General features: G+C 41.0%; 2 protein-coding genes across 3 annotated transcripts in view; both read right to left on the bottom strand.

Annotated features, from left to right (window-relative positions):
* LOC135475127 (trifunctional purine biosynthetic protein adenosine-3-like) overlaps positions 1-17,098 on the bottom strand; it is a 22,236-nt gene extending 5,138 nt beyond the window's left edge. The window contains exons 1-16 of one of the 2 annotated variants that reach the window (XM_064754885.1): positions 17,053-17,098; positions 15,053-15,204; positions 14,416-14,538; positions 11,802-11,949; positions 11,220-11,331; positions 10,626-10,694; positions 9,426-9,551; positions 8,815-8,902; positions 6,974-7,059; positions 5,974-6,142; positions 5,344-5,560; positions 3,999-4,233; positions 3,196-3,394; positions 2,576-2,824; positions 1,802-2,004; positions 390-543 (exon numbers count right to left, since the gene is read on the bottom strand). In XM_064754885.1, the coding sequence (XP_064610955.1) occupies positions 390-543; positions 1,802-2,004; positions 2,576-2,824; positions 3,196-3,394; positions 3,999-4,233; positions 5,344-5,560; positions 5,974-6,142; positions 6,974-7,059; positions 8,815-8,902; positions 9,426-9,551; positions 10,626-10,694; positions 11,220-11,331; positions 11,802-11,949; positions 14,416-14,538; positions 15,053-15,197 (2,323 nt within the window). In that variant the 5' untranslated portion in view covers positions 15,198-15,204; positions 17,053-17,098. Of the gene's footprint in view, positions 1-389; positions 544-1,801; positions 2,005-2,575; positions 2,825-3,195; positions 3,395-3,998; positions 4,234-5,343; positions 5,561-5,973; positions 6,143-6,973; positions 7,060-8,814; positions 8,903-9,425; positions 9,552-10,625; positions 10,695-11,219; positions 11,332-11,801; positions 11,950-14,415; positions 14,539-15,052; positions 15,205-16,393; positions 16,519-17,052 lie in introns of those variants that run through there. The other variant, XM_064754887.1, reaches the window with a different exon arrangement.
* Positions 17,099-25,741: 8,643 nt separating this feature from the next.
* On the bottom strand, positions 25,742-56,085 carry LOC135475601 (uncharacterized). The gene is made up of 13 exons (XM_064755528.1): positions 55,948-56,085; positions 47,021-47,143; positions 46,224-46,434; positions 44,849-45,058; positions 44,286-44,408; positions 38,160-38,366; positions 30,833-30,990; positions 30,252-30,382; positions 29,648-29,813; positions 28,823-29,027; positions 27,965-28,142; positions 27,054-27,243; positions 25,742-26,170 (listed from the first exon to the last, which is right to left on the bottom strand). The coding sequence occupies exons 1-13, from the start codon at positions 56,083-56,085 to the stop codon at positions 25,742-25,744; spliced, it is 2,469 nt and encodes an 822-aa protein (XP_064611598.1).
* Positions 56,086-59,713: the final 3,628 nt, after the last annotated feature.

Raw genomic sequence — 59,713 nt, 5'->3', positions numbered from 1 at the left:
ATCCACTCCCTATCCCACAGTGATCTGGAGGTCAGACCTAGAGGTCCTACATCTACATGTAAGAGGTCATGACAGTGCAGCAGAAATATTTCTATGCAGAAATGGTTCTAACCAGATCTGGTTACTGAGGTGGGCAAGAACTTTGGGCCTAACATTAACGCTGGCTTCAAAACAGATTGTTTCATTGAAGTAAAATGCTAAATTCTCACCTGAACATATGACACTGCTCACCTGGTCATATGATATTTCTCACCTGGTCGTATGACATTTCTCACCTGGTCACATACATTTCTCACCATGAGATATGACATTTCTCACCTGGTCACATACATTTCTCACCTGGACACACATATAGGATATTTCTGTCCCCGAGATATGATGCTTCTCACCTGGACATATGACAACTTCCCCAATCCTGTAACTCTGTTCTCCTAATACAGAAATCTGCTCCATGACATCATCAGCCTTGCCTTTCTCACAGATCAGGACACCACCCAGTCCACAGTTAAATGTTCTCATTAGCTCTTCTTCACTCAGTCTACCCTGAAGGTCACAAATGTTTACACTGATCATCAAACATTAATTTACCTGCTGAGAAAGATGCAATGAAAATTTATGGAGATATAAACTATGCTGAGTCAGGATACAATTTAAAGGATTGGGTATTACTAAATATCCATTTTAAATTCAGGAAATTCTCAACTTGCATAAGAACTGCATGTGGTATAATGTCCGTATAGCAAGGTTTCTAGTATACGGTAATTGTTCTGTTCCTCTCGCCAATGTGGTCGCTGGGAGTTCAACTCCAGCTCATACTGGCTCTCTCTTTGGTTGTACTAGGGAAGGTCTGCCTGCAACCTGCAGACGGTAGTGGGTTTCTTCCCACTATAATGCTGTCCCCCTGTCATCTAAGTGAAATATTCTAAAGTACGGTGTAAAACACCAATCAAATCCATAAATCAAACCATTGTTGTGGGTTTTCCTCCATCTCTCATTCAAAAAAAAAAAAAAAACTGTATGGATATTCTCTACCTATTTAACAATGAGAAGTTAATTAAACTTCATGTTGTTGTTGATGAAGATATGTACCCAGTTTTCATTCAGCATAGAGGCAATGAACCTTTATGAAACAAAAGTTAGGAGTTCAAAGCACAAACTGCTGTACCACAAACAATGCTCCAGTAATCAGTATGGTAATGTCTGAACGGAGTGTGGACCACAGCTTGACTGTATTTTGAAGTTAGTACCTTAACTCCTGAGCCTTTTCGCATATGGAAGAGCAACTTTCAGCACGACTGATGTGCATTTTTAATTTGATTTTGGAGACAAAACTACATTACTTGGGTTGGCCGATTTCAGAGAATCACAGAAAGTATAATTTTACACAGAATAATGCTTTCAGGATAAGGTTGAACAAAATCTTGCAAATATGCGAAAAGGTCAAAGAATTACAGTAGGCTGCACTCTCAGTGTGCTCTGAATGTAAACTGACTGCAGAGTAAAGTAGAGCATACCAACGCAAAAATCATTTCAAAAGCATTCTTGCTACCACTTTGAAATTGACTTGAGCCAAGTAGATATAGTTAATGTTTTAAGATAAATTGTACATTGTGGTTCCACCATTTTCAAAACGACAAAATAAGATTTTCATGCATTTCATTCAGAATATGTCTAAAGAAATGTGCATCACACAGCAACAACAACAAATAAAAAATAAAAACCGCAACAAATAATATACCTACTATATATATCCCCTCCAATACTACTTCGATGATAGGATAACAAATAAGTGCAGCAATACCTTGTGAGCAATCCAGCCAAACACCTGAGGCACTGGCCAGGTGGCTGCGTCTAGCTCCACCCCCATACCCAATGGCAGAACCCGGGGCACATTCTCTGTTAAACCGCCACCTGTGATGTGGGCGAAGGCCTTGACATCCCCACCCCTCAGCACTGGTAGTACAGACTTGACGTAGATCTTTGTTGGCACCAGCAAGTCCACTCCTAGCACAGAGATCACACATCACTACTCATTGTTCTCTTTCACTCAGCACATTTATCATCCCCTCCCCTTCCTCTGCACCACAAATTTCCCTGCTTCGGAAATTGTTTGGATGTTAATTGTTTAATACAACAACAAATATATCACAAAACTGACTGTCACATTCTTGTCTGCTTTTGTCACAAAATACTGGTTCAATTTACATTTTGTCACAACATCTAGAATGTGTTCCGTTAGACTTGACCTGAAAGTTCCATATTTCAATCACATTTATTAATTTTTTACTCTATTATAAATGGCTTTATAGAAACGGAGCCAAGACTTCAAGCAGCTCTAGATGTGAAAGATATAAAAATTGTGAAGCTTACATGTAGTTTGTTTTTGCACAGGCATTGCTATTCCAACAACAAAGCAGTTACATTTCTTTTCTTAAATATAAATACAATGAATTACTCATTTTAATTTAAATATTTTAAATGCTGTCCCAAAAAGGAAACATTTCCAACTCTTCAAATCAATCAGAACCGCGGATACCTTTGTTCAGAGTAATGCTACTGCGACACTAGTGCTTACCTAATGTCTTCCCAGTCTTCAGTGGGGAGGGGCTATCAAAGCGTAGCCCAAGATTGTTGACCAACCGCCGGACTAAGCTAAAGCCGTTGCTATGGATACCAGTTGAGGGTAATCCAATCAAGACATCCCCTGGAATAATCTCAGATAAACGTGGCAGTATTTGGTCCCTTTCCACAGCGCCCACAGCAAATCCAGCCAGGTCATAATCACCACACTGATACATCCCCGGCATTTCCGCAGTTTCACCACCTCAGAAATCAGATCTTTTTAGGTGTTTTTTTGAATATATGCATATCTTAAATAACAAAAGTTGTATGCAACAGTGATATTATCGAATATTACATACTTCATATACTTCATGTAAAGACAGGTGTTCAGTGGGTCAATCGAAGGCCACTTTAGCTGACCAACCTGTCTCAAGAGTATCATCAGAGAATCCATTAACTACAAATATAAAGTTTCATAGAGAATGGCCTAAAGCTAGTAGTTTTGGAGATAACAAAGAAGGTACAATATTCAAATAAAGGGGCATAACTCAATATTGCCCCTCAATGCCCCTTCACCAAATTCAACATTTGGCTAAAATATAGTGTGCATGCATTTGGAGGTTTAGTTCCTACCTAACAAAGCACAGCCAGCCTGTTTACAGCCCTCTGTCACCCCCTCAATCACTTCTGTAGTCTGGTCCACATCTAGCTTACCACAAGCAAAGTAATCGAGGAAGAACAGGGGTTCAGCACCATGAGCCAGGATGTCATTGACACACATAGCAACCAGGTCTACACCAATGGTGCCGTGGCAACCAACAGACTGAGCAATCTGGGGACAAAAGGAAATGTTTGTCATTCAGACTGATTGACTGATTCACTCATTGTTTAACGCTCAAGAATTTTCATTGATGCAATGAGGAAACTGGATTACCCAATAAAAGCACCACCACCAACAACAACAAAAAAAAATAATAATAATAAATGCATAATTTGAATTTTCTGTCTTTCACATTATTTATTTATTTATTTGATTGGTGTTTTACGCTGTACTCAAGAATATTTCACTTATATGATGGCGGACAGCATTATGGTGGGTGGAAACCGGGCACAGCCCGGGGGAAACCCATGACCATCCGAAGGTTGCTGCAGACCTTCCCACGTACGGCCTGAGAGGAAGCCAGCATGAGCTGGACTTGAACTCACAGCGACCGCATTGGTGAGAGACTCCTGGGTCATAACGCTGCGCTAGCGTGCTAACCAACTGAGCCACGGAGGCCCCTCTTTCACATTAACTGCCTATTCACAAGGTATAAGTACTTTAGGTACAAGTACACATAAACCAATGCCAATTACAGAGCTTAACATCAGTTCTGAATCTCTACAAATCAATGTTACACCTTACAACACATGTGAAACATAAACTGAAAACTTACCTTTAATTTTGTTCCTACGCCGTCTGTTCCTGAGACGAGAATAGGATCAGTATACCCTGCTGCCCTGATGTCAAACATGCCCCCAAACATTCCCAAGCCCCCCTCGCTGCCACTGCGATTGGTCGACTTTGCTAGGGGTTTGATCCTCTCCACCAATTCATTACCAGCTCCTATGTCAACTCCAGAATCATGGTAAGTTAGTCCGTCTGAGGGGATCACTGGGATTGGCTGTGGTCTAAAGATCATATGACAAGAGAAAAGAGTCTGTTATTGGCAGTGAGCTACTTGGTCACGTGACAAGGGAAACCAGACTATTTGTTATTGGCTCTGAGATACTGGTCACATGCTCAAGGGAAATGAGACTACTTGTGATTGGCTTTGAGCTACCAGTCACGTCAAATTTGTCAAATTGTCAAATTTCAGTCTCTCTTACAGCCTAGATTTGTGTGGATCTAAGGGACGCTTTTAGCAATATTACATTCCTCAGCAACATAAGCAAGCTTTCTGCAGACAAAAATGTACTAGAATACTTTGTACTTTATACTTAAACACCTCCAAAAACTATAACACTAAAACCAAAGGTGAGTGAAGTGTGCTCAAATTGACAATCTATACACAGTTGGGTCCTCGTCATGGATGCTGGGACGGTTACATTTCGCTAACAAAATAAGGGGTATTCTACAATGATTAAAATAAACAAATATTGAGGTTCTATGGTGAACTTTTTGGACCACATTGAACAAGTTGATGCACAGTGACATCACCAGTTCATTTTAGCGGGAAGACATCATCTGCTATTTCTCTACGTTCAACACCAACACACATGTACATGTAGTACTGCATCTATATATGTATCTCTTGTGAATATATAGAGGCTGTTTAGCTGCTAAAAAAGATTCATTTATCATAAACACAACCACATAAATAAAATATAAACCATACAATATTAGTTATATGGTTACTCAGTAAGAGGATACAGGATGGTGTCGGTAATCCTCACATTGTATGTAGGTTACTGACACCCATATATTTCTGTATCCTTTTACTGAGTAACCATGTAATGAATTTATCCCGCAAAAACCCATCAATTCAGTGCAGACGAATAGGTGAATCGTTTCAGCGATGTGACCATTGTATTTGCAACACAACAAAGGGAGATAACCTACTCAGCAGACAAATGACGTATTGTGCAGGATCTGAGAATATATCTGTAGCTCATGTGACAGTTGCTGTTCACTGAAGAGCGAAGTACTTTGTCTGATGCAGGATAAACAAATATATGTGAATAACAAATTTTTAAGCGCTCCTGCTAGCAAGTCCAGAGTGTAAGAAACAGACTGGTTACCTTGGTAACACACTGTGGCCAATATCCTTGCGGTAGAAAGCATCCTCAAACTTCACAAGCTTGGCAGCAGCGAGAACCCTCTCAGCGGCGCAGCTGAAGTCGGCAGCGATTCCAAGCACAAGGAGAACTCTACCACCAGATGTCACAACTGTGCCATCCTTACTGCTGGTGCCCGCGTGGAATACCACCGTCCCCTGCCCTATGACTTCTTCTAACCCTGGTAACACAAACACACACATACCATGTGTCTGTTAGGAGTGAAGGTACAACAACATCACATTGTGACCTGTTTGGGAACATCCGATTTGTTCCGACTGATAATAAATAGAGCTACTGTGTTGACTTGAATGTTTCTGCATGATTTCCATGATTCTGCCGTAGTTAAAAGGTGGCAATAAAATGAGTAAGGAATCAAAAACGCAGTAAAGAACAGGTTTTGTAACCAAAAGGAATGCCCACCTCCCCACCCATAACTCTAAAGCAGTGTAACAATTGGTCAGAATATCACACGATGGACTGATTGTGGGTCACTAATTATGTAGGTCTTCATGTATTTGTGGCACATTCAATGGTGCAACACTTTGGAGCATGTTTAAAAACATGTTTGATCTAGAAAGAATGGATTTTTACCTGATATGGGAAGGCCCTTCTTGTATGACCCAGGGTATCCTCCACTTACAACAACAACACCCAGTGCTTTCTTATCCTTGTCGTACTCCAATGTTCTGGTGGCCAGCGTTCCATCGACACACGACATACACAGTTCATACAGGTCACTCAGCAGCAAAGGCAGAATAACCTGTCCCAAAATAAGAGAAACATTTCAGCACAAATTCTGGAGCAAAAAAAAATCAACCTACATCGGGAAATGACTTTGCATTGAGAATTATACAAGGTATACATTTGTTTGTTCACTTCAAACATCACTTTTTAACATGTAAAAATGCAGATACATGCATATGAGAGTTCCTTTTATAATGCTGTTTACCAACTGACAAGAGCCACATAGTTAATACAGATTTTAATCTTTGATGAATTATACCCCTGGGTACTGAACCTGGGCCTTCCACAGACGGAGGAGGATAGAGTGATCTAACCACTAGGTCAACTGATTAAACAGCCCACTGGTGAACTATCACACAATTCAAACTCACAGCACTGCAATTAAAATTTCATGCTCTATTCCTCAGGAATACATGAAGAGGTTCAATGTCTTAGACAGAAAGGCATCCATAATATTGCCCTCTTCCAAGCTGAATGTTACATGTTGTTATTACATATAATGTACGTTAATGTCTGGGTCCACAAATTTCAACACGAATAGTTGTGACAGATACATGTAAAAAGACAGTCAGCCAAGACAACCACAACAGCCTTGTCCAAGCCTCAAGACTCCCAAATTATAGACATGAATAGTGTGACAGGCAGTGTAGATGATCGTACTAATGTCCTGATCAAGTTCACGTAATGTAAAATAATGGGGAAGGTGACATACTTTTTTAATCCCGTGAGGCGGGGCTGGTGTGAAGCAAGGCCTCGAGCCATTGTTATCTCAATAATGGACTGAAGCTGAATGTCTTTACCATTACAATTGTATTACAATGGCGGGTATTTCACAGATCGCCATTACCTGAGTTTCTGGATCCCCAAACCGACAATTGAACTCCAGTGTTTTGGGTCCTTCTTCCGTGAGCATTATCCCAGCATAGAGAAGGCCTGTAGATTCAGAGAAAGTAGCCATTAGAGAAACACGTAAATATCACAGCATAGAGAAGGCCTGTAGATTCAGAGAAAGTAGCCAATAGAGAAACACGTAAATATCACAGCATAGAGAAGGCCTGTAGAGAGAGAAACACGTAAATAACACAGCACAGAGGAAGCCTGTAGATTCAGACAAAGTACCCATTAGAGAAACATGTAAATAACACAGCATAGTGGAAGCCTGTAGAGACAGAAACACATAAATAACACAGCACAGAGGAAGCCTGTAGAGAGAGAAACCTGTAAATAACACAGCTTAGAGGAAGCCTGTAGACAGAGACAAAGCAGCCATTAGAGAAACATGTAAATAACACAGCATAGTGGAAGCCTGTAGAGACAGAAACACGTAAATAACACAGCACAGGGGAAGCCTGTAGAGAGAGAAACCTGTAAATAACACAGCATACAGGAGGCCTGTAGAGAGAGCAACACGTCAATAACACAGCACAGAGGAAGCCTGTAGATTCAGACAAAGTACCCATTAGAGAAACATGTAAATAACACAGCATAGTGGAAGCCTGTAGAGACAGAAACACATAAATAACACAGCACAGAGGAAGCCTGTAGAGAGAGAAACCTGTAAATAACACAGCTTAGAGGAAGCCTGTAGACAGAGAAACACGTCAATAACACAGCATAGAGGAGGCCTGTAGATTCAGACAAAGTACCCATTAGAGAAACATGTAAATAACACAGCATAGTGGAGGCCTGTAGAGACAGAAATACGTAAATAACACAGCACAGAGGAAGCCTGTAGAGAGAGAAACCTGTAAATAACACAGCATACAGGAGGCCTGTAGATTCAGACAAAGTACCCATTAGAGCAACATGTAAATAACACAGCATAGAGGAGGCCTGCAGATTAAAGTAGCCATAAGAGAAACATATAATACTATATACAGAAGACCTGTAGATTCAGACAAAGTACATGTAAATGTAATTTTACAGATCATTCCTTCTGCCCTTAATCCATCCACTGTCTTTTGTAGGCTGTTTCTTATCACATATTCAGGTATAGACAAGAAAACAGTGTTACCTTTATAAATCATTCCTTCTGCCCTTAATCCATCCACTGCCTTTTGTAGGCTGTTTCTTATCACATATTCAGGTATAGTCAAGAAAACAGTGTTACCTTTATAAATCATTTCTTCTGCCCTTAATCCATCCACTGCCTTTTGTAGGCTGTTTCTCATCACATATTCAGGTATAGTCAAGAAAACAGTGTTACCTTTATAAATCATTCCTTCTGCCCTTAATCCATCCACTGCCTTTTGTAGGCTGTTTCTTATCACATATTCAGGTATAGTCAAGAAAACAGTGTTACCTTTATAAATCATTCCTTCTGCCCTTAATCCATCCACTGCCTTTTGTAGGCTGTTTCTTATCACATATTCAGGTATAGTCAAGAAAACAGTGTTACCTTTATAAATCATTCCTTCTGCCCTTAATCCATCCACTGCCTCTTGTAGGCTGTTTGATTATCACATATTCAGGAACAGACAAGAAAACAGTGTTACCTTTATAAATCATTCCTTCTGCCCTTAATCCATTCACTGCCTCTTGTAGGCTGTTTGATTATCACATATTCAGGTATAGACAAGAAAACAGTGTTACCTTTATAAATCATTCCTTCTGCCCTTAATCCATCCACTGCCTTTTGTAGGCTGTTTCTTATCACATATTCAGGTATAGACAAGAAAACAGTGTTACCTTTATAAATCATCCCTTCTGCCCTTAATCCATCCACTGCCTTTTGCAAGATGTTTCTTTTCACCACTTCAAAGTCCATTTCTGTCATCTGCAAAAGAAAAGGAAGAAAACTTCTGGAATCTTTTTGCGACAGTATAAATGTCATCTATGTGAAAATGTTTTACAGTATATTGATTGAGAAAAATGCATCATTTAAACATGACAAGAAAAAAACAACTTCTTCTACATGACCTGATCCTTATCCTTCAACAACAAAACAACTATTGTCAACTCCACAGCATTTCCTGCTTTTCGTGGGCTCACTCTTAATTCATTATCATATTTAGCAAAAGGTTTTCGTTTTCCTTCACATGTAATCCAGGTGTTTTCAGTAATGCCTGCTGCCTGGATCCCCCCTACATATAAGTCTACTGCTAGGAAACCATCCAAATTATGACAGGACGGGAAAGCCTTACAGTTCAGTAATACAACTATTGATGACACATCTATCATATGAATTGTAACATTCCACAGTGCCAAGAATATGGTGATACGGCTCCGATAACAAACTGTGGGTAGATTATCACTTGACCCACTAAATGTGCCTTTACACAACAGAGGTCGTATTCTACCTTAGGGTAAGGTGCGAAGGCCCCCATTCCCCCGGTGTTTGGTCCACGATCTCCGTCCAGGAGGCGTTTGTGGTCTTGGGAAGGAGGACAACAGAGAACTGTCATGCCATCGGTGAAAGCAAAACACTGGGAACAACAGAGTTAAGATACAAAATACTACACTAATTCATCTTAGTTTGGTATATAAAAATGTCCTTTCCGAAACACACAAAGACCTTAAAATAACACATTTGAGGCAAACACTCACGCTTTTCTGATAAGAAATGATCAAAAACTCTCCAGTGGCCCTATGATGTGCATGTAGTTGCACATGTAGGTAAATCAAACAGAAACAAGCAAAATGTGTTATTTGAAAAATGATAAACTTTAGGTGCATTTATTTATTTGATGGTAGTTTTCATAAACGTCATACTAAACAATTTATCACTGATATGGAGAAACAGGAAAGAGCCCAGCTGAAAAACCCTAAAACCCTAAACTTTAGGTTAAATACAGTGCATTAATACATTAATATAATTATTCCATTTATGAGACACATCTAAGGAAATTTGAAAGGGGACATCAAACTTTGTAGAATATTTTATTTTTTGCTAGTTTACAACTTCAAAAGTGATTTTCATTTGCTAAAATTTAAGTTATGGGCCTACCATTTCACCTGATTCATAAATAAACAATTCTTAAACAATAATCTGGACAATTTTTCTTTACATGAAATGCCTCTTGATTTCTTAAATAACAAATACAGGAGCTTTTAGTACAGATATCTGAAATATGTGTATGCAAAGCATCAGTGGCATGGAATTCTCAGCAAATGTAACGGCGGGTGTGAACATTTACTTCAGGATACAGATTACAACTCCCAGCAAAAGTCTTTTCTTGTATCTCTGCCCAGTAATCATATCAATATACATGTACATTGTGGGTTTCCTCCCACCACAATGGTGGCCGCCGCTGCATAAGTGAAATATTCTTGAGTACGGCGTAAAACACCCATCAAATAAATAAATCAATATACATTACAGTTCAGGCATCACTTGTGGAAAAGTGGAACAAATATGGATCTGAAGTTCATCAGAATTCGTCATGTTTTGGTGATCTCATACAAATATTAGTGACGCTTATAAAATGCCAGAAAGAAAAAAAAAAACAGTGTCAAATTATTTCTGAGAAGTGTAGCAGGAGTAAGGACAGTGGTCTTACAGAGACTTCCTCTCCCTCCAGCCGCTCCTCTATCACAACCGTCTCTCCAGCTGACCCATGCACTCTGTCCTACAACAGCAATAACAAAACTAATTCACATGCTAACTGTACAAAAACCTTCAACAGTTGCCCGACAATGCACATATGGGAAACACATATGCCTGTGAAGCACTTGTAGCATACCTGCCATTCAATATTTGTATCTTTCAAAAAAAAAAATCTTTTGTTTAATAAAGCTCTCTTATTTGTGACGGGCTCACAGCGTACTGCATGCATTTTTTCCCATCAATCTATGCATGTACTTGACATGAATATGTACTTGTCATGTATCCAACAATAAATGGAATGGAACATCCAATTCAGACAAATCCGTGACGTATACCTTCCTACTGAATTGGCAACCAAGAAATCTTTCTTTGCGTGCATGGAGAGTTGTTTAATAGGTACATCAAGAACAATGGGCATGAGGGGATCTGGGATTGTCTGAAACATTACAGGTGGATGCTTAGTGCCAATAGACCTTTCATGCATTAATCAACTCAAGGGGCTGCAGCGATTACAGCGAGAAAGAGGCTGCATTACTTAATACAGTACCTGTAAAATTTGTCTGACAGCTTGACAGGCCTCCACTTTGGTTTCCGCCACAACTACACCTTTACCTGCAGCTAGTCCACTGGCCTTGATGACAAGAGACTCACCTGATGAACTGAGGAGATAAGATGCAGGTGGACGCTGCTTAATGTTGTCTGATACTTGTGATAAAACAGCTCCCTTCATTCCCAATTTCAGTCACACATTACAGACCATATTTGGCAGGTACAGTGTAATTAAATTTCAAATGATACTATTTTCTTCGGTTGGCACCCAGTGTGTTATTTGGATATTTGGTATTAAGTTTGATTTAAATTTCAGTTTAAGCTTCAAAATTTACTGGTATAAAATCTGCAGTGTATTTTTAGTTACATACTTATGCCTTTCCATATATTTCCATCCATATCAACAATATGTGAAATATCTGTAACTTGAACGATTCATCTTTTGACCTATGATCAGTTGTATAACAAAATTCAATATGTGTTAAGAAACTTCACTACTTAAGTCTGACCTCAATATTAAATCTCCTTCTGACTTTTTTGTTTTAATGAAAAACTTGAAAGTCAGAGTTGTGGCACCCACCTGTTAATGTAATCAGTAGCTGACTGAAGGTCGGTGAAGGACTGGAATTGGGCTGTTGGAATATTGTGCCTCTTCATGAACCTCTTTGCAAAATCTTTACTGGCTTCTATCTGTGCAGCCTTAGCACTGGGTCCAAAGCAGGGCACTCCTGCACACAGACAGACAGGCATCAACACACAGACAGACATCAAGAGACAGACAGATAAACAGACATTAATGGTTTCTATCTGTGCAGCCTTAGCACTGGGTCCAAAACAGGGCACTCCTGTACACAGACAGACAGACAGACATCAACACACAAATGGACATCAACACACAGACAGACAAACAGACATTAACACTGGCTTCTATCTGTGCAGCCTTAGCACTGAGTCCAAAGCAGGGCACTCTTGTACACAGACAGACATCATTACACAGACAGACATCAGGAGACAGACAGATAAACAGATATTAACACTGGCTTCTATCTGTGGAGCATTAGCACTGGTTCCAAATCAGGGCACACCTGTACACAGACAGACATGAACAGCTACCTGTGCAGCCTCAGCACAGGGTCTAAAGTAGGGCACACCTGTACAGACATACAAGCATCAACACAAAGACAGACAGACAGACATAGGGATAAACAAGAATCAACACACAGACAGACAGACAGACATCAACGCACAAACATCAATACACAGGCATACAGGCAAAACGATATCAACACTGGCTTCTATCTGTGCAACCTTAGCATAGGATCCCAAGCAGGGCACACCTGTACACTGATCGACAAGCATCAATACAGACATACAGACAGACAAGTATCAACACACAGACAGGCAGACAGATTAACCTCAACATGCAGACAGAAATGCAAACAACAATGCACAGGCAGAGAGATATCAACACTAGCTTCTATCTATGCAGCCTTAGAACATGGTCCAAAGGGGGGGCTCACCTGTACACAGACAGGCAAGCATCAACACACAGACATCAACAGATAAACAAACATCAACATACAGACAGACAGACAAACATTAACATGCAGACAGACAGGCAAACAACAACAGACAGAAAGACAGATATCAACATTAACTTCTACCTGTGCAGCCTCAGCACAGATAAACAAACATCAACAAACAAACAAACATCAACATACAGACAGAGAGACAGACAAACATTAACATGCAGACAGACAGGCAAACAACAACAGACAGCGAGACAGATATCAACATTAACTTCTATCTATGCAGCCTCAGCAGATAAATAAGCATCAACACACAGACATACGTACAGACAGACAAACATCAATATCCAGACAGACAGACAAACATCAATATCCGGAGAGACAGACAAACATCAATATCCGGACAGACAGGCAAACAACAACAGACAGCGAGACAGATATCAACACTAACTTCTACCTGTGCAGCCTCAGCACAGATAAACAAGCATCAACACACAGACAGACATACAGACAGACAAACATCAATATCCAGACAGACAGACAAACAACAACTCACAGACAGGCAGATATCAACACTGCGCTCTATTTGTAGTCTTTATAGCACATGGTCCAAAGCAGGGCACACCTGTACACAGAAAGACAAGCATCAACACACAGACAGACAGACATCAACACAGACATACAGGCAGACAAAGATCAAAACACAGACAGACAGACAGATAGACAGACAAACATAAAAACAAAGACAAACATCGAAACACAGACCGCCGTCAACATCCTTGCTCTTAGACTGTGTACTAGTACATGTATATAGTAAAGATATGATTTTTCTTTGAAGGGCTGAAGATTCCCTAAAAGAGTTATCCCCATTACAGACAAACTGGCTGGAGAGGCTGGCAGGTTACCATATACAGACATGTATGTTTATCACATATCACTGAATACATGTGCAAGTGAGAAAAATGTGTATGATGCATAACTGTGGTAGATGTTCCAGCTATCCCACAAACTACATGTAGAGAGAAAGCGTGATTCTGCCTCACTACTCCAGGCCTTCGAATTTGGGCATCATATCACACTCCCACACCATCACACTCCTAAAGCAAACCCATGTGTGCTAGCAACACACATTTGACATAACCAAGAGAGTGGGGAAAATGAAGTCAGGAGCGCAAATCTCACTCCCAGTCTTCTGCAAGGGGTGTAAGCATCGCACACCTGTTCATAAACTAAACAAAGTCCTGCTACTCTGTGCTGCATACGAATCATCCCCAACATCAGGTATTAACCACTTTTCCTTGAGCAACGAATGCTGAACTCGATAGGGAGATCTATCTCCTACATAGTTTGTACTGCGTAATTATTAACCCATTCAAGTTGCATATCAAGCTATTGACTAATCAGGTAGAGTTTATGTTTCTAAATGTTACTTGAAGCCTGGTTAAAGTACATATATACACAGTGACTAGATAAAATAAAACCCACAGATGCAATACTGCATAATAAATGAAATCAAAAATTTATTCTCCAGCTGAACATTCTTCTGTGATCTGATTAAGTGTTTTTAAGATATAACTACATGTACATGTATGTAAACTAAGCAGGTTGTTACTACTGACAAACCTTCTCAGAGGATTAATAAAGAATGAGTATGCACGGGATTACCTGCGGCGTTAAGGTAGTCGGATATTCCATTGGCCAGAGGCTCTTCAGGGCCGACAACCACGAGTGACACGCTTTGCTCCTTGCACCATTTTGTTACCTCAGAAAAATTCTTCACGTTCAGTGCTGACAAATAAAGAACAGACCATACTTACAGAATAAAGTAAATCATACTTCTTCACACCAATAAAACCAATCATTCTAATATGTTAATATGTTGCAACCACCTCTGAAGATCTTTTAGCTGAAATGTTGCTAACGGGGCCATAAACATACATTCAGAAGATCTTTTCCCCCAGTGTTTTCAACATTTTCCATTTTAACACAACCAACCCCCCAACCCTCTCTTCAAAACCCCAACACCACTTACATGATCCTCTCTAGTGTATCTACTGATATTACATGTGTCTCTGAGTTCACTGGAAACCATTGACTACTTCTACATGTACTTCCACGTAACTATCTTCTGTTAAACTTATGTATATTTCAGAGATTATGACGCTTAGTTTATTAATGAAATTGTTTATTTTTTATATTTTAATACTGTTTTACTGGTTTATGACCTGAACTGTGATTTAGATACTTCACTTATTGACAACAATTACACCTTGGTGTTTGCTGAACACTGGTATTAACTTACAAACATTCTGGATTTTGCCTGTTGTGTCTGTACCAGCATTGCCTGGTGAGACAAACACACTGGCCACAAGTGTAGACTGGGACAGCTTCCATGCCAGAGCATGTTCTCTGCTTCCACCACCAATAACCAGCACAGTCTTAGACATCACAATTCTGCGAATGAAAAAAAAAAATTAAACGAATTCAAGTTCAAATAATTCTGTTTCTGACTGCGGTTTTACACAGTAGCCTCCACTGGACCATTTACTTTTAACAATTTATGTTGAATATATTGCCACAATGACAGACATTGGTATCAATTTCTTGTGAACTTCCTGTGGCTTTGACACTGAAGACATTGTAAATACTATGACAGTTTCATTGCCTTCTGTAGGCACTCCTTCAATTTCCATAATCCAAGAGAGAAGGGCATCTAAAACAACTTGTTGCTTTTTGAATGCAGGTTAAGATTGGGTGCCCTACTGCAGACCTCGTTGTGTCCAGTTCCACTGAATTGGTGTTCCTGAAGGAGCTATGTGACTATGTTCACATTTTTATATTTGGACGGTGCTCCCAGTCATGTCTGGGTTCCAATCACCCCCGAGCTGGCGATCCATCTATATATCCTCAAATTCAACTTCTCTGCTGGCCGATCACAAACACCACACATTCCTTGGCCACATATTCCCACCGTTTGCAATCCCAAAGCCCCAGAACCAGGATAACCACATATCCAGCATCATAACAGGTAGAAGACAGCCGCCATTTTCAGTATGTGGAATCGGCAGACAGGTTGAGCTCGATAAAGTATGGATGGATATTTATCTATGGGGTGATTGACAGCTCAGGGCTTTATCAGTCTGGCAGTCCAGCTATGACTATGCCAGGGCTAATCCAGCCCTTCTCAGCATCCACAGTTAGTGGTGGACTGAGAAAACGATGAAAAGGATGACTATCTACTTAGTCGCTAGGCTTCGGTTAGCCTTTCGCCACATTAGTTTTGGCGAATGTGATTGCTGTGTGGCGAAAGCAAATTGGCATCCGTCTGCCACAGTGGTGAAAGCAATGAATGCCTTTCAACATCAATTGTTTATGTTTAAAGTTCGTAAATTTACTCAAATTTAATGTTGGATCCAGAGTTAAGAAGGAATATTTGACTTCACTGTGAAAGAATGGTTATGAAAACAACCAAGTTTTTAAAGAGCATTTAAAATCGGAAATGTATGCTCTGAAGCATTGGACCCGCGATAATTTAATTAGCATTCAGATTATGAGGGCCAGGAATTATTTTCAATTTACTTTCAAAACAAAATATAAAAAATGCTGACCAACCGACTCGACTTCTAAAAACAGGGTTTGTTACCTGAAACAATTTTTTAATGATGGCCTGGGGTAGCTATGATACAATGCAATGATCAGATGCACATGTCATCCAGGATGGCAGAGTTCTCCACATATCAGCCAATACAAGCCATCTTTAGACTGAATTTTCGGGCTAGGTTCGTGTTGTGGTGTGCACGTAAAGTGGAGGTCAACCGTAGGAACCGAGGCCCTTAAAAATGTATGAGAATCGAAATGTTCAACCATGAGGAGCCCTTCACCAGTGGTTCCACCCCCTGCCCTTCTGATGCTAGATTAGTCCCTGTATGCGCGCGCCGTCCAAATATAAAACAGCTAAATGACTTGCGCTTCTTCTTCTTCACAATGAGACAATAACATTCAAAAGCATTAAACTTCATTCTTATCCCGACGGAGCTTCACAGACAAATAACCTCTTTAGAAGTGTGTGAGCATAGTAATGAATCGTGACAAGCTGATTAATGCTAACACAACAACAAACCAAGTGTACATGTAACTGTAAACAAAAGTCAAAATCTGTCGCATTATCACTATGTAAGTAGGCCTAAATAAAAACCAGTTTGATTGTAGAATATTTAAGTAAAACGAATAGTATTACGGGTGTACAAGGAGATCAAGGTGTGGTCATATCATAGGTCAATAATGAGTGACAAAATTTCGTACCAAATTATAGATTCTGCACCCTTTCCACACGGTGGTTTGTTATTTGTTCCCGCGAAGTAAATCAGTTACATGAGAGTTCTCTAACAAGGGAGGCGACTCTCCCTATCATGTCTGAATAATGCAGACTGGTCTTACTTTAAAATAGGCCTAAAGATATTATTGAGTCAGCAATATTAATAAATGTAAAGCATTCGCTAAATATATGAAATCAGTTGATTAATACATGACAAAATATTTATCTTATACAGCCCATGGCCTGTCTTAGGCTTACATGTTGGCTTTGGCTGGTGTGACCACAAGGAATAAACGCATTGAATACTAGTAGGCCTACCAGCGAGATCAACAGGGAAACTTCACTCCACCCAAGAATCGTCTAAGAACGTTTGAGTTTAACTTTAAGCTCTAAATGTATTGTTCAGTGCTCCCATGTTATGGCTTTATCCATTAGGGTAGGAGGACTTCACTGCAAAAGTAGCCCTACTACCAAATAAATTTTTTCTCATACGTGCCTAGCAAGTAGCACAATTCATGACACAATTTTATGCCTATTTATAAATTTATTCCAGGGCTCCACATTCACGTTTTCTATCAACTTACCACCATTCACTCAAGGCATGGCAACATGAATTGCTGCAGATGAGTCGCACTTGTGCACGACAATAATCCGCTGAGATCTCCCGTATATAGGGGAACTATGCACCGCAACATGAATCGCGTCCCATACATATACACGGCAACACGAATAGCAAGAAATGCCCCATGCATATGCACGGCAGCATGAATAGCGGGAGATGTCCCGTACATATATACGGCAACATGAATCGTGGGAGATGTCCCGTACATATACACGGCAACATGAATCGTGGGAGATGTCCCGTACATATGCATGGCAGCATGAATAGCTGGAGATGTCCCGTGCATGTGAAGGACGACATGAATCACTGAAGATGTCCCGTGCATCTGAAGGACGACATGAATCACTGGAGATGTCCCGTGCATCTGAAGGACGACATGAATCACTGGAGATGTCCCGTGCATCTGAAGGACGACATGAATCACTGGAGATGTCCCGTGCATCTGAAGGACGACATGAATCACTGGAGATGTCCCGTGCATCTGAAGGACGACATGAATCGCGGGAGATGTCCCATACATACGAAGAACAACTTGAATCTCTGCAGTTGAGATGAGATGTATCTTTCCTTTTCTTCCTCTATATAATTTCAAAATAGCGCATACTCTAATAAAAGAAACATTTTCGTTGGATATCCCAGATTTGTTGAACTCAAGCCGTTCTAGCTGTACGTGTTTGTGAATTTTTCCATCGTCATGACTTCTATGCGGATTGATAAAAAATAGCTTGTACATTTAGAACGTTAGAATAATAATAATGACCACCGAATATCTTTGTCATAGGAGCCATAAAAAGTCATAAAACATTATGTAGTCATGGTTGATTGGTAGTTAGTGATGGAATGAGAAAGAGATACAGCAGTGTGTAGTCATGATTCATTGATAGTTAGTGATGGAATGAGAAAAGGATAAAACATGGTGTAATCATGATTCGTTGGTAGTTAGTGGTGGAATGAGATAGAGATACAGCAGTATGTAGTCATGATTCGTTGGTAGTTAGTGATGGAATGAGAAAGAGATACAGCAGTGTGTAGTCATGATTCGTTAGTAGTTAGTGATGGAATGATAAAGAGATATAGCAGTATGTAGTCATGATTCGTTGGTAGTTAGTGATGGAATGATAAAGAGATAGGCCTACAGCAGTATGTAGTCATAATTCGTTGGTAGTTAGTGATGGAATGAGAAAAGGAGGTAACATTATATAGTCATGATTCGTTGGTAGTTAGTGATGGAATGAGAAAAGGATAAAATATTATGCGATCTTGGTTTGTTGGTACTTAGTTGCTGATGGTATGAGAAAAGGGCCTCATTTCCCAGTCAAATTTAACACTATCCAATTTTTTTTCTATTTGTTTATTTGGTGTTTAACGCTGTACTCAAGAATATTTCACTTGTATGACGGTAGTCATCATAAAGGTGAGCGGAAACCGGGTGAGGCCCGGGGCAAACCCAAGAGCATCCGAAGATTGCCGGCTGGCCTTCTCACGCACTGCTGGAGTGGAAGCCAGTATGAGCCGGACTTGAACTCACAGCAACCGCATCGGTGAGAGGTGGGTGAGTTATTTCTGTGGGTCAGTACTATGTAGAGGGTGGCACTGAGGCTATGAGGCAGCACTATAGATAGGGTGGCACGGAGACTGTGGGGCAGCACTATATAGGGAGGGAGGCACTGATTCTGTGGAGTGGCACTGAGGCTGTGAGGCAGCACTATATTCAGAGAGGGTGGCACCGAGGCAGTACTATATAGAGAGGGAGGCAAAGAGGCTGTGAGGCAGAACCATATAGAGAGGGTGGCACTGAAGCTGTGAGGCAGAACCGTATAGAGAGGGTGGCACTGAGGCTCTGAGGCAGAACCGTATAGAGAGGGTGGCACTGAGGCCGTGAGGCAGGGCCACATAGAGGGCGGCATTGAGGCCATGAGGCAGAATTAGATACACAGGGTGGCGCTGAATTCGAGAGGCATCACTCTAGATAGGGTGACATTGAATTCGTGGGATAGCACTCCAGATAGGGTAGCACTGAATTCGTGAGGCAGCACTCTAGACAGGGTGACATCAATCAAACACACCAATACAGTCCAAGAGGCAAAATTAGATACACAGGGTGGCGCTGAATTCGAGAGGCATCACTCTAGATAGGGTGGCATTGAATTCGTGGGACAGCACTCCAGATAGGGTAGCACTGAATTCGTGAGGCAGCACTCTAGACAGGGTGACATCAATCAAACACACCAATACAGTCCACGAGGCAGAACTAGATACACAGGGTGGCGCTGAATTCGAGAGACAGCACTCTAAATAGGGTGGCATTGAATTCGTGGGACAGCACTCCAGATAGGGTAACAATGAATTCGTGAGGCAGCACTCTAGACAGGGTGACATCAATCAAACACACCAATACAGTCCACGAGGCAGAACTAGATACACAGGGTGGCGCTGAATTCGAGAGACAGCACTCTAAATAGGGTGGCATTGAATTCGTCGGACAGCACTCCAGGTATGGAAGCACTGAATTCGTGAGGCAGCACTCTAGATAGGGTGACACCAATCAAACACACCAATACAGCCCGAATCCAGCAACGGGCAAGTCCATGAGTGACGAGATGTGTTCTGGTGCGTCTCGTCCCGTGCAAACATAGACATTGTACATGTATACCTGGCCACTAACGTGAGACTGAAGTGAAATAGTCCGCTATTGAAGTTGACATATACAACAATCAAAGAAATTAACTAATTATTTTTTCAGACCTTGAACTCATTATGTTTTCTTTAAAATGAAGTCAAAACAGAGGACAAATACAACATGGGAAATGTAATTTCAGCCACATGGACAATATTTAAATAATAACATACGCTTTTACTTTCTCATACACAAATGCATGTTGTAAAACGTGTTAATGTAAAAAAAACCAAATACAGACACATGCACACGTTGTAATTTCACGATATGACGATAGTTTCGTTGGTAGTTTCGGATACATGTATTGTGACTGGCAATGTGCGGAACAGTTGCGGCGTTAACTCACATTTAAATGAGAAATATGAACATAAGTAGGCCTACAGGCCTCATGTAACAGGCCATGTAGCAATTACTCCAACAATGTTATATTATTCATGTTTTTTTTTAATCTGAAAACGATGGTACAGCGGCCGTAAATTGGCTAAAGCCAAAAGGAAAAAAATCAAGAAGAGCATTTAAGAGGGTGTAGCTGTTTTATGGTTTATATTTGTAAAATCTTAACAATCCCTTCGGAAAGGTTGATTTTCCTTAGCAATACTGTGCAGCCGATACGGAAAAAGTAAAATCTTACATGGAGCCTTCTTTCAACAGTAAGATATCTATTGTTTGTTGTACAAGCAGATGTACTGACTGGGTATTCAGTACAAAAATGTATAAATCTTCTTCTACATCCGGTACTACATCAGTATAGGGGAAATTCAATACGTTAAGTGATAAAGCAAGCCTAATATAATCTACCGCCATAAAAAGTTTTTGAGCAACGAAAGAAATAAACAAATAAATGGTATACATTTTCCCAAAGGCAAATGTTATTTACAGTAAAGATTAAAGTTTTAGTAACACGTCGTGGTTTTCATAGAACACGATAAAATGGCTTCGTAGTCTAAAAATGGAATATTTCCATATATCACGCGTTTGGGATAGTTGTTACAATCATGAACTTGTTTGCAAACACAATGATAAAAGGACATATATGAGATAAATCATCTCAATATTTACTAATTTGAGAAAATATTTTTACATAGGGCTACAGGAACATTCTTCCAGTACAACAATACATCGTCAAAACTTCACAGTCTCTCTGTAAATCGCATACCATTGGCTTTGTTTCATCTTCAAGACTTCATATAATCTCTTCATATAAGCACCAAGTTAAACCCCAAGCACTCACTCATATAACCTCTTGTGTACATCGTATGTGATTGGTTTTGTCTTATTGTCAAAACTTCACATAGCCTCTCGTGCACATCGCTTATGGTCGGCTTTGTCTCATTATCAAAATTTCACATACATTCACTTTTATTTTAACCGTCCCATTCATTCATCGTGCATTCTATTCGTTCTGTACATTCACGGTGCATTCTAACCGTTCCATACATTCATGGCGCATTCTAACCGTTCCGTTAGTTCACAGTTCATTCCATCCGTTCTATGCATTCACGGTGTAATCTAACCGTTCCATGCATTCACGGCGCATTCTAACCATTCCATGCATTCACGGCGCATTCTAACCATTACATAACTTCACAGTGCATTCTAAACGCTCCATACATTCACGGCGCATTCTCACCGTTCCATACATTCGCAGTTCATTCTAATCGCTCCATGCATTCGCGGCGCATTCTAACCGTTCCATACATTAACGGTACATTCCAACCGTTCCATACATTCGCGGCGCATTCTAACCATCCTATACATTCACTGTATATTCTAACCGTTCCATGCATTCACGGCTCATTCTAGCCATTCCATGCATTCACACCATTGCATACATTCGCGGTACATTCTAACCATTCCATACATCCACGGCGCATTTTAGCTATTCCATGCATTTGCGGTGCGTTCTAACCATCCCATACATTCACGGTGCATTCTAACCGTTCCGTACAATCACAGTACACGCTAACCCTTCTATACATTCACGGTGCATTCTAACCGTTCCACAGAGTCACGGCGCATTCCAATCACTACATACAGCCACGGCGTATTCTAAACGTTCCATACATTCACAGCACATTTAAACCGCTCCACACATTCACGGCGCATTCTAACCGTTCCATACATTCACAGTGCATTCTAACCGCTTTATGCATTTGCAGTGCATTCTAACCGCTCCATACATTCACGGTGCATTCTAACCGTTCCATACATTCACTGCGCATGCTAACCATTCCAACCGTTCCATACTTTCGCGATGCATTAAAACAATTCCATACATTCACAGCGTATTCTAAAAAGTTCACACTGTGTAATAAAATAATTAGCCAAAGCCTCGGTGTATGTTATGTATGTAAATATTCTTTTTACTCCAAATATGTTAAGGTCATCATTTTACATACTAATAAATAATTTAATACATGGATTTGAAAAATTTATTTGAAATACAACACCCAAGTCGTTTACATGCCCCATGGGTGGCAAACAAAATTTGAACTTGATATTACCAACTGTATTGTAAAACAATTTGAACACCATATATGATTTTCAAAGAACGTGAATACAGTATGATGTAACAACGCCTCCTTGAAGAGGCAATTTTAAAGGGGAAGAAAACTTAAAAACATGACACTATAGGCTGAAAAGAGCACATTTTCTTCTATCTGGTGGTGCCTGCTGCATAATTTTGCGATTTTTCCTCGCCATACACGTATAGCCTGAAAACGGTAAAGCTGGCATAAATCGGTGAGTCCATAGCGTCCTTCATCTTTAACACCCTATAATTTATGCTGGGGGTGTGTTGCCTCTCAGCCAGTGAGAGTCGTTAAAACTGCCAGCTTGTTCGTGTGAACTCTGAACCTACGTTCAACATTCCGGTTTCCCGATCGTCAAGCGGAAAACGAACTGTACTGTTCGCTACCTTCTGGGGAGAAGAGTTCTACCGGAAATGTACGAACTGTACTTCGGCGATATCCGACGGCAATTCTCCTCTTAACACAGAAGGCTTCAGGACTTAGGCAAAATGGAGTCGCCCACATCGGATGTTGGCGCGGACTTTATAATTTATCACCTTGAGGTACAATATATACACTTTTCAATGGTATTTGATTGCTATTTAAATTTTCTTTTCCTTGAATGAAAAGACAAAAGATGTGGTAAAGGTCATCGATGAGATATATTAAAAACTACGGTTGGGTAGATATTGTGCTGTGGAGTACTTTCCCTCTGTCCACAAATCGGACCGTGAAATATTCTCCAACAAAAGAATTCATTATACACCGTGAAACACCAAGTAACTAGATAAATACTACAACTTTCACAAACGGAAAGAGAGAATGCGGCAAGGAGTATTGCAATGTAGTTTCAGTCCGTGTGGAAACGCTAGCTAAATGTTTCAGGAAAATATTGTCACAGATGCAGTTCTAGTCCATCTGGAAATGTTAGTTGTATCAGTGAGTATATTCACAGGTGCAGTTTTAGTCTGTCTGGAAAGGTCAGCTGTATGTATCAGGGATGTATTGTCATAGATGTAGTTTTAGTACGTCTGGAAATGTTAGCTGTATGTATCAGGGAAGTATTGTCACAGATGTAGGTTTACAGACCCCTAGCCAGGATTTGAAAGGGGCATGGTGGAATAGCTATCTGAAAGGGCATGCACCGCGAACATAGCGAACGTCGCTATAAGGCCGGGGTCCAGGGGCCGCCTATGCCCCTTGAAGCTTTAGATTCCAGATGCTCTGAGAAACAATCTAAGCCATTTATAATCCACAATTAAATCAATAATATTATAGGAGACAGCTGTCCATGTTTTGTTCCCATTTGGAGCGTATGTTTCGAGTTTTTGACACAGGGCATAGCATAACATCGGAATGTCTGCTTTATCCTCATCCCTCCATTCATAATTAATTATACGCCAGTCAAAATTAAGATTTAGAGCAGCTTCTTTTCCTATAGAATATTTGGATCTTTTTGGTTCTGACATTTCACAAGACACATTAGCAGTAACAGTTGCAGCATCCAAGGCATTTGTGATTTCATATGTTGTTGTTGTTTCACCGTCGGCTGTCCCTGGTCTCTCCGGCTCGCGTAGACTGTTTTCATTGGTGACCGTGGCTGGTTTGGTTGACAGCCTACCCCAGCTTTTCTCAAAGAAATCTACAATTGTATGACAGCCCTCTGCTGTTTCGGTTAATTCCCAAGAACGTTTCTTCGCCCGCCTTTCACTTCTTGGCATCTTTACTGCACCACGAGGAAGAGTGAATGCTACATGAATCGGGATTTGTACAAAACACAGCATAGGCCGAACAGAGTTTTGACAACACCCGAATTGTCGAGATCGCAGAAAAAAAAGAACTTGTACATTGTGAAGCGACTTCCCGCAAATGTCAGAGCTCTCCAATACGACAAGACGGTTGGAGTACGTTGAATAGACGCAGAATTAAAAAAAAATAGCGGCAAACAAAGAAACGGCAGTGTGGCGACCTTTTTAAAAGATATGTATGTGCCACGTTGCCGTTATGGCAATTTTAGGCGCTGTGCTACGCCAAATAACGCTAGCGAGGGGTCTGGAAAAAGGAGCATGGTGCTGAGGAGAATAGTTCGGCGGCTGCGTGGCGCTGGAAATTGGGGCGTGGCGCTGCGCCACGCCAAACAACGCTGGCTAGGGACCTGGTTTAGTCCGTCTGGAAATGTTAGCTGTATGTATCAGTCAAGTATTGTGACAGATTTAGGTTTAGTCCGTCTGAAAATGTTAGATGTATGTATCAGGAATGTGTTGTCACAGATCTAGTTTTAGTCTGTAAACGCTAGCTAAATGTATCAGGGATGTATTGTCATAGATGTAGTTTTAGTCTGTCTGTAAACAGTAGCGATAAGTATTAGTATGTATTCCATTTACATGGATATACACTATCGATGCTGATAGACACAACTAGAAGAGGTAAGAAGTAAGTTCGCCAGGTGTCGTAATAATATAACAACAGTTTTAAGGTCAAAAGCATTATCTTTACGTTACAGCACAACAAGTTATGTAAAATGAAATACGAAATTCATCTTTCGCTATTATCGCCATGGATTGTCATAGACAAGCGATGTTTGTTGAATCAAATGGAAAAGAATATTATCAGAAAAATAATATCACTTTGTTATTATATTTTGTCCACGTGAATTACTTGTTACAATCGAAATACATCATACATTTATTATTCTTTTTTGAAAAAAAAACGCTATGCTACCCGGCACGGATGGCGAAAATTTTAGAAACTGTCTTTTTAATCAGCCAAATGACGCTGATACCATACCCCTTGAAGGCCAAACTGTGCATGCGCCGGCGACCGTCTTCGGGATAGATGAGGTGCATCCGGTTCGTCCGCATACAGGTCTATAAACTATTACTCTGGGGATCACTGGCATCAGCAATGACGTGTTTTTGTTCAGGGCTTTGCAAGTTCACCTGTGACGAAGATGGCGCTGTTCTGATATCAGACATCTGTGTGGATGTTTTCTCCATCAGGTCTTCGTCATTTTCCAGCGCAGGCTGGTTACGGATAGAAACTCTACTCACAAGGGACACTCTGCCATTATTTATCGATGATTTAGAAAAAGACCTGTTCTTCAATTCGTGTGGATGTTTGGCGCCATTGATGTCGCCAACAGCGTCTTTCTCTTCGGATTTGCCCCGGGACATGAATTCTTTAGGAGCAACTTTGTTCTCGGCCATAATTTGTCTTGTGTCGATGATTTCGTTAACTATAGGGACAATGATGATGAAGATCATGGCGATGAATGCTAAGACTTTTGCTAGCTGCACCTGGGGAGAGAAACAAACTGAAACAATCAGCTTTAAATAAAAAGAGTAAAAAGCTATCGTGTTAATGGGTATCGGCTTTGGGGAATGAGAAAAGGGAAAGATTTGTGTAGAGATTGGTGTACGTGACGTAGAAACACCTTAATAAAGCATGGTGAAAACATCCCCTTATCCTGGCCAGCTAGGTACAAATAAACCCCGGAAGCTTTTGTCTCTTAATTAAGTGATATGTCACCGGGTGCGCTGACGATGTCTCAAGTAGGCCGCTCAGCCCCGAGAAGCTACATACATCATAATTTTATACTGGCAATTTCAGTGACATGCCAATCAAAGCATGACCTTTTGCCTCAAACATTGCGATCGGGAAGAAAGTCTTTAGGATAAATGAATAACGACGCATCCGTCTTAATAAGTTCAAAATGGACGTAATTAAACCGATGGGGGTCATCCACACGAAACACTCTATACTACTGCCTTAATGCGTTGAGCATTAATCAAATAAATAAATAAATAAATGAAAGACAAAGCGCCACAATATATGGATATTTTCTATTATTGTGTCATATTGGTTGCTCAAGTGAATTCCCCTTTTTTTAAAAGACTACTTGGACAGAGAAAACGATATGGTAAAAGGTATCTTGGGATTCTTAACTGGTATAGAAAGGTTGGATTCCTCGGTGGATTACGACCACTGAAACATAACAAGCCCAAACTGATACAGGATCAGTTTGGAAAGAATTACCATGAAGGTGAATTCAGAACCTATTATAATAGTATAATACTGATCTCAAAAGGAGACGGCTTCACCTTCACTAAGTTCACTGGCCGTAAGGCGCAGCCCATAACAGTGTCTGCATCCTTTATTACAAACAGTGTTCAAACCCACCCAATGATTAAACTGCTCAAGATTCATTGTTCCCACGGCAGTCATCGCCGCAGGCCAGATGATCACCAGAACGAGGCTTATCGACATGGCGCCAATGTACGCCAACAGTTTAGCGCCCCGAAACGTTTTCTCCACTTCTTCCAACGCAGGTCTGTTGTCCAGTTGCTGAAGGGATGTGAGGCGAAGGTCCCTGAAGTAGATGTGTTAAATTATTTATTTATTCATTTTATTTTATACCTGTTCTTTTTTATTATTTATTTATTTATTTATTTGATGGATGTTTTACGCCGTATTCAAGTATATTTCACTTATACGACGGCGGCAAGCATTACGGTGGGACGAGTCCTGGGGAAACCTACGACCACCCAGGTTGTTGCCTGGAGCGGAAGTCAGCATGAGATGGGCTTAAACTCTCTGCGAATATCTGAAAGCATCCTCATATAAACCAAAACCAGATCAGTGAGGCTGTGACACCCGACTTTGCGTGCTCAGTTAATTATTCTGTCATCGTTTCTATATATAACATTATATATAAAACCTTTCTATATGTAAGAATTCCAATCCTGCAGGTATATTATAGCTTACTTAAATAATAAACTACATGTATATTATACATAAAGTTGTTTCTGAAGATGTTTGCAAAGTAGTATATTTTTAGTCGAGCTGAATTAACAAAGAGCACCTTTGTGTGCGAAGTGTCAAACGGAAAGAGCGGAGAATTGGTCTCTGTGGAACGCCAGATGCCGAATGCAGTTTTCGTCACATGAGTACATGTAAATTAAATGAGATCATCCATGATTCACTAAATCCACAACAGCCAAAGGTAAAACGCACTTCATTCAGTTCGATCTGTCTGTAGGATGTTATTTCACGGCATTTAACTGAGATCACATGAGATCACATGAGCTGACCTTGCGTAATTCTCTGTCCACGGACTAAGCGGGTTGTCAATGTCCCTGGTGCTCTCCCAGACCTCGGCACCGCGGGATGAATCGAAGTTCCTGTTGGTGACCATACTCACTAGGAATGACAACAGCCCTCCGGAAACAATGGCCACTATATTACCGCCCAACATGGATTCTTCTCTACCTGTTGAAACACAATCCCTCTTTGATCTGGTACATTTGCTTACAGTAAGATGGTACCGCCTGTAATATATTGTAGCTACCATAGTCTACTACAGTCCGTTTCTTTTAACTCATACTCACTACAAAAAATGGTCATTCGTTTGAGACAAGTAACACCACAAGCTCTACACAATAATGTGCTGAACAATGTGTTGAACGGATTTTTATTACGAGGGGAACTTTCTCTCATAAAGGCCTAAAGCTGGTGAAGTCTGCAGTTGGCTTTATCTTTGTTTTTCGATAAAGCAAAAACAATGATTCAAAACACTCCAATTTTTCTCTGGCATCTTGTGTAGTAATTGTACTTTAGAATCAAGTAAATCTTTCATGTCTCTCTGCATGAAAAAAATTACACCTCGAAACGGCACCATAAGGGGGCAATTTCCCATCTAGTAGCTAGGGGTCTCTTGTCATGCTCTGTATTGTGAGCCGAACAATAAAACATTGTATTGTATTTAATGGTATTGTATTGTATATGTATTGCATTGTAATAATCTTGAATACGGCATAAAACTACAATGAAATAAATAAACATTTCATTGGACATATCATACGTATCTACCCACAGGAATTCAAATAAGGTTATATGAACATATAGGATACATCAAAAAAAAAAACATTGATGACCTCTTTCAAACATACCGGTATTTTCCAGAAAATCAGACAGGCCACCTTCAAATGTTGACGCTACAACCAGCCAAACGATGATTGCCAGGATAGTTCCGCCGATACTTCCGGTCACCATACCAACACCTGTCATGCGCGGCCAGAACATGGCTAGGGAGATGGGTAATACGGCAGAACCAATCAGAATTCCCATGAACAGATACACCCAACCGAGACTCAGCTACAATAGATAACCAACCGTACATGGTCTAGGTCAAATGTTATTTCTAACGCTGAAAGACATTTTGTTAAAGGAAAAGTACAAAAGCACTACATGAGACCATCGTGTTCACTAAAACGTGTAGCATCCCATTTCTGGACTCAAGTAACTGTTTTCATCCTGTGAACCCCTTTGTGAAGTTATAGTGTAAAGGAAATGAGCAACAGTTTATCTGTTTTCGCTTATTGCTGTATCTTGCGCTCACGCATGGTGGCTGTGGTTGTAACTATCCGTACCATCAAGGTTTCTTAACCCTACATCATAGTGCCGTACTTGGCATACTCCTTCAATATAGCTTGTAACAAACATTTACACTTGTTTCTTTGACAAATGTCTTAAACTAACCCTAACATTCTCAAACAATGATGTGGTTTTAATGATGGGCGAATATTTGATAACCGTTTATTGTATTAACATATTATCAGTTAACAGAAGATACAGTCCGTCACATTAACCTATTAATTTAATTCTGGGCAAAATTCATTACTTGCGCTTACAACTACAATTAATCGCTAAGGAGTTCTGTTACATGTGTTACTGGAGAGAATGGTTGATTCAGCCTTTGGATACTGTGTACTTACCTGTATGGCGTTTAGCACCATGGTCAGCGGGAAGATCATTAATGTAGTAACCATCAGGCACCACTGCCTCAGCCCTGAGAGATAATCCACGTATTTCCGGTACTGGCCATGAAGCTTGCACTTATAATCCATCTTCAGTGCACGGCGTTTGTTTTCCGCTATCTGTCTGTTGAAAAAAGGGAAAAAAGAAAACAAAAGCAGGTTTTGTACAAATATGTGCACAAATTCAACATTTATTTCAGTCTGAAGCCTAATCTTTACACTAGTTTAGAAAAATGTGCATTAAAAATAAAAGCAAAGTTTGTAATTATTTTCAAACGGTGGCTGAGTTGTAATGTTCAAATGAAAGAAACTGAAGGAAAATAATTGAAAAGAATTAAAATAGAGTGTCAATGTTTCTGAGTACACAGACATGTAGGCTACAGCTGAAAAGGTCTCATACCCACTTCTATAGACTTACAGTGGCGATGAAAATGATATGGTAAGATATATTTTTATCAAGTGCTCAAAATAAAAATAAAATTCTTGCCTCGCTTAACGTGCCATTGTATTACGCCTTATCCCAGCGCTCACATTTATTTATAATTAGTGACGTCATACTTACTGGTCATCGTGACGACAATCCGCACAGTACGTCATACTCCAGCACTCACACTTATCTCGGGGGTTGGCCATCCGACCTCTTTGTTTGCCACACAAAATACAGCTGTTCGAGTCATTCACACGTCGGTATGGCTGGCAAAGAAAATATGGAAAAAGTAATAATACCAACACAGAAGACATTTTATTTCAATCTTATGATGAACGTTTTGTGATCAGATTTAAGGATAAACATAATCTATAGAAAAGAACCGCACCTCGCCACGTACCTGAAAGCTAAGCCACAGCGGAGGCATCGGTAGATGTGGATTGAACCGCAAGATCTGATTGGTGCAGGGATAGCGGTTTGACCAGAAGGCCCTTCAAGGTTTGACACTAATAACCCATTCAAGCTAATCCAGATTTCTAGTATCTTCGTGTTTATGAGGGTGCAAATCTTTTCAATTGTAAAACTTCAGCAATTTACCGAGGGTAACAAAAAGGCGGCATAAATTTCAGTGAAACTAAATACTATCTTTAAGTGTATAATGGCAGATATTTCAACGCATACCTTTAGGTGTATCTGGCAGATATCTCAACGCTTACCTTTAAGTGTATCTGGTAGATATCGTAAATTAAGATGGAAGCCACGGCCAGGACTTCTGATGCCCCCGTGGACGTGATGGCCATCAAGATCATGAACATAATCATTATCTCCCCTCTTTTACCCAACAGACGCTGTGCGACGATAGGGGGCACTAAACCTACCAAATTAAATCACAGGGCATTTATTACAGGGTTAACTTTTGTGTACCCAAATAATAATTTGTTTGCAGCACACCTGAGCCTGTCCAGAAACCGATCACAACTGACCATAAAGCTTGATATCTCCTGGAATGCCTTAAATCACTCCTTTTAGAAAAATATAGCGCATATTAGCTTATATTGTATAGTGTTCTGATGTCTGACTCTGGACCGTTTTCGGTGAAATGATCCCAGTCAGACGCTGGACTGTTTGCGGGGAAATGATCCCATTGAGACGCTGGATCGTTTGCGGGGAAGTGACCCCAGTCAGACGCTGGGCCGTTTGCGGGGAAATGATCCTAGTCAGACGCTGGATCGTTTGCGGGGAAATGACCCCAGTCAGACGCTGGGCCGTTTGCGGGGAAATGATCCTAGTCAGACGCTGGACTGTTTGTGGAGAAATGGTCCCAGTCAGACGCTGGACCGTTTGTGGGGAATTGATCCCAGTCAGACGCTGGGCTGTTTGCGGGGAAATGATCCCATTGAGACGCTGGACCGTTTGCAGGGGAATGATCCCAGTCAGACGCTGGACTGTTTGTGGAGAAATGCCCCCAGTCAGACTCTGGGCCGTTTGCGGGAAAATGATCCCAGTCAGACGCTGGACTGTTTGTGGAAAAAATAATCTCAGTCAGACTCTGGACTGTTTGCGGGGAAATGATCCTAGTCAGATTGTAGACCGGGTGAAGGGAAATGACCCCAGTCCGACGCTGGACTGTTTGCGGAGAAATGATCCCAGTCAGACTCTGACCTCTTTTTGCGTGAAAATGATCCCTGTCAGAATCACAGACAGAAGTGAGCTATAGGAACTCCTGTATTTGGAAAGGTTGGGCATTGCTATCTTATGCATAAACCAAAGGAATGTGTACAGATTCATATCATCCACTATTAAACTCGTCTATTAAAGTTTGACTTACAAAATTAATGTAAGGCTCTGATGTGAAATATCAAAAATGATTGTCATACACATGTAGCGCAAACATTGTAGTATTTAGCGCGTATTTTAAGCAACTACATAAAACCTAGTCTGGAGGATTTCTGGAGTTTTTGGTGTTTGAACTAGCGTGACAAAATCATCACCCACTGGGCATATTCTGTTAATTTTCCTGTCAGCCATATTCCGGACGTAAGAGGATCTCTGCCTTATTTATAACGCTGTCTGCCGGAAGTGTGTGACAATAATTGCCTGAAGTGACACATTACTTTCTGTTTTAAGAGTTAATCGTGTCGACTGGCGAATCCTGCGAAGCCCACCGTAAGACATAGAGAGAAAAAATAGCTATCCTAAAAGAATGAATTTATTAATGTCCTCATTCAAGTTACCTGATAGCTGATGGTATTGGGAATCATGTGTCGTGACAGGGTATACTTTATGTCGACAGCCCATTTATATCCCTGATTATGGCAGTGCCAGATATAAACGAGAGCCTTAAGAAACTGGGCGTAACTTGATACATTGCGGAAGTAGGGCTTGGCAGCTTTTGCACCGGAAAGTCCTCTTCATCAATAAATGATACGATGTTTGACAATATTTGTAGCACTACACATGGCGTATGTTTCACACGTCATTACCCAGCAGTGTCTGGCTCATCTATTTTAGGACTTCATTATAGCTCTCATCTAAAGTAGCGAATAAACAACTGAGCAATGTTTACAGGCATGCAGTTAATATAACACGCTCAGACAGCTTGTCAACGACGTCGATATGTGACTCACACATATACATCAAAGTCTTTATAACACACACAATCAGCTTGTCGGTGGTATTGCTATGTGGCACACACATGTAGGTCGTTATAACACACACAAACAGCTTGTCGGTGGTACTGATATGTGACACACGTATACATGTAGGTCGTTATAACACACACAAACAGCTTGTCGGCGGCGTCGATATGTGACACACATATACATGTAGGTCGTTATAACACACACAAACAGCTTGTCGGCGGCGTCGATATGTGACACACATATACATGTAGGTCGTTATAACACACACAAACAGCTTGTCGGTGGTATTGATGTGTGTGTTATAACGACCTACATACACGTAGGTCGTTATAACACACACAAACAGCTTGTCGGCGGAGTCGATATGTGACACACATATACATGTAGGTCGTTATAACACACACAAACAGCTTGTCGGTGGTATTGATGTGTGTGTTATAACGACCTACATACACGTAGGTCGTTATAACACACACAAACAGCTTGTCGGCGGTATTGCAGTGTGACACATTTAAATACATGTAGGTCGTTATAACACATACAGAGAGCTTGTCGGCGGTATTGCTGTGTGACACATTTACATACATGTAGGTCGTTATAACACACACAAACAGCTTGTCGGCGGTATTGCTGTGTGACACATTTACATACATGTAGGTCGTTATAACACATACAGAGAGCTTGTCGGCGGTATTGCTGTGCGACACATTTACATACATGTAGGTCGTTATAACACACACAAACAGCTTGTCGGCGGTATTGCTGTGTGACACATTTACATACAAATGGGTCGTTATAACACACACAGAGAGCTTGTCGGTGGTATTGCTATGTGACACACATATACATGTAGGTCGTTATAACACACACAAACAGCTTGTCGGCGGAGTCGATATGTGACACACATATACATGTAGGTCGTTATAACACACACAAACAGCTTGTCGGTGGTATTGCTATGTGACACACATATACATGTAGGTCGTTATAACACACACAAACAGCTTGTCGGTGGTACTGATATGTGACACACGTATACATGTAGGTCGTTATAACACACACAAACAGCTTGTCGGTGGTATTGCTATGTGACACACATATACATGTAGGTCGTTATAACACACACAAACAGCTTGTCGGCGGCGTCGATATGTGATACATACATATACATGAAAATCGTTATAACACACACAGACAGCTTGTTGGCGGCGTCGATATGTGACACACACATATACATGTAGGTCGTTATAACACACACAGACAGCTTGTCGGCGGCGTCGATATGTGATACATACATATACATGAAAATCGTTATAACACACACAGACAGCTTGTTGGCGGCGTCGATATGTGACACACACATATACATATAGGTCGTTATAACACACACAAACAGCTTGTCGGCGGCGTCGATATGTGACACACACATATACATGAAAATCGTTATAACACACACAGACAGCTTGTCGGCGGCGTCGATATGTGATACATATATATACATGAAAATCGTTATAACACACACAGACAGCTTGTCGGCGGCGTCGATATGTGATATATACATATACATGAAAATCGTTATAACACACACAGACAGCTTGTCGGCGGCGTCGATATGTGATACATACATATATATGAAATCGTTATAGCTTGTCGGCGGAGTCGCCATGTGACAATAGTCTATATGTGTATGTCGTTAAAACTAGATCAGGACATTATCCTTCATGCACGGTAATGATCCAGATAGGCGACCCCGGGGCATATACATTGGGAACCTATCCCGCGTAAAGTAACCCGGGGTTAAACTCTGTGGTCTAGTGTTCAATCGCGATGGCATTTCTGGGCAAGCTAGTAATGTGGTACTTAGACAATAATGCTCAATCCGGCTTTGGCCCTAGGAATTGTGCGGGAATTGACAAAAAAATTATTTATTTATTTGATTTGATTTGATTGGTGTTTTACGCCGTATTCAAGAATATTTCACTTATATAACAGCGGTCAGCATTATGGCGGGAGGAAACCGGGCAGAGCCCGGAGAAACAAACGACCATCCGCAAGCTGTTACCAGACCTTTCCAGGTACGGCCGGAGAGGAAGCCAACATGAGCTGGACTTTAACTCACAGCGACCGCATTGGTGAGAGGCTCCTGGCTCATTGTGCCGTGCTGGCGTGCTAATCACCGCGTTCACGGAAACCCCTGAACATATTTTAATGTGTTACTGGAAACATTTCAGCAAAACTTTACCAGTTTTACTGCTTGCAGATGTGAGAAAACAATGGCAGGAGATTAAGACACAAGGTACAAAAAAAAGAATGAAAGAAACTCGTAATAGGAAATACAGAATACAATATAAATAAAATAGTAGAACGAAATCGAAAAAAGGCAAGGCTATTAGCTTTTACAGAGTTTCACCATAGACAGACTTACATGCATGTATATAATATAAGAAAAACCTATTTTCTGTAGGTACTATACTTCTACATACTGCATTATTAATTTAATTACATGTGAATTATCCCTAGTAGACTTGGATTGATCATCCTTTAGCAGATTTTTTATAGTGATGCCCAGAGGGAGGTTATTCAAAAGGTTAGGCCGGCTTATATCGTAATGTGGACAATGAAAGAAAAAACGCGAGGCGTCTTCCCGCGGGTTCCCATCAGAACAACAAGAGCTTGTTGTCATGTCATACCCGCTCACGGTCATATTTCAAGGCGTCTCAGAAATACCTGAGTTTTGTCAAATATAGTATTATATATTTTATATATAATATTTCCGTTTTCCATCACTATCATAGCAAGGCGGTTTAGATCTTTCAGGGAAGAATTTATAGAATTTTACCTAGGACAGTTCGTTTCCGATATTTATATCTAGAGTATTTGACAGGTTAACGAATCAGGGTATGAAGGAACGTTGGAATCTTTGAGTTCGCATTTTTTCATTTTGGGGGAAAAGGTACCTCACTCTCGACGACATGCCGGCTGACATTTCATCCTGTTTTCATGTCCCAGTAGTCACGCGCGAAAACCAAAACAAATATCAGATTTATGTTTATAAGCTATTTGTTTTAAAATCTATTTTGAAGGGTTCAGTGACGTGTCCAAAATATACATTAAAACAATTAATGTGTTCGAATATAGTGGGTCAGTGAGTGCTTGGGGGTTAACGCCGTACTTAACAGTTTTTCAGTCATATGACGACTAAGGGATCCTTAGAGTGCATGTAATGTGCCCCCTTGTTGCAGGACGAATTTCCACCACTCTTTCACCTGGTGCTGCTTCACTGGGACGCCTTATCGACAAGTAAGCCACCATTATACTGATAACGGTCAACCAGTTATTGCACTATCCCCTTCATGCTGAACGAGAAGCGAGGAAGTTCCTCTTTTTAAGTCTTAGATGTGATTCGACCTAGGATTGACCCTGGATCTACTGCTCCCAAAGTGGACGCTCTACCAACTGTACCAACTGTGCTATCTGCTAGAATTTATGCTGTTAATATAACATAACACTGTGTCATATTCAAAATAATATCCTGTTAGTCTAATAGAATCGCTATGTTGAAGTAATAGAATATGTGTGTTATATTTAACAGAATAATCTCTGCAATAGCAGAATCCATTCTAGCCTCACTCAGACAACAGACTTTCTTTCAAAACTGACAGATTAATTTTTTGAGTGTAAATGTTTTATCAGCGCATGCTAAATTCATTTTGGAAAGTGTTTGTTACCAGTTTTCACTTGCTTAGTTAAGCAACCAGATGATATTCAATACTTTGCCTTAGCTGGTATCTTTGCTTAGCGCTCACTGTTTGGGGGACAAGGCTGGTTAACGCTGTATAAGTGTGCATACAATGCTATTTGTTTGGAGGTGCGACGTCACGTGTCTTCGGTAGAGCGTATCAGAGACAGTACCACATTATATGTAAGACAACACTTCAGTGCAGTACAAAATGACTAAGTGCGGCTTCCATACTGTACAAAATGACTGTTGGGCCGCCTTCACCAGTGTAGAAATTAAAATGACTGTAAACCAGGTTTAGCCACGGAATAAAATCACCGTACATCAGGCATCAGTACTCTACAAAATACTGTAACCTCGGCTTCAGTACTGTACAACATGACTGTGAGCCCCTTTTCGGTACTGTACAAAATGGCTGTAAAGTACAGGTATCAGTGAGGCGGACAGCATGGGGTGTTTTGTGTAGCTTCATAGGTGTAAAGTATCAGTGAGGCGAACAACATGGGGTGTTTTGTGCAGTTGCGTGGGTGTAAAGTATCAGTGAGGCAGACAGCATGGGGTGTTTTGTCTAGTTCGATAGGTGTAAAGTATCAGTGAGGCAGACAGCATGGGGTGTTTTGTCTAGTTCGATAGGTGTAAAGTATCAGTGAGGCGGACAGCATGGGGTGTTTTGTGTAGTTGCATGGGTGTAAAGTATCAGTGAGGCGAACGGCATTGGGTTTTGTTTGGTGTGGTTGCATGGATGTAAAGTATCAGTGAGGCGGACAGCATGGAGTGTTTTGTGTAGTTGCATGGGTGTAAAGCATCAGTGAGGCGAACAACATGGGGTGTTTTGTGTAGTTGCATGGGTGTAAAGTATCAGTGAGGCAGACAGCATGGGGTGTTTTGTGTAGTTGCATGGGTGTAAAGTATCAGTGAGGCATGACAGCATGGAGTGTTTTGTGTAGTTACATGGATGTAAAGTATCAGTGAGGCGGACAGCATGGAGTGTTTTGTGTAGTTGCATGGGTGTAAAGTATCAGTGAGGCAGACAGCATGGGGTGTTTTGTGTAGTTGCATGGGTGTAAAGTATCAGTGATGCAGACAGCATGGAGTGTTTTGTGTAGTTGCATGGATGTAAAGTATCAGTGATGCAGACAGCATGGAGTGTTTTGTGTAGTTGCATGGGTGTAAAGTATCAGTGATGCAGGCAGCATGGAGTGTTTTGTGTAGTTGCATGGGTGTAAAGTATCAGTGAGGCAGACAGCATGGGGTGTTTTGTGTAGTTGCATGGGTGTAAAGTATCCGTGAGGCATGACAGCATGGAGTGTTTTGTGTAGTTGCATGGGTGTAAAGTATCAGTGATGCAGACAGCATGGAGTTTTTTGTGTAGTTGCATGGGTGTAAAGTATCAGTGAGGCAGACAGCATGGAGTGTTTTGTGTAGTTGCATGGGTGTAAAGTATCAGTGAGGCGGACAGCATGGAGTGTTTTGTGTAGTTGCATGGGTGTAAAGTATCCGTGAGGTGGACAGTATGGGGTGTTTTGTGTAGTCACATTGAAACTAGCCTGTCACCAGGAGAATCTGTTGGAATGTAACTCAAGTCATGCAAAAATGAATGGACACGAAAAGAAGTCATCAAAGATTCGTCGTATTTCATATGATTCACTGTTACAAACCTACCGGAATTCACTTGGTTGTCTGAGAGGAGAGGAGCGCCTTGCTTAGCGCTGAGAGCCAGGTATGCCAGTCCCATTGTGGTGGCCAGGGAAAATGGCACTGCGAACCAGGTGAGACCACCCATCAGGAAGCCGGAAACGCCCTGCTTAGGTTTGGCGGCTACACTGCTCTGCCAGTACGACTGATCCACAAACACTGTCCCAAAGTTTCCTGTAATTGAAGAAGACAAGGCTTGCAAATGACTTAGGTAGTGACCGAAATTGGGGCCACCACAGATTCATGAATATTATTATTACAGAAAACGGAGCACATATGTATTGGATTTGTCTTTTAATGTATTCTTAACCCAAAACTATTTAGTGTAAAGCTACCCGGTATGTTTATGATTTTTTTGGAATGAATGAGTAGTACTGAAAGCCAGCGAAGGTTTAGAGTTACACTGGACAAATATTGATTATTTAGTCCCGCTAAAATTTCCTTTCTAGTCTGACGATGGTCTGCATGTCTCGTGTATGTATGGGCTAATTTTGGACAACCATCTCGACGTAAAATACGAGAAGGCTTTTCCCGGAGGCATTAGGCTACATGAACTTGAAGATAAACACAAGTGGCAAAGAATCACTGAGTTGGTTACAATCAGCGGACACTACCTCCCCCCCCCCCCCCCCCCCCCCCAAACAACACCACCTTAATCTCTGTCCTAAAACCTAAAATCAAATGGCCAAATGCTATTACATCATTCCCACCAGCGATGGTTGAATACATGTATACGTATGTATGCTTTGGGGTTTTACGGCGTACTTGACAATTTTTCAGACATGTGACTGTGTCTTCTTGTGACAGGGCGAGTCCATGCCGCCAAAGTGCTGCCGTCACTGAGGTGTCATGTCGAAGATGCGGTCACCAGACATGACGCCCCAACCAGTTACATTATACTGATATAATTAAAGACGCACAGAATAGTGAGTAAACCAGAGCAGCGACGACAGTTTATTATTTGTCAAACTGCCATACTTAACTGATGAATCTCTTGTCAGTTTACCTCAGTCCGGGTTTTATTCTAACTGTTCATGTAAATGCATAAATAGTAGCAATTTACACGCCCCCTAGCAGAACGACTTAAGCAGAATTAGGTATAAAAATGCAGTGATGTTAATTGCAATTTATAAGACGTCACTGGTCTAGAATTATTGAAAGCGCTGTGTTGTCACCATATTTAACAAACATTCCCGTTAAAATAGTGCGAAGGCTCAAGGCCTCGGGGATGCTTAGTACACCAGCAGAATCCCAGGTCTCCTGACTTCAAAACGGACGATCTAACCATCACACCACCGAAGCGGTCGACCAGAATAACAAATAACGGTCCAGCCACAAAATGCGGGCTAAGCAAATGTTATGTGATATATTTTCTTTTTCTGAAATTGAACTTTCCAAAATTATCTCATATGTGTAATCATCAGGTGTTAATTTAACATTTAAAACAGTTATATAGATTACAGATTACAACAATCGTCGCTTTTCCTGCTCGAAGCAGTAGCTTACAAATGAAATCTAATCCCAAGCGCACATACTAATGAATTTTCCTGTAGTCACTGAGAATCTGACCAATGAATCACTAACTCTAATCAAGCACACAACTGTCTGTTAATCCTCAAGGAACATCTATATCGAAGAAAAGACAAAATTATAATGTTTGCCTCAGGACATGTTAATAAATATGAATGTGATTTACGTCCAGTATCGTATACGCTGGCGTCTTAATCAGTAGCGATTTAATCTCGCAAGTCTGTGTATCATACATATAACATTATTGCCTCGAAGGCACAATGCTGAGCGTCAGCCAAAATTCATTGTCGGCATTCTCTCACATCAGCTTGTGTTGAATTCGCCATTAATTATTCCTTCTCTCAGTTGTTTGCGATACACCGGCAATATTGTATGGCGAACAAAATCTATTCTCGGAATGGGGACCTCCGTGGCTCAGTCGGTTAGCGCGCAAGCCCAGCGTAATGACCCAGGGGTCTCTCACCAATGCGGTCACTGTGAGTTCAAGTCCAGCTCATGCTGGCTTCCTCTCCGGTCGTATATGGGAAGGTGTTTCAGCAACTTGCGGATGGTCGTGGGTTTCCCCGGGCTTGGCCCGGTTTCCACCCACCATAATGCTGGTCGCCGTCGCATAAGTGAACTATTCTTGAGTACGGCGTAGTACACCCATCAAATAAAAAAATATTCTCGGAATATCAGCCAATCTTGCTCAGGCATATGGGTATATATATATATATATATATATATATATATATATATATATATATACATGTATGTGTGTGCGAGACACTTCTGGCCATCTAGTTAAATATAGACAATTTCCACCAATAATTATAAAAGATTAAGAATTTGGTGTAAAGGTATGTTTGTATTGCTAGTGTCAAGGGTGAAAAAACGTAATTCTTATTCTTATTGTTTAACTGTTAATTAAATTGTTAATATACATGTATTTAACTGGTTTAACAGGGTAAGAAACTCAGCAGGATTATTAAAAACTACGTCATTCGTTAGACACCGGATAAATTTCCTGACTATGACGCATATAAGAGATAACTCAAGAATATGTTCACACACAAAATAATACGAAACCTTCACATATTGAGCTCATACAACTGTCTGAGTACTGACTGACTTCCATAAGATAATTGTCTGAGTGCTGGCTGGCTACCGTGAAATAACAGTCTGAGGACTGACTTGTTACTGTTAGATAACTGCCTGTACTGACTGGCTGCCGTATTTATTTGTTTGATTGGTGTTTTACTTATACTTGGTATTTCACTTATACTACGGCGGCCAGCATTATGGTGGGTGGAAACCGGGCACAACCCGGGGGAAACCCACGACCATCAGCAGGTTGTCGGCAGACCTTCCCAGTTACGGCCGGAGAGACTAGCTGCCGTAAGACAACTCTCTGAACAAACCCGCACATTTTGAGCTCAGACAACTGTCTGAGTACTTACTGACGTCCAGAAGATAATTGTTTGAGAACTGACTGGCTACCGTGAGACAACTGTCTGAGTATTGATTGGCTACCCTAAGATAACCATGTGAGTACTGACTTTCTACTGTTAGATAACTGCTTTTGTACTGAGTGGCTAGGGTAAGACAACTGTCGGAGTTCTGACTGACTTCCATAAGATAACTGTCTGGCTGGCTACCGTTCGATAACTGTCCGAAAACTCACTGGCTATCGTATGGTAACTGTTTGAGAACTGACTGGTTTCCGTGAGACAACTGTCTGAGTACTGACTGGCTAACGTTTAATAACTGTTCGAGAACTGTCTACTTGTCTTGGTTTTTATGTTACCTTGTAGACGACATGCTAACATTGAAGGCCGCGAACTGCGTTTGCCGGTGCGCTTGAGCTATTTTCTCATAATTTTCGGACTTGTGGAAACCCACTGTATGAGTAACATCCTTATTAGGAATATAAGTGCCTCTGGACTCTTATATTTCACACATACATTCTGTATTTTCAATGAAATACTTCAGTACGGTAACATTTAACTCGTTCAAAACGCGGTAGCGTTCTTATCATTAGTAAATACATCTTATCATTATGCAGTCCGTTTATGGAAGCAAGGATGTTCCTCGCTTATATAAAACAAGGTATTTGTTGATGTTACCGAATATAAACAACGTTTGGCTAATATATTGTAATATTATAGACTGTATAGATACAGTGTATATAATATACAACCATGCTATTCTTTTTGCTAATAACATTCTCTTTCTTTCCTTTCTATAGGAGGGGCCTCTGTGGCTCAGTTAGTTAGTGCGCTAACGTAGCGTAATGACCCAGGAGCATCTCACCAATGTGGTCGCTGTGAGTTCAAGTTCACCTCATGCTGGCTTCCTCTCCGGCTGTACGTGGGAAGGTCCACCGGCAACCTGCGGATGATCGTGGGTTTTCCCCGGGGGCTGCCCGGTTTCCACCCACCATAATGCTGGCCGCCATCTTATAAGTGAAATATTCTTGAGTACGGTGTAATACACCAATCAAATAAATCCTTTCTGTAGACTTTTACCTGCGCATTCTTCATACCACTGTGGATCGTACAGACATTAAACCTCTCAACTGAAAATGATGTTCCGTCGTTGGATTAGATATTGGGGGAGTGTGGGTTCACTTGGTGCAGTTGTTACTCTTTGTGGGAAGAGGCATGATAGCACTGACTGACTACCGTTAGATCCCCGTCTGAGTACTGTTTGGCTACCGTTAGATGACCGTCTGAGGACTCTCTGGCTACCGTTAGATACCCGACTGAGTACTGACTGGCTACTGTTAGATACCCTAGTACTGTCTTGCTACCGTTAGATACCCGCCTGAGTGCTGACTGGCTGCCGTTAGATACCCGCCTGAGGACTGACTGCCTACCGTTAGATACCCGTCTGAGCACTGTCTAGCTACCGTAGATACCCGTCTGAGCACTGACTGGCTACCGTGAGATAACAGTCTGAGCACTGACTGGCTGCTGCTGGATAACTGTTTGAGTACTGACTTGCTACTGTTATATAACTGTCTGAGTACTGACTGGCTACTGTTAGATACCCCTGTGAGTACTGTCTGGCCAAGTTAGATAACCGTCTCAGCACTGACTGTACACTGTTATATAACCATTTGAGTACTGACTGGCTACTGTAAGATAACAGTCTGAGCACTGACATCGCCGGTACTGAGTACTGAATATGTACCATGAAATAACTGTCTGAGTACTGAATACGTACTGTAAGATAACTGTCTAAGTAATGAATATGTACCGTGAGATAACTGCCTGAGATAGAATATATACAGTGAGGTAACTAAGTACAACCTCACACACTGCTATCATTCTGCTGGAATCCCATGAGGAGACAATGCTCACGTGTAGCAGGCAAACAATCGATAAATCCATAGTCTGATCCCCATATTCAGTTATCATTCGTGGAGTTTTCAGACCGAATAAAGGCTTCAAATTGTTTATTCTTTATAGCACCTCGTGAATTAGGTGCCGTGTATGAGCACTGTAATAACGCCAACACACAGAAGCATCACCATCAGACAATATCGATCACACTTGGAACCTCTTTGGCTTAGGGTTGCTTATCAGGGTTGGACAGTTGTTTGTGGATATAAAACCTAGGATGGTCTACTCAGGCCATAACATAGCACTTGTTTCAATCCCAAACATTTACGGTGTTTTCCGGGTACAAATAAAACGCCACACAAATACCGACATGCGGAATGTTTTCCTGGCCGTGGTTTAAACTAGTCAAACATGGGGTTCCAGGTATACAATTTGTGATGAATAAAAATAAATGTTTTCTAAGCAATTAAATGATACAACGTAAATCACGAGGTACACACCAACTATGTTAACCATGACATAGATCATGAGATACACACTGACGATGTAGATCATGAAGGACCCACAGGCAATGTAGATCACCAGGTACACATCGGTGATGTAAATCATAAGGTACACCGACGATTTAGATCATGGGGTACACACTGACGATGTAGACCATGAAGTTCACACCGTGTTAACCATGAGGTACACACAGAAGATGTAGATCATGAGGTACACACCGACACTGTTAATCAAGAGGTACATAACTACTAAGTCAGCCATGAGGAACACACCGGCGACGTCACTCATGACGTACACATCGACCATGTAGATCATGAGGTACACACCGACTATGTAGATCATGAAGTTCACACCCACTATGTTAACCATGAGGTACACACCGACTATTTAGATCATGAGTTACACACGGGCGATGTAGATCATGTGGTACACACCGACTATATTAATCATGAGGTACATACCTACTAAGTCAGCCACGAAGAACACACCGGCGATGTAAATCATGGGATACAGGCCGACTATGTTAATCATGAGGTACACACAGACGATGTACATCATGAGGTACACGCCGACGGTGTTGATCATGAGGTACACACCGACTATATTAATAATGAGGTACATACCTACTAAGTCAGCCATGAGGAGAACACCGACTATGGTAATCATGTTACACACTGGTGATGCAGGTCATCAGGTACAAACCGGTGATTACAAGGTATCATGATGTACCTACCGACGATATTGATGAGTCCAAACATGAGGCCAGAGCGGGAGATCATGGTAAGGTAACTGTTGTCAGCGTTTTCCTGTGGTCCTACAGAGCAGGCCAGGTACTGGTACACCTTGTCTATAGAACCTGAAGGATAACAGTCAGACGCTTTTAAAATAAATTTCCACAAACACATTTGAAAGATACAGCAGAAAATTACGGTTTTCTTCTGCCATTTTTATATCATCATATTTTGTCATGATATTATATATTTTTATTACTGCTTTGTAGTAAATATACTGCAAAATAAAGTGCGGCGATGACATTTGTTTTTATTGAGACTGGTAATTTTGAAGCCTCTACACCTCTACACTAGCACCCCATGCCTATATCCGTCTTACTCCACTTGCTAACACACAATTACGACACGCCTATATTCATCCTCATCCGCTGGTTAACACACTAGCACGCCATGCCTATATTTGTCTTACTCCGCTTGCTATTATCACACCAGCCCTCCACTCCTATGTGTCCTTCCCACCTCGCCATCATGTCTGTTCGTGTTACCCAACTGTCTATGGCCTTACCCAATTCGTTATCCACATCTTCGTTAGCGTACACCTTTGTTATGAACACAATCATGATGATGTAAATAACAGCAGTGTTGACGTAAGAGACGTAAAACGTCGCTCCGAGCCCACCAATGAACGTATACGTGCCGATGACGGCTGTCACCAGGATGGTAGCGTATTCCACGCTTAGATCCTTCACCAGACTCGTTAGTACGGCAGCGCCACCTAACGGCAAGAAAAAGACAAGTGACAATTAAACTCAGTCACATGTTCAGGATAAAGGGAGATATTAATTCACTAATTAATTTATTTTATTGTTGCTTAATGAATCATCCATGAATATTTCACTTACACTTAACCATGGTGATCAATTTAATAGGTCGAGGAAATAGGTGTGCCGGCGTAAACCATCGACCCTTGACAAGTTTCCGACGAACTTTCCCACGTGTGACGTACAGATTGGTGGAATACAGATGATTTTCAACAACTGAAGAACGGTTAAACGAGCCTCGTCGACTGTTTATTGTCAGCAAACAACAGCGAGAATGAGTTGGGTGGGGTGGGGGCCCAAATTTCCTGTCCAAACCATGATTTAAGACGAAAATCGTGAGTCCTACCGATTAAGAGTCAAACGCCTCAGATCACTAGATCACTAGATAGACCAGTGAAAAGACTGAAAGTGCATTCGCCGGTCGAGCAACATTTCTTGCTTTCTTGTCCTGCTTACATGTAGCCTATCATATTTGAAATCTTTTTTCGGATCGCAGAGATAGGTGTTTTTCAAAAATTTTAGCCGAGCTGTTTCATTATCTGCTGGTCGGAGGTGTTCTCATTATAGAAAGTTATACACATGCTATATATATCGCCCCTATATGTAATCACTTTAAATGACCCTTTTCGGATATATAGGGCCAGTGTTAAAACGTGGAAACAAATACTGGAGCCTGTATTTGTAGCTGTTTCAATATGTAAATAGTGGAAACTAATAGTGGAACCAGTATTTTGGACGTTGCTTTAATATATAAAACGTGGAAATAAATAGTGGAGCCTGTATTTGATGCTGCTTCAGTATATAAAACGCGTAAACAAACAGCAGAGCCTGTATTTATTTATTTATTTATTTATTTGTTTATTTATTTGATTTATTGATTGATGTTTTACGCTGTACTCAAGAATATTTCACTTATACAACAGCGGCCAGCATTACGGTGGGAGAGAACCGGGCAAAGCCCGGGGGCAACCCCACGAACATCCGCAGGTTGCTGAAACACCTTCCCATATACGACCGGTGAGGAAGCCAGTATGAGCTGGACTTGAGCTCACAGCGACCGCATTGGTGAGACGCTCCTGAGAGGCTAACCAACTGAGCCACGGTGGTCCGTGTAATTACCTAGCATCAACATGGCTGTCACGATAATATTTGTCATCAGGGCAAACACACAGAAGACGACATGGGTCCTCTTGCCAAAGCGAGCCTGTATTAGCTGTAAAAACGTCTTGGCGCCAGGAGCTCTGATCTTCAGCTGGACGGAGATCATGGAGAACAGTAAGATCTGAATTGTGGCTCCTGCTGCGTACCAGAACGGACCGCTGATGCCGTACTGAAACAAAGACGAGGTTTCCCATTGGCTGGTGACAAACGGTGTGGGTGATTGGCTGACCCCAAAGTGAAACTGAGCTAAAAGGTGAATGATTGGTTAACACAATAGTGAACGGATAAACGAGGTGAAGGATTGGCTGATAACATACTGACATAAAGATACGAGTTGAACGATTGGCTAACACAGTAGTGAAACTGAACAAAGGGTAGAACAATTGGCTGACACCACAGAAAAATGAGAAACAAGGTGCACTTTTGGCAGAAAACCAAGAAAGGAGTTGAACCATTGGCTTACTGAATAGGCCTATCGAAAAGAGTTGCATTTGATACGTCCAGTGAAATCCAAGCGAGTTCTCCAAAATTCGATACGAACCACTTGCAATATTTATACTTTCTAAATACATAGATGACGTTGTTGAGCACTTGAGGGAGAAAAAACTGGACTAAATGTTGATATGTTATCTTTCCTATAGTCATGGTAAGCACACTGCTCTGCACTGCACTCTGTTATGTAAACACTAGATTGTCGACTGTAATACTTCGGTATTTGAAAATTAGACATAGAGAGCTTAGGATGCAGGTTTCACCTTACTAGCGACTGTGGAGGACTGCAGTAATGTGGCTGCCCAGGTCCACTGTGACACGATGGTTGTAGCCGTTAGTCCGGCACTCACCCTGCCTCCGGCGTCAAACTCGGTATCCAGACTACCCTACAGAAATATGGGGAGAGAGGATTCAACGTACACTCACACATATAGGTTATCATGTATAAATACATACAATAATTCTTACTCTATGTTGAGCATTTGTGACAATAAGCAAGGGATAACGTTCTCCTGATTGTTTGCGCTATGTATCGCTATGAATATTCGTCATAACTGAAGAGAACGAAGTAAAATGTTGGAATTGAATGGTGTGCTTTATGGATCACATTGATAATGCCATATGCCAGTCATGTACGTTTTTGTACTGTAATTTTTACGTTGAATTTGATTAATGTCTACACCAAGTTGAGCAAATCCAACATTCGGGATGAGGGATGTTGAAATCTATGATGGCGTCACTGACACTTAAATTTCATCAAGGAATACGTTTTTTAACCAGTTGGCTTTGCTTCTCAGCTGCGACAAACAGCTCTACCTGTCACTCTGTCTGCCAGTCTGTCGCTCTGTCTGTCAGTCTGTCGCTCTCTCTGTATGTCACTCTGTCTGCCAGTCTGTTGCTTTGTCTGTCTGTCGCTCTGTCTGTCTGTCACTCTGTCTGTCTGTCACTCTGTCTGTCTGTCACTCTGTCTGTCTGTCACTCTGTCTGCCAGTCTGTCGCTCTGTCTGTCTGTCACTCTGTCTGCCAGTCTGTCGCTTTGTCTGTCCATCACTCTGTCCGCCAGTCTGTCTGTCCGCCAGTCTGTCTGTCTGTCTGTCACTCTGTCTGTCTGTCACTCTGTCTGTCTGTCCGTCACTCTGTCTGTCTGTCACTCTGTCTGCCAGTCTGTCGCTCTGTCTGTCTGTCACTCTGTCTGCCAGTCTGTCACTTTGTCTGTCCATCACTCTGTCCGCCAGTCTGTCTGTCCGCCAGTCTGTCTGTCTGTCTGTCACTCTGTCTGTCTGTCACTCTGTCTGTCTGTCTGTCACTCTGTCTGTCTGTCACTCTGTATGTCTGTCACTCTGACTACCTGTCACTCTGTCTGTCACTTTGTCTGTCTGTCTGTAAAGCTGTCTATCTGTCACTGTATTTCTGTCTGTCTGTCGACCCTTTTGTCTGTCAATCTGTCTGAGTCAATCTGTCTGTACGCCTGTTTGTGAGTTGGTAGGTCGAATTTTTCATAACCTACACGCAGCTTTTAACGAGACCTCGTTTACTCTAGAAGACAGATTACTCTAAAAGACAGAAGTTGTAGGGTTTCAACATTTCCAAATTTTGGAAATATTATAAAATAAAGAAATGTACTTCCTATAGTCTGTTTCTTTCCTCTTGCATATAATGAGGTCTTTCATCAGTGACACGTAACAACAAAAGTTTTGCAGATCGAGATTATTAAGGTTATTTTCGATACCAAGACTCGGTCGCCTAGGGTGACGTCATAATTATTAACAAAGCAAGTGGCAAATCATCATATCAGTGTGTCGAGCCTGTGGTGTTGTCTGTCACCAACGAAAGGCAATGTGGGGGTGAGTATGAAAGATTTAACAGATAGTTGAATGTAGGGCACATGTTAAAAGAAACAGAGTATAAAACGAATATTCCTACGCCGTAGAGCTCACTGCTCATTGTATGCTAGTCGGTGACTGTCAGGTATTAGTTCCATGCCAAGAAACGTGCATCACTACATGTCAGACAAGCATCCGCACACATACCTGCATAATATCACACCGAAAGCGAAGGAAATTTCCCTTATTTATTTTGACTCTTAAACTGCCGCTATTTTATGAAGCTGGTAATGTACTGCAGGATGATTATAACGTCTGAGTATTCATGTTCATGAGATGAACACAGTTTCCTTTTACTTCAACATACACGCAGGCACAAATGTGTACCGTTAACTTTCAGTTCTCACTACACATATAACCAGTCTTTTCCAGAAACTACCTTAGACTTGATGGCAAGGCTAATTTATTCCCGAACATTACGTGAGAAATATGTAAAGATCTGGCCTTCATCAAAACATAGAGATTTACGGATGATAGATATTGTAGGAAAAATCAAAAGTGTATATTTGTTTAGTTATCTTTTTATTTATAATACCACCAGATTTCTTACCGGTACCGTTCCAACAATCTATGATGTGTCATGAAATTGTCACGTTTGTCTCATCATACTATTCAATCAATGCCTTGGCACTCTTCAATTTAGACGTTAATCATGATTACAAGTTTCTGCGCATGTGCATGACCAAAATCATACAGGATAATGTTGTAAATGATGTCAGGGGAAGTCATGAGTTGACAGCGCTCTTCTGGATCGAGCGGAAGGCAGGCATCAGTCGCACAGGGTGATCTTGTAATTGATATCAAAAGAAGTAATGAGTTGACAGCACTCTTCTGAACCGAGCACACAGCAGGTATCAATCATACAGGGTAATGTTGTAAAGGATGTCAGGGGAAGTCATGAGTTGACAGTGCTCTTCTGGACTGGGCGTAGAGCAGCCATCAATCGTTCAGGGTATTGTTGTAAATGGTGTCAGGGGAAGTCCTGAGTTGACAGTGCTCTTCTGGACTGAGCAAAGAGCAGGCATCAATCGTTCAGGGTAATGCTGTAAATGATGTCAGGGGAAGTCATGAGTTGACAGTTCTCTTCTGGACTGAGCAAAGAGCAGGCATCAATCGTTCAGGGTAATGTTGTAAATGATGTCAGGGGAAGTCATGAGTTGACAGTGCTCTTCTGGACTGAGCAAAGAGCAGGCATCAATCGTTCAGGGTATTGTTGTAAATGATGTCAGGGGAAGTCATGAGTTGACAGTTCTCTTCTGGACTGGGCGTAAAGCAGGCATCAATCGTTCAGGGTAATGTTGTAAATGATGTCAGGGGAAGTCATGAGTTGACAGTGCTCTTCTGAACTGAGCAAAGAGCAGGCATCAATCGTTCAGGGTAATGTTGTAAATGATGTCAGGGGAAGTCATGAGTTGACAGTTCTCTTCTGGACTGAGCACACAGCAGGCATCAATCGTTCAGGGTATTGTTGTAAATGGTGTCAGGGGAAGTCATGAGTTGACAGTTCTCTTCTGGACTGAGCAAAGAGCAGGCATCAATCATTCAGGGTATTGTTGTAAATGGTGTCAGGGGAAGTCATGAGTTGACAGTGCTCTTCTGAACGGAGCTGACAGCAGGCAACAATCATACAGATTAATGTTGTAAATAATGTCAGGGGAAGTCATGAGTTGACAGTGCTCTTCTGAACTGAGCAAAGAGCAGGCATCAATCGTTCAGGGTATTGTTGTAAATGGTGTCAGGGGAAGTCATGAGTTGACAGTTCTCTTCTGGACTGGGCGTAAAGCAGGCATCAATCTTTCAGGGTAATGTTGTAAATGATGTCAGGGGAAGTCATGAGTTGACAGTTCTCTTCTGGACTGAGCAAAGAGCAGGCATCAATCGTTCATGGTAATGTTGTAAATGATGTCAGGGGAAGTCATGAGTTGACAGTGCTCTTCTGGACTGGGCGTAGAGCAGGCATCAATCGTTCAGGGTATTGTTGTAAATGATGTCAGGGGAAGTCATGAGTTGACAGTGCTCTTCTGAACTGGGCGTAGAGCAGGCATCAATCGTTCAGGATAATGGATGCCATGGAGAATATATCTCCGGCTGGTGAGTGGCCAAAAGAAAGTGTTTCTGAGACACAAGAAACATCGGTAAAACCAACTAGCAAAGCTATTAAGCCACCGATAGTAAATTAGCATTGATAATTTATACCTGCTGTCTATATAACAGCTTTGGGATTAAAAACTTGCGGAACTGCTGCCCTCCGGCCATCGGATGTTGTCATCAAATATTGAAGTGGTCCCAATCTAAAGAGTGGCGGAACCATTGCCAAGCTGCCAAGCCTCTGTATCTATGCACGGGAACAGACAGTGATGTGGAACTTTGCAATCATCTGATAACCCTCGCAATCCAGCCGTCGAATCAGACATTCGTTTACCAGCTGTCAACCCTGACAGGCGTTCCAGGTCAATTATCGCGAGACCAGGTTCTAATTACAATGTTCAACACAAACCACCAAAGAACTGAAAAAGTATCCTCAGTGTTAGAAACTAGGGCGGATTATCGCAAAGAGAATCATTCACCAAGTGTCAACGATGACAAAACACACTTCAAGAAGGAATGTTCTAGGCGCATGAATTTAATCAGTATTAAATCGCGTATCATGCGTGTTCATAAGTTGTCATTAACCAAAACATGTATCTCAGTTGACCTTTGATTGCAGAACAGAATTGTTCATATATCCAGCAGGGTAATCTTGTTATTAGAATTATAAGAAATTATACACAATTATGAAGCCAAGTGCCAGAGATTCTGGACACGCTATCCACATTTACTCACAAGAAAATTGTACTCATTATGAAATTTAAGAAGGGAAGGCGTTTAATGAAATAGCCCTGACACAGTATTTTTTGTTGTAAGAAAACTTTTGGCATTTATTGAAATCGTCACACAAAACACAGGAAATGCTACAAGGCGACTTATGTGCATGCCACAAGCAGAACCCATCGGTATATTGCTTTCTAAGTCAGGATAATTCACAGATACTAATACAGGTGTTTCACTATGTAATATTTTTCTATCCAGCTATACAGGCCCTCGTTGGTCTTCACAAGTGGATAGTTGACAATTCCTCCTCACAGCTTATACTCATAGCGAAAACACTTTTGAAAATTCTAAAACACCGAAAAAGGAAAAAAAGAAATGTAAAAAGAAAACAAAAAAATATGCTAAAAATGTTAATACCTTATATGTTTTTAAAATTTGTTTGTTTCCAAAATTGCAATATCATGCCGATAATATAAATTTAATTCCAAACACTTGTCCAATTTATTATTCATAATGAATAGATATCCATTTTGTAATTACATTTCCTAGTACGTTTCATTTTAAATGATTAAATTGAAGTCATAATATGTACATCACATAAAATGACGTTATCTACCTGATTCATAGCGCTGATAAAAGCGATGTTTAATGCCCAGAAGAGATGGCACAATAAGTAACCCATTCCTCGAAATCGGCGTGAGATGGATATTGAGACGAATCTGTGGTGCCAATCTACATGATATCCTCAAGGGGAACGCTAATCTTCGTTACTCGGAAGCGGTGAATGCCCACGAGAACGACAGTAAACGCAAGTCAGATATTACAGTGCTTCACTGAAACGTTTCGCTTCAGTCAACAAACGATAATTTATAAGTAATATGACATTAGTGCCACGCTGACCCAATCCTTTTGAAAAGAACCCGTACAGGGTAAGTGGAAAGATTGCTTAAACCATACTTTATACTAAACTTAAGCTAAACTGAGTAAAACCGTAACATACAGCAGGTATGTTACGGCTGTACATGACATTACATGACAGATTAGTCGCATTGAGAGACTTGCTTAACCTGGGATTGGAATCTCTCCCAACAGTATGGCCATGTCACGAGGGAGGGTTTGTTTTGACATAAGCTCCATAATGTCCATACCAGGAATGAAGTAAAACGCTACAAATTAAACCACGTCGTTGGTGTTGAGTGCTGTATTCTTTAACCCAAATGGGACATGTACGGTTTTAGAGAGCCAGTGTAAGGAAAACATCATAGCCGATGGTGTATTAGTGTTCTGTTGGTGGGATGATGTCAAAAGAGTGCCACGAAAATTTTGATCTGCTTGGTGGATTCCAAATGTTTTAACACGAAATTTATAACATAATTTATTAAACATAATTTAATTGTTGTTAAAAATAATCTTGTATTGGGCATAAAAACAAAAATAAGGACTACCATTTTGTAATAAGAGAAAGCGATGTGTTTGACTAAATTATATGTAGTCCACAGGAAGGCAAATGACGATGGAGGATCATAAGATGTCCGAAACAACCGTATCATGTTATCATTAGATAACTTTTAAATGGAAAATGGAATATCTTTGATAAGAAAAATTGCGGAAAGGTAGATAATTTGAGATTACAGATTAGTCACAGCTCGATGTCTGTTGCAATTTACTCTTTAAAGTTAACATCTCAGAAACACCATAACGGCAGCGAAATACTATTATCTGTTTTATAATCATTTTGGATATTTTAAGGGCCACGTAACCAGTTTTTGATAATTTTGTAGACAAACCCACTTAATGTGATTCTGGGTAGGCATTATAGGCGTTGGAGTTAAGTTTGGAAATTAAATGCAATGCGTCAGTCAAATCTTTTAAAATGGACCTTCTCCAACTCAGTGTGCGAGAGTTTCCAGCTACATTTATGACCAATGTTATTTACGAAGCTGTTTTGCTTCGATGGATTGACATTTGTCGTCTTCAGGTCGAGTTAATCAGGTCTGCTTACATATACACGGCTAACGCTGTTTGACCGCAGGGGTCTCATTTGTTATGCTCTACACTGTGCCTCTGGTCGGGGCCATTGTATAGGCAGGCGAGGCTTCAGATACTGCGATGAGAAACACCCACTTGATAAACGCATAGAAAAGGTGAAAACGGCTTGAAAAAACAATTCTATGTAATCTATGATTCATTTTATGATTCTGTTTATCAGTTGATTACACACAATCGATCAAACGTGCGTTTGCTCTGATATTACCTCACGTAGACATACGGGAAAAAATGTCAGCGGTGTGAGGAGAGCGAAGCGATTCTCTGCACGCCATGTGAACTGGATATCTTAACAATGTCAGCGGTTAGATTCAAGTAGAAGAGTGTGGGTCAAGTTCTAAAACGGTGATCGTCTATACCAATTACATAAATAATTACACTTATACTACCTATATTTCGTTTTTCTACATTTAAAGTAGTCTAGAGTATTTCCAAACAAAACAATATTTTCCCATGTATTAGTGAGATAACATTACGTGACACTAGAAACCAGAGTAATGAGACGGCTTACATGGTCTCTGTGTCGCCAAATTGTCAAAGGCTAACTTGGCTCTAACTATCAGCTATTTTGCCGGGCAATGTTATTATGACGTGAGGACAGACTCTAAGGCTAAGGCTAGATAAGCGTGTAATTGCCCTTTTTCCTCGCTCAGTTGAAAAAGTGAGCTAAAGTATTAGACTAGTGACTATGGTTGTGTTGGGAGATTATTGTTTTCATATAATACAATTATAAAACAATCTGTCATAATCTAATCTGGCTAAAGGTCCAACATTCGCCTTTTCAGCTGCGGCTTTAAGTCCACAGATCAAGAAGCAAAGGTCGGTGGTTTACTCCGGCCAATTCAGTTACCTGACTCACTCACTCAACCAACAAAACACCAGTAATTCAAGCGATATATGATTCTACAAGTCGTATGACTCCGCCAAAATCCATGCACTTATATATCTTCCAACGCTGACTATCACTACCATTGTAACATGTTATACAAACATACAGCTACGCCGGTTAATTTACCACAACAGTCCAATACCTTTTTAATAAGCCCATGAGTATATTGTGTTTGACGCAGTTTAACATCTATCCATAGCAGCATTTGATTGAATTGGTCAAATGGCCATATTGTCACTAAAGCATCACGCAGAGAGAGAGAGAAAAGGAATCTACAAATTCCTCGTCCAAGGCTTGGTTTAGTTAGTGCTTAAGGCCTTACTCAAGAATGTTTCACTTAAGAGATATGAGTCAGTTTTAAGTGGAGAAAACTAAAATAAACTACCAAATCTTGGCAAGTAAATGACAAACATTTCTGTGACGCACAGATTGTTTATTTTATTTATTTATTTATTTGATTGGTGTTTTACGCCATACCCAAGAATATTTCTCTTGTACGACGCCGGCCAGTATTACGGTGGGAAGAAACTGCACAAAGCCCGAGGGGAACACACGACCATCCACAGGTTGCTGGGGAACCTTCCCGTGTACGGTCGGAGAGGAAGCCAGCATGAGTTGGACACACAGCACAGATTTTTTGGCTTGCACATCTATATTAACATGCCCACATATCACACATAGGTTGGAGACAGGCGATATTTTACTAAACTTCATGTAATACTACCCAAAATACGATCACTAACGATCGCTGACGATTGCTTATTGCCACCTAGACTCTCGTTCGCCAAAAGATTCTAAGGAAACATTTCACCAAACTTCCGTAGGCGTGCGAGGGCAGTTAGTCGGCTACGGGTCATTTAGCCGACTACCATAAGCAGGTTGCCAGAAAAAGTTGACCAAGCCATTTCACAAATGCAAGACTGTCTAAAGGTTATCCTGCTAACCATAGCAATCGATGTGGCCGGTCTGCAGCAAATCTGATTTGTAAAATATCAGGATGCCAACTGAGTTAGCCGACCGTTATGAAACGGGCCGTGAAAAATTTTTTGTCTAAGCTTTCCCTTTTGTACAAATAACTTTACATTAATATCAAGAAGGACAGTAACTTAATTCTGCTCATACTAGTCTTCAGGTAACTGGTACATTTTTCCACGGACAACCTGGTATGTGATTTTGACGTTATACAAGCGTCTAGTACTTCACCACATGTAACTTTTTAGCATTGCCGAAAATCGAGATAGTTGCTCATTTTTATGTTTACGTTTGTTTTATTTTACACCCTTTTTTTGTTGCCAAATTAAGCGTCATCCATTAACACGGGCTTATGCCGACATCTGTGTAGTGTTATTAAAAATATAATTTCTGTCTTTCTGACAGAAATTATATCGGTCAAAATGTTGTATTGACGTCGGGAAAACAATTGTCGGGATTGTTTTGCTGTGAAACTGTCGAACTCACGTCATTACTTTGAGCAGGCGCAGGTGTGATCTTGCATAGAAGTTTTGTATAGATACCTTTTCCCGACATCTTAATGAGTAAAGTTTAAATCTTATTAACTTACCCTATCGTTGTGAACAATTCTTCGTATAAACGTGAACCCATAAGCCAACAAAGATGCGAATATTCCAAAGCCAGCGATAGATAAAAGGGCTTCCCAGAGTTCAATGGACGGCTCAATTCCAGTTGTTGCTGTACCCATCGAGACATTGCTATCCAAAAGCGTAAGACATTCTGTACTGTTCCTTAACGCCATCGTGTGTGACAAAACGCGAGTGGAAGCGCAGAGAAGTAATACTAAAGACTTGACTGTTATCCTACCCATATTGGTGATCGTCTTTAGTACTTAGTAGTCTATACAGATAGTAGTGTGGTTTTCATAAGGCGCAGATACCACCGACCTTCGGCAGTCGTCTGATAATCTGTTCATCTGTCGTCTGTTTTAAGTAATCGGGTACCGGTAACAGCGTGGAGAAAGTGGCCAATGTGATCTTCCCTGTGTGATGTCCCTTGTGTGTTCTTTCTCCCTCCTCAACTCGGGTATTGATCCATACCGAGGCAAGGTGGACACTCATCCCAACAGCGCGGTCATTGGTTCCGTGGCGTGTTCGTCTCAGATCTCGTGCTTCTCCGTTCCCATGCATCTGATTTACTACAACAGTAGGTCTCCAGGCTGTATCTGAAATGGCTCATTAAATGCCATTATATATCAGCTACAGAAGATGCACGTGCATATTTTGTGATTTTATGTTCCCTGTTATTTTCGATCGATGACGTTACATTTTACTCTCCCTTTACCAATGCCATTTAATCTGTTATAACACGGAGGGTGGGGGGAGGGGCGGAGGGCTACGTGTCCTAGTTAGCGCGCTAGAGGCAGCGTAATGACCCGGGAGCTTCTCACCAATGCGGTCGCTACCGGTTCAAGTCCAGCTTATACTGGCTTCCTCTCCGGAAGGTCTGGGGAGGTCTGTCAGCAACCTGAGGATGCTCGTGGGTTTCCTTCGGGCTCTGCCCGGTTTCCTACAACATAATGCTGACCGCCGTCGTATAAGTGAAATATTCTTGACAAAGGTGTAAAACCCCAATCAAACAAATAAATATAAATAAATATAAAACGGACAGGCTGCCTTTACCCCTATTGTCTAATCTGTTATATTATAATAAGACAGTGGGCCTCGCTGGTTGAGGATGCCCTTACCCCTATTTGTCTAACCTGTTATATTATAATGCAGACAGAGGGCCTTGCTGGTTTAGGATGCCCTTACCCCTATTGTCTAATCCGTTATATTATAATACAGAGGACCTTGCTGGTTGAGGATGTCCTTACCCCTATTTGTCTAACCTGTTATATTATAATACAGACAGAGGACCTTGTTGGTTTAGGATGCCCTTACCCCTATTGTCTAATCCGTTATATTATAATACAGAGGGCCTCGCTGGTTGAGGATGCCTTTACCCCTATTGTCTAATCCGTTATATTATAATACAGAGGACCTTGCTGGTTGAGGATGTCCTTACCCCTATTGTCTAATTTGTTATATTATAAAACGGACAGATGACTTCGCTGGATGAGGATGCCCTTACCCCTATTGTCTAATCCGTTATATTATAATACAGAGGGCCTCGCTGGTTGAGGATGCCCTTAGCGTTATTGTCGAATCTGTTATATTATAAAACGGACAGAGGAGTTCGCTGGATGAGGATGCTCTTACCCCTAGTGTCTAATCCGTTATATTATAATACAGACAGAGGACCTTGCTGGTTGAGGATGCCCCTTAGCGTTATTGTCTAATCTGTTATATTATAAAACGGACATAGGACCTCGCTGGATGAGGCTGCCTTTATGTTATTGTCTAATCTAATATATTACAATATAATCTAATATATTACAATACAATCAGTATTATACACTGTGTGCTTGCTGTATTCCTCACGCAAGTGTTAACACCAATTAGAAAATTAGGTAATATTAACTTCTTGTATCCCTCCCCTGTTTAGTGTTAACAGCAATCAGTTTGAGGTAATGTTTGCTTGCTGTATCCCTTCCCTAAGTGTTAACACCATTTACAATGAGGTAATGTTCACTCGCCGTATCCTCCCACAAGCGTTAACAGCAATCAGTACGAGGTAATGTTTGCTCGCTGCATCCCTCTCCTAAGTGTTAACAGCAATCAGTATGAGGTAATGTTTGCTTGCCGTATCCCTCCCCTAAGTGTTAAAAGCAATCAGTATGAGGTAATGTTGGCTTGCTACATCCTTCTCCTAAGTGTTAACAGCAATTAGTATGAGGTAATGTTTGCTTGTTCGCTTCCCTCCCCTTAATGTGAAAAACAGTTAGCATGATATAATGTTTGCTTGCTGTAACCCTCCATTAATTATCAGAAATCAGTGTGAGGTCACGTTTGCTTGCTGTATCCCTCCCCTACGTGTTAGCATCAATCAGTAGGAGGTAATGCTTGCTTCTTGCACCCCTCCTCTAAGTGTTAACAGCAATCAGTATGAGGTAATGTTTGCTTGGTACATCCTTCTCCTAAGTGTTAACAGCAATTAGTATGAGGTATTGTTTGCTTGTTACATCCTTTCCCTAAGTGTGAACAACAATCAGTATGAGGTGATGTTTGCTTGTCACATCCTTCCCCTACGTGTTAACATCAATCAGTAGGAGGTAATGCTTGCTTCCTGCACCCCTCCTCTAAGTGTTAACAACAATCAGTATGAGGTAATGTTTGCTTGGTACATCCTTCCCCTAAATGTTAACAACAGTTAGTATGAGGTATTGTTTGCTTGTTACATCCTTCCCCTAAGTGTTAACAGCAATTAGTATGAGGTAATGTTTGCTTGTTACATCCTTCCCCTAAGTGTTAACAGCAGTTAGTATGAGGTAATGTTTGCTTGTTACATCCTTCCCCTAAATGTTAACAGCAATTAATATGATGTAATGTTTGCTTGCTACATCATTCCCCTAAGTGTTAACAGCAATTAGTATGAGGAAATGTCTGTTTGCTACATCCTTCCCCTAATTGTTTAGAGCAATGAACATGAGGTAATGTTTGCTTGCTATATCCTTTCCCTAAGTGTGAACAACAATCAGTATGAGGTGATGTTTGCTTGCTGTATCCCTGACCAAGGGTTAAGACTATTAACTCTTTATATTACTTGCATTTGCCATATCGCATCACAGATCACCGATGTCCGTGGAGGGTTTGCAATTTGTAGATTTATTATTCATCATGTTTAACATTTTATGTTTAATAAATCATGAAGTGAGGTTAACTGGATTAACTGGCCTTGGGCCTATAACGTCCGTCTTGTCTCCACGGACAAATGACAGAGCTCACAGAGCATGTACAGACTATTTACTTAGTCGAGTGTGACGTTAACGACACAACTAATCTACGGTACCGACAAATTGAGCAGAATAAAACATGGCCCTGTACAGTGAGTTTGTGTAGGGATATACTTATGTTAAAGAATAATAAAGAATATACAAACGTTTATCATTAGTGGCTGAATTTATAAAGGTTTTTCCTTCATTTATTTATATCGGTGATGTTTTGCGCCGTACTCAAGAATATTTTACTTACACGACGGTGGGCAGCATTATGGAGGGGGAACAGCATGAACTGGACTTGAACTGTCAGCGACCGCAAGCACTGAGTCATTAGGGTGCGCTGGCACGCTAACAACTCCTGAAGGTGTTTTAAAGCTGACATGCATGCTAAAACTGTTTTTGTGACTTACAGCGTTGACATGCTGAGGACAGCGCGGGCGAAAGAACCGAGTTCCAGGTTTGTAAATGTAACCATTCATAGCGGTTAATGTAAAAA

This window comes from Liolophura sinensis, chromosome 9 (genome assembly GCF_032854445.1).
Source record: "Liolophura sinensis isolate JHLJ2023 chromosome 9, CUHK_Ljap_v2, whole genome shotgun sequence".
In the NCBI taxonomy this organism is placed as follows: domain Eukaryota; kingdom Metazoa; phylum Mollusca; class Polyplacophora; order Chitonida; family Chitonidae; genus Liolophura; species Liolophura sinensis.
This window is presented reverse-complemented; position numbering and strand designations above follow the sequence as displayed.

Bases quoted from the DNA above. Each gene is read 5' to 3' on its own strand.
- LOC135475601 (XM_064755528.1), bottom strand. From the start codon at position 56,085: ATGGGTACAGCAACAACTGGAATTGAGCCGTCCATTGAACTCTGGGAA. The intron at 38,367-44,285 runs GTAGGTACATCA...CTTCAATTACAG, and splicing joins TGGACTCATCAATATCGTCG to GAAACTTTGGGACAGTGTTT. The intron at 30,991-38,159 runs GTAGGTTTGTAA...TTAATTTGGTAG, and splicing joins AGACAACCAAGTGAATTCCG to GTTTAGTGCCCCCTATCGTC.